The following is a 72089-nucleotide window of genomic DNA, read 5'->3' on the forward strand; positions in this document are numbered from 1 at the left end:
CAAATACTTATGATATTAATTGCATATTACTTCCTCTATTTTTTATTACTTGACCTATTGCAAATAGGCACACAGATTAAAAAATAGTAGACTAAAAAGCTAAAAGACCAAGCTACCCCTGCCCACTACCCCTATACACTAACTATTCCCCTCCACTGACTTTTCACTTTTCAATCTCACCACCACAGCCCCTTACTCCACCACCACATCCTCTCAGACCACTACCACAACCCATATGCCACAACCAAATTAAAGCACCACACGCCACCACCACAGCCACCGTACCCTCTTACTCTAGTACTTTACCACCATAGCCCCCTTACGTCACCACCATACCCACTTCAAACTTGAAAAAAAATCGCATTTACACCGTCGTACATACATTTACCTATAACTTACATATATATGCACACAAATTTAAAACTTAAAATAATGTAATAAACTATACAGTGTGGATTTAGGAAATCCATTTCTTAGTTCGACTTTTTGTCCACGATAAAAATTTTGATCACCTCATCATTCATATTTCGCTGGAACTTTTGTCCATGATAATCTTTTGATCATTATCAATATGTCGACATCAAAGTGGGCATATATTTCTGATCCCAAATTCACAAGTCCACTCCTTCTGCATATGCGTATTATTTATCGATTCCATCATATACCGGTATCATTATATTATATTCAAGATACAAATTTAATTTGCATGCTATTTTGACAATGATATTTGAATACATTTCTCATTGGTACCATCATAGGCCATCTATTGTAATACTTCAGATATACCACTTTTGGAGTATTTCATACACTATGGTATTTTTATACTATTACATTATTAAAAGTGTTAACTGCACTATTTTACCCATATATCATATCTTTATTTTGGACATATCCTTACTTTGGAACCAATCATACAACCTACACCTCAGGTGTAGTAATTCAAGTATAATTAGCAAGATTTTTTCTCAATGTATACACATAATATGACCAAAATGTATCTTCAACGCTATGTAATATGAGTCAAAACTGAATACAAATCAAATCATAAAAGTGCAACATATCTTAATTATAAATAGACAAAAGTTGGCATAAAACTTTCAAACTACCATTATAGGGATCATAAAGAAAATTTCGATTTTTTAAACTTTTGCTAATTCTTCTCCCCCTAAGTTGGTAAAATATCTCATTCATAGGAGCGTCTAATTATATACCAACTTAGTTTACAAAATTGCATTAAAATTCATTTCATTGGGAGGAGGATCACAATCAACATTTATTTCTCAAAAGATTTGTATTAAACAAGTTTTATCTCCTAGAGAACAATTTCAACGAAGAATCATTTCTTCATTAATTAACTTTACATTGCATGTGTATTAATTATTAGATTTTCCATTGTATATTCTATTCTAGAGATTCAATGTCAATGGGGAGACATGTGTTGTGCAGCTGTACGTTTTTCCTTTTTTTCCTATTTCTTATGTGCTAACATATGATAGCCCCAATCAAAAGAATCATTATACAAGCATAAATCACTTGCTCGTAATTCTAGTAGGTGGTGATCTTCTAGATCTTTAAAGACTTAAATAGTGTTTTGGTAAGCTTCTGGTCACCTAATAGTTGACAATAATATATAAGTTATTCTGGTGAACTTCTGGTCACCCATTACTCTTTTGTTAAAATATATATCAATTTTACTAAACATGATACTTCTACATGTCTAATAATGGAATTTGTCACTTCATCATATTTGTCATTGTCAATAGTTGCTCCTTTTGTTTTAGAAAAATCAATCTATAGGTACCTATTAGTCTACCGCGCTTCAGGCGTGCCCTAGGATGATAAGCAACTGATATTGTCATTTTGGGACATAAATTTTAACTGGAGCATTTACAATTGGTATGTAATCAATGACATTTATTCATATCTATCTTCAAGATGGTGTCATACTTGATATTTAATAATTATGCGGTCGCCTTTGTCAAGTAAAATATTAATACTAATGCTAATGTATGAGTCAAATTGATCATCAATGTATCTTATTATTCATGTGCAAGGATTACATAAAATAATAAAATAAATACTATCTCCCCCTAATCCTTGCATATGGGGGCTATGCAATTAATCTAACAACCTTTAAATCTCTTGCTCCTTTTAATCCATATAGTCTTTTAGCAATGCATGTATCAAGCAAAGGAAAATTATGCTTATAAAACTCTTGCTTGTAACTCTTGCCCAATTATATGACTCTCTTATAAGTATGAGCATAATAAATATATTTTTCGAGTAGTATGTGTAATAATGTTTGAAAGTCTTTGTAACTTTTCCATGAATTATCATGCAAACATATGAATCATTAATATCACCTAAATAAAGGTTGGTATCTATAATGACCACCAAATTAACTTTTCACAACTTTTGTATAATATTCTACTGACATTGTGTTTATAGAATCACATTAGTATTGTAAATGTGGTGGTTTATCTAAGCAACATACTTTATTTAAAAATTATTATCCAAGAAACATTGTCTAACTCTTCATAACTTAAGAAATTTCAGGTCCATATGTACAAAGTTCGACTCAACATTCCAATAATCTAACTTCATACTATTATAGAGTATGTATTTTTTATGAAACAATAAGTATTCACGTACTATTCATTGTCATTACATACTTTAATTTATATATCAATCAACTTCATTCACATCTAATTTAAAATAAATAAATAAAGGATTGTCCTTAGATTCATCTTCATACAAAAACTAGCATAATTTGAGGTAAATAATAAACATTTATGGTCATTAAAAATACTACATCATGCATTTATAATTAATCTCACTAATCATACAAGTAATAATATTATCAATTTATCATCATCAAAAAGATAAGATGAAACACGAGTCTCCATGACACCGTACCTAGGTCTCTGGACCAAATCGCAGCTAGAACACAAATTAATTATTAGTTACATACCATGATTAGTTCACAATATAACATCGTGTCAAAATAACATATATGATGCCATCAAAGTTAGACAACTTCTCGAATAACTCAACTTGTAACACATAGATATATCCAATGGAATAGAATACTCATACTAAGATCATATACATACCAGCTTCAAAGGATTAGGTGCAATTAATAGGGTCATTGATGATATCATGATATTTTTCAAATGAAATAGATATACTCATATACTGCAAGCACATATCTGATGATCCAATTATCAAATTCTTATATGAACCAAAGAAACAGGTGTTAGCCAACAAAACTTTAGTCTTAAATTTCAATAAACCTTTCTATAATTTCAATAAACCTTGTGGCTAGTATACTTTATCGACGAGTTATTTGGCTTACCCAACAAACTTATTGAAGTATGCAAAATCATAATTAGCAAAGTTTTGCTAAGAGATACGGAGTAATATTCAGAGTGTTATTAAAGGCAATAGCCTAGGGATTTAACGTTGAGCATGCAACTTACAGTTATTTGTTTTCATTCTCAATGAATGTCAAACCCCATCGTAAATGGTATTATTCTTATTAAAGACAAATTACATTATCATAGTCTGGCAATATGTATTACTATATAAGAAGTTATTATTGGCATAAATCTAGGAACGGTTAAAATCACAATTACAATGGCATCTTAATATATAGTAAACAATAAATAATTAAGAAACCACTGTCATTAATTTAATCAAGCAGGAAGCGAGAAGCCGACGGTCATACATATTAAACTGATAAAATACAACTACGACTCTACAAGCATATTAAGGCATTTTAGCAATCTATCTAATTTTATAAACATGTTGATAGTATAACAACAAAGTCATGTAATCCTAAACGTTTAGGGTTAAGAGAAAAACAAAATAATCATGAATAAATGAGACATAGTAGACGAAAATGGTTCAATGATGATACTGAATATGAAAGATGCCTAACTTTAGTAATATATATTATAAGCAAATCAACTTGGTACAAACTCATACCCAAGATAAATTATGGCAATACATAATAACAGTAAAAATAAACAAAGCATGATGAACAAAAGCGCAGTAGGCTCACTGTTGGAATGAAAAGCAAAACAAAAGCAAACAATCACAATATAAAAATCTTAATTTAAACTACTATATTTTATTAAGAGAATCTTCATAAGCCAACTCAAAGTTTATAGAATATTCATAAGTTTTGCCTAGAAAATTGAGAGATCTATAATTTTATGTATGCGTACCTTTCGATCTTATGAATCAATAATGTTGCGTACCTTTTGATGATTTAGATCCAAGAGCAATGGTGTTGATAACATATTAAAAAGAGAGAATATATGTGAGATTAGAAGAGAAGAGAGATGTATATCATTCCATATAATTGGTTATCTTGAAGAACAGTACGTAAAACCCTAGACCTAGAATATTCCGGAGAGTAAGGATATAATGGGAATCCACTAATATTCCATAAAAATATGGGATATATTTATTATTTATTTATTTTACTTTCAATCACTGTAGTCATTTTAACATCATTAAAACCAATTATTATACAACTTCAAGTTGAAGGGGTGATCATTTTAAAAGAAACTTTGTATCAAAACGTTAAACTAATTTAATTAGAAAGTATTGAAGTCATTAGTGGATGTGGATTAGGGGTGAGCAAACCGGGTACCCGGTCAAAATTTAAGGAACCGGATCCGGAATTGTTTGGGATCGGGTCCTAAAATTCGGAATTGGAATTGGAATTGGAACCACTTCAACCGGGTCCTAAAATTTAGGAATTGAAATTAGAACCGTCGGGTACCGATTCTGAATCCGGGTACCTACTTATGTACATAATTGTTAAAGTTAATACAAATCATGATACAAATTTTAATCCAATTTCATTATTAGTGTTTAATACTTATACTTATATATGCATGAAACTACTTTATTTATGTTAGATATTAATAATATATTTTTTTAATTTTACTAACTAGATACATTCAACATAATTTTGTTTTGTTTTTTTTTTTAATATATTTAGTTTAATATATATTAGGTAACCGGGTACCCAACCAATTTCGGGTCCAAAAAATTGAGAATTGGAATTGGAACCGATTGCAACCGGTTCCTTAATTTATTACCCGGAATTGGAACCACCGAGTCCAATTCCGATTCCAGACCCGCTGGTTCCAATTCTGGATACCCAAAATTTTTGCTCACCTCTAATGTAGATGACGTTAAGAAGTTGGATTGGTGTCAATATATTTTGGAGGCTTTATGTGATTGCTAAAGCATTCACCCTTCCTTTTTCTAATTTGAATATAGATTGTCTTAATATGTTAACAACTATTAAGTTATTATTTTGTTTTTTATCCCGACATTATTATATGAATTGAATTAGTTTTACAAGCCGTCGACTTGTAGAGTAGAAGTTTTCCCTTATTATATGTTGGATAAAGTCCAAGATTAATGAGAGGTGCGTTTTTGAAAGGCAAAAGGCGGAACACTTTAGATAGGATAAAGTTTATAAAATATATGTTAATATAATTTGTTTTTATATATTGTATAATCAAATTTGATCATCATTATTTATATATTCATGTAATTTATTAATTTTTAATAATTTTAATATAATTTGTTTTTATTGAATCTACTATTAAAAAATGCAAGATTCACCACTGTTTCACAGAAGGTAGTCTAAACATTGATTTTGGAGGTTTTTAGGAATTAAATTTAGCAATCCATACTAATTCTAAGTTGACAGAAAATTTGATTATGAATCTTGATATATATAAAAAAAAAAAAAAAAAGTTTGTTTAATGCTGATTGAAAGAAAACAAGAAATTTTATTTGATGCAAATAATGTTCATTCCCATATGGTTTGCCATTGGAAGATATTAGGATTTATCAATCAAATGATAAAGTAGGTTTGTGGCGGTCAGCGAAAAACATAGTCACATCTTATGGACATGGAGCAAAATTTGGATATTGTGGGGCATTCCATACTCATCGACGCGATGCACTTCATAGGCCCGAGTGTAGTGAAAAATATGCAAAGGTTTCTCAGTCGTCGCCCTGAAGCGACGCGCCATGACGGCATCCGGGGGTTGTGTCAAGTATGCAAGTTTCCGAATGACGGACGAATGCGAGTAAAGAAGCTAGTCTATGGAGATAGTAAGGGTAGTAGGATGCATTTTGGGACTTGGAATGTTGACACTTTAACCGGGAGGTTGGTTGAATTGGTAGAGGTTATGAAGAGGAAGGATAATTATAAGCTTTGGTACCCGGGTAAGGATAAGAGTAGGAATGGAGTAGGTATCCTTATTGATCGGAAATATGTTGATAATGTGGTTGAGGTGTCTAAAAGGAGTGATCGGGTTATAAGTGTTAAGCTTGTGATGGGTGATGAGGTCGTAACTATTATAAGTGCTTATGCACCAAAAGTATTGAAAATCTCTATTAGACAAGGATTTTAGGATGAATTCCAAGAAGTGGTGCAACGTGTTTCTGAGGGTGAGAAATTGGTCATTGGGGGCAATCTTAATGGACTTGTGGGCATTAGGAGGGATGACTTTCAAAGTATTTTCATGGAGGTTTTGGTTATGGAGATAAGAATGAAGTGGGAAATGATATTTTGGATTTTACATTGACATATGATTTGAGTATCATGAACACATGGTTTGAAAAATAGACCACTTACCTAGTGACTTATAGGAGTGGTGGCAATTCAAGTCAATTTGATTTCTTTTTGGTAAGGAATGCTTGGAGAAAGAGTTATGTTGATTTTAAGGTGATTCCTAGGGAGTACAGTAACTCAACATGCTTGATTTTCGAGTTTGTAGATATGTAAGGATGCGGAGACCACAAGTGGAGCCTAAGATCAAGTGGTGGAAACTTCAAAGGGGGAACCAACAAAAATTTGTAAGAAAGATAGATGATGTAGGAATTTGGTCTGGTACTGATTTGGATGTAGATGCAATGTGGAGTATAGCATAAAGGAAGTGGCGAAAGTTCTACAATGTGGAGTACAGCATAAAGGAAGTGGCGAAAGAAATCCTATGAGAATTCAAAGGAAGCATGCCACCGAGTAAGGACACATCTTGGTGGAATGAAGAATTGCAACAAGCGATAAAGAACAAACGAGATTGCTATATAAGATGTTAGGGAAATGTAGAAGTGACGAAATTATGAGAAGTATAAAAAAGCTAGAAAAGAAGCAAAGAAATCTGTACATGAGGCGAGAAGTTTGGAGATGTTTATGCGGAGGATACAAAAGGGAGAAGACAAAATGGCATTAAAAGAAAATGGGATTGAAGAAAGCGGTTGGTCCTGATGGCATTCCTGTTGAGGTTTGGAGATGTTTGGGAGAAAGAGGAATTGAATGGTTGACAACTTTTTTCAACAACATTTGGGGATGTAACAAGATGCCTTTTAAGTGGACAAGAAAAACTTTGATACATTTGTATAAGAACAAAGGTGGTGTCCAAGATTGTGTTAACTATTACTATCAAGGGATCAAACTAATTAGTCATACTATGAAACTTTAGGAGCGAGTGATAGAACAAAGGTTAAGGAGAAGTGTGAAGATCTCAACAAACCAATTTGGATTTATGCCTGGAAGATCGACTGTGGAGGCAATCCATCTTATGAGACAGCTAATGGAGATCGATCAGGATAAGAAGAAGGATTTATATATGGTTTTTATTGAGTTGGAGAAGGCTTATGATAGGGTACCAAGGGAGATTCTTTGGTGGGCTTTAACAAGGAAAAGGCGTTTCATGGAAATATATTGGCATCATTAAGGACGTGTAAGTGGGAGCTAGCACAAGTGTACGAGACCGTTGTTGGGAAGACTGAAAAGTTCCCAATTACAATTGGAGTTCATCAAGGTTCTGCACTTAGTCCTTTTCTTCTTGCTATAGTTATGGACGAATTGACGAGTTAAATTCAAGATGATATACCATGATGCATGATGTTAGCTGATGATATCTTGTTGATTAATGAGACGAAAGAAGGCGTGGAAAGTAAGTTGGAATTGTGGAGACGGACTTTGGAGTCCCATGTCTTGAAGGTGAGCAGAAATAAGACGGAGTATTAGGTATGTAAGTTTAGCGGTGTGGGAAAAAATGAAGCAGGGGTGACCACCTTGGATGGGAAGAATGTTCAAAGTTATGAGGTTTTTCGATATTTGGGATCTATTATTCAAAAGGATGGAGAATTAGATGGAGATGTAGCTCATAGGATCAAAGCTGGTTGGTCTAAGTGGTAGAGTGCGACGAGTTTTTTTTATGTAATCCAAGCGTACCCTTAGATTAAAGGGGAAATTCTACCGAACGATAATAAGGCCTACTTTATTATATATATGTAAAGGTGGGCACGGGCCAGGGCAGCCCGCGGGCAGCACGGCACGGCCCGACGAACGACGAGGCACGGCACGACCCGTGAGGTGGCCCGGCACGACACGGTGGTTAGCCGGCGGGCCGTGGGCCGTGCCACGGTCGGAAGTTCAGATTTTTCAGCACGGCACGGCACGAGCCCGCTCCCAAGCCCGCGTGCTAGCATTAGTTACCATTGCTCAACGTCTCAATTTGAGACCGTTGGAGCAACGACCTTCTTCTTCTTCATTCTTCTTGTGAGCAACGGTCTTCTCCCCCTAATTTCTTATAAATAGCTCCACAATTCTTCATTCCAAATCACAAATTCACAATCTCTTCTCTTAATCTCTTATATTCTCTAATAATTCTCTTAATCTCTTATATTCTCTAATAATTCTCTTAATCTCTCTAATTATTCTCTTAATATCGAAAAAAATTAAAAGTTCGTAATTGTAATTAGTGGAAAGCGTTGAAGCAAGGTTGTAAAATATAACTAATCTTTATTATTATTGTTATTATTATTGTTATTACTTATTAATTATTATTATTGTTATAATTATTGTTATTAATTATTATTATTATTGTTATCGTTATAATTGTTGTTATTAATTATTATTATTGTTATTGTTATAATTGTTGTTATAATTATTATTATTGTTATTGTTATTTTTATAATTGTTGTTATTAATTATTATTAATGTTATTGTCATTTTTATAATTGTTGTTATTAATTATTATTATTGTTATTATTAAATTTATTATTGTTAATTATGGCATCACCAAACATGAACAACCCATCATCCTCTAGGAAAGCCCGTTTTGTCTGTGGTAATAGTTCTAGGGAATCACCTAATCCAATGACCTCCCCTCACCCCCAATTTCAAGTCCGACCAATGACCCCGGTAACATCCCCCTAGGCTTTGAACAATTTAGGCACGATGGTACTTCTGGTTGTCAACCCTATAACATGAATAATATGAATATACCCAGATTTCCACAAAACCAATTTCCACCACAAAACCAATTTCCACAATTCGGTCAATTCCCACCTAATTTCTTTGACCCACAAAATTTTTATTCTAGCCAAGGTAGCCAACAAGATACCCTAAATGCCTCTGGTTCTACTACTAACCAACAAATCCCCGAATCTACAAACACCCAATTCCCAAACACACAAGAGCAATGGTTAACCAAAAGTGACATGGTAAATATTAAAAGCCGCAAACGTGATGTATGGAATTATTTTCTGCTAAATGTAGCCCAAAAAAGAGCAAAATGTAAAACATGTGGTAAAGTATACTCGGAAGAATCCAAGTCCGTGACGGGACACCTAAGTAGACACATGAGAAGTTGTGCACAACCAGCTAGTGATCCAACCCAGCCAAAAATTTCCCAATTCCATCCACATGGCTTTACCTACAACTATGAGAGGGATAGGGATGAACTAGGGAAAATGATAGTACACGCCAAACAACCTTTTCTTTTCTCCGAAAGTGACCCATTAACACTTACATTAACAAAGCATTACAACCCCAACATAAAAGAATCTCTAGGAAAACCGTTCGTTTCACCGCCATGAAAAACTTCCTAGAGTACAAAATGCGGTTACAAGACGAATTGAGTAAACTTAATTGTAGAGTGTCTTTGACTGCCGATTCTTGGGATAGTGGTTATAAATATCACTATTTATGTGTGACTTGCCATTGGGTAGATGATCAATGGTTGTTACAAAAACGAATTATCCATTTCAAAATGCTGGAATACCCCCACACCGGTATTAACATTGCTCACCATTTAATGGAAGCAATAATTGAATACAACCTTCGAGAAAAAATCATGTCTATGACATTTAACAATGCAACCTCAATGACATATACTGCTAATTATATCAAACAAAACTTGACCGATGTAATATAGATGGTGACGCACTTCATACTAGATGTGTTTGCCATGTTCTTAACTTATGTGTACAGGATGGAATTAGAGCAATTGGTCCATACTATAACAAAATTAGAGATGCTATTATGTCTATTAATAGCTCAAACATGAGAAACCAAGAGTGGAAGAGTTATCTAAAGCAACAAAAGATAAGAGCAATAAAAATCAAAACCGATTGCCCAACTAGGTGGAATTTCCACCTATGACATGTTAACCAAGGCAATTGAGTACAAGAATCCGTTGATAATTTTTTACAACGGAAATTTTCCGAACAATGCTATATATGAGGATGATTGGGATAATTGTGAAAGATATATGCAATTTTTACAGTTATTATATAACATGACGTTTTGTTTTTCTTCTGTTTATAATCCTTATGCTCAAAACTTTCTTTCAAATGCATGTTTACTCGCCCAACTTTTCGCTGATCATCACAACCAAAGTGATTATGATCAATATCTTCCAGCAATGGAAACAAAGTGGCATAAATATTATAGTGAAATTCCTTTGATTTATATTTTTGCTTCCATATTAGATCCTAGGAAAAAATATGAAAATACATTTATGTTAGTTGACATTTATTTTTAATGCATGCTTATAGATGATAATGTAGAAACCTATAAGAGTAATGTGAAAGATCAATTTCTTTGCTTTATATAGAGTTTATGAAACCAAATATGGCACCGTTCCTCGCTCATGCCCTTCCCAACCATCAAAAAACATAAGTAAAAAGGCCAAACATTTATTTTCACAAGCTTTTAACTTGATTTCAAGGTTTTTAGGTGATTCATCAATAAGGAGAACGCAAAGCGATGTCTCGAAGTTGCAAATGTACCTGAGTTACGACTTCACCAAGGGCATGGACGACGATGAGATAAACAGCCTCGACCTCCTTGCATGGTGGAAACAACAAAGCACGAAGCATCCAACTTTGGCAGCAATGTCACGAGACATTCTAGGTATCTAAGTCTCCTCCGTTGCCTCTGAACGAGCTTTCAGCGCATCCAGGAGGGTTTTAGACGATAGAAGAACAAGTCTAAAACCCGAAACACTTGAAATGTGCGTGTGTTTCAAAGATTGGTTGGATGCTGAAAATCGCTCATAAGATCGTTCTTACGACGATAACGACAACAATGAAGGAACCTCCACTTCCGACCGTTCGGGTTCGGCTAGTTCCCAATCTATGCAACTAGCCGATGACCTTGAAGAAGAAGAAGAAGAAGAAGAAGAAGAAGAAGGAGAAGAAGAAGGAGAAGGAGAAGAAGAAGGAGAAGGAGAAGGAGAAGGAGAAGGAGAAGAAGAAGGAGAAGGAGAAGGAGAAGGAGAAGGAGAAGGAGAAGGAGGAGAAGGAGAAGAAGAAGGAGGAGAAGAAGAAGGAGGAGAAGAAGGAGGAGAAGAAGGAGGAGAAGAAGAAGGAGGAGGAGGAGGAGGAGGAGGAGGAGGAGGAGGAGGAGGAGGAGGAGGAGGAGGAGGAGGAGGAGGAGGAGGAGGAGGAGAAGAAGAAGAAGAAGAAGAAGAAGAAGAAGAAGAAGAAGAAGAAGAAGAAGAAGAAGAAGAAGAAGAAGAAGAAGAAGAAGAAGAAGAAGAAGAAGAAGAAGAAGAAGAAGAAGAAGAAGAAGAAGAAGAAGAAGAAGAAGAAGAAGAAGAAGAAGAAGAAGAAGAAGAAGAAGAAGAAGAAGTCCAATTTTTGTTTAATATCCTTGTACGATTTTTATCATTATTATCATTATACAATTTTTTCAAGTAATAATAATATGAAGTATGCATTATTCACATCCAAAGCCCAATTTGCCTTTTTTTCCCGTTAAGTTATAATTTGTAAATAAATAAAATAAAAAAAATTATAATAATTAATAATACAAAAATAAATATAATAAATTATAAACATTATACTATAAAGTAATAATATAAACTAAATATAAATATAAATATTAAACTTAATTCATTGTAGAAAAATAATAGTATAAACTATAAAAGTATAAAGTATAAACATTAAAAAAAAATTAAAAAAAAAAATATTAAGCAAAGAAGGCCAGCCCGGCACAAGCCCGCTCGGCACGTGAGCCGTGCCGTGTCGTGGGCTAGCCTGCAATTTTGGGTGGCACGGCACAGCCCGGCATGCCGGAAATCGTGGCCCGCCAGGCACGGCCCTCGGCGGCCCGGCACGGCACGTTGCCCACCTTTAATTATATGGTACAGAATGTTGGGCTGTAAAGCATTGCCATGTGCGTAAGATGAATATGGCGAAGATGCGTATGTTACGATGGATGTGTATACAAGAAAGGACCGGTTAAAGAATGAGATAATAAGGGGTTACATCGATTGAGTACGTGATGAGGGAGAAACGGTTAAGATGGTTTGGCCATGTAAGAAAGAGATCAAGTGAAGCTCCAGTAAGGAGGCTTGAAGAATTACAAAGTGTTGGGATCGCAAGAGGTAGAGGAAGACCTAAGAAAAATTGAAATGAGGTGATTGAGAGTGACATAAGTGCTTTGGGGGATTAAGGACAATATGGTGTTGGATAGGGTGGTGTGGAACGAGAAAATTCACATCAACATATCCTAATTATATTTACTTTTAAATTTATTTTCGTTTTCATTATATTTTAGCCCACCTATGTTTTATGAACTTTATTGTTTTCCTTTGCTAAAGTTTTCTCAAACCTTTATATTTTCAACTTGAATATTTTAACCACTCTTTTAAAACTTACCTGAATTTTATTCTTGATTCTCTTTTAAAACTCTCTTATTTTTTCTTAAATGCTCTTTCATATACTCACTTTACTCACCCTTTTTTTCAAACTCTTTTAAATAATAGTTTTGTTATGTCCGTTTCTTTATAACATACGATTCCTTATGACATTCATGTTAGCCGACCCCAAATCATTTTGAGACTAAGGCTTTATTGTTGTTGTTGTGAAAGTAAACCCCTCATTAGAGGGAATAATTCAAATTTTTCTTTTTTTAATTCATCAGGTACTACTATTTAGTGCAATGCATCATCATGTTCACCTGCTTAGTGCAACCAGGACTTCACTTCCAAAATTATCAGAATTTTTTTAAAAAAAATTCTAAGTTTATCATTTTCACTATTTTGGGGTAGAAGGGGGAGAGGAGGATTCTGAAATTCAACTCCTAAAATCTCAACCAATTAAGGTGCCTTGCCTTGTTGGATTTGCTGAAGCAAAGCTGCAGCAAGTTGCAAAGTTGCCTGCAGCCGTTTCTGAGGATCAGCTTCACCGTCATCTTGTGCATTACCTGTGTTCACAATCTCTTGATTCCCCTGTGTTGCCACGGGACCAGCATGAGCGAATGCCCGCACGTTTTCTGCTTGCACTGGTTGCTGCTGCAGCTGACTAAACGGAGATGGTGACATGTCAGAAGACACCTGATTTGCTGTTTGTGAAGCATTATATCTTGGGGGAACTCTTGACAGACTTTCATGTTGATTCCCAATGAAGCCAGATGATCTATAAACATCAGCAGCTGGAGGAGAGCGGTTTGTAGTTTGCCTTTGTAGCTGCCCCCGCAGAGAGACATCAGCATGCTGCTCTTGTTGAAAACCACTCAGAGGCAAAGAAGGTACAGATGATGAAAATTTTTGTTCATGAAGAGACGACTTGCTACCATCAGAATATTCGGTACCAGCATCATAAATAACCCTGCTAAACTCTGTACCACCCCTACCAGAATTGGAATTATTATATCCTTCAGAAACAGGATATGCTTGCAATGTTGCATCCCGAGGGGCAGAGTAACCAGGTTGGAAATTGTGTCTGCTTTCCATGTGATAAGGGATGCTTCCGCTTCCATGATCATAAGATGGGAATGGTGATGGAGCTGAAGCTTTGCTATTTCCTTGTAATGATGCACGATCAACGTCTGAAGGTATAGGAGAGGGACCTGGAAATTGCAGTTTGCTGTATGATGTATCAGCATGTGAATAAATGACATCTCTATTTTTCATCTCATTCTCTAGAGGATGAGAAGCCAAGGTAGGACTAGATGGTTCTAAACTTAAAACGACACCAGATATACTTAGCTTCCCAGGTATTTTTAGCACGTTCTCAGAGAAATCTGAAGGGGGGACAAGAAACAAGGTGTTCCTATCATCCAACTTAGCAACTGCTGCCCGTTGCTTCTCTCCCAGATAATGCATAAATTCATTATAATATACCATATCTGCATCACTGGCAGGGACGAAAAAGACAACCCAAGAGCAGGTAGCCTGATAATAATGCTTAGAAAGCATATCAAGCCCAGTCCGTGCAGTGCAATCTAGGAACTCTGGCCTGCAAACGAAGAGTTGTCACTGAGTTACCAAGAAAGTGAAGGTGCATGGAGAGGAAATAATATGTAATGAACATAAAACATTTTCACGTTATTATTGTTATTCGTGCTGTGCTGTAATATGCATTGTGCTATTTTTGTATAATCGTACTACTAATCTAAATTGAACCAGTGAGAAGTCCCACATTTTAGTGATACTTCACCCCCTTTGGCCCCTCCCCCTCCCATCTACTTTTCTTAATATTTTTTTAAATAAAATGGAAGTGATCAAAGCACAGTACTAGCTTAAACAGGTAACTTTAGGAAGTCATGAGGAAAGGTTTGTACTAACAAGAAGAAATCCATGACTTTTCCGACTGGAAAGCAACGAGCTTGGCAGACAGGAGTTCCACCCTTTGCTATAGTACCCTCCCATTTCCATTCCTTCGTTCCTCGCTGATGCAACTCAGAGGTGGTTCTTTTCCACTCAGCTGGAATTGATGATGAATTTGGAGGAGGTGACCGGAAAGTATCATGAGATGATCCCCAATTGTCATGCCTATCCCCTAAAGATCGATTTAAGTTTGAAGGATTCTCTGGCAGTCTTCTATACGGAATAGGAGGCCCAGACTCATCTGACAAAGAAAATTCAGGAACTAATCCAGGGAAAACATGCTTATCCTGGCTTACATTATGCAAAGGATATTCAGGAAGCTCCTCACGTGGAAAGGAATCAATTTTCAATTTCTTTCCTCTGTGATAGTTGTAAGTATCCTCCGGCAAGTCCCTTCGATCTTCTGGAAATGGACTTTTTCTTCTCAGATTTCGAGGAGAAAAGTCATGATATTGAGCACTTCCATCTCTAAAAGGACTCCTACTATATTCCTGCCGCCCTTGTGAAGGACCTATATCTGGTCCAAGTTCATGAAATTTTCTGTCTTCATATGAACCACCAGTATGAGCCCATGGAGACTCTAGCCTCCTGAAGCTCCTAATTTCAGGATCTTCATATTCCATGTTTGGGTAATGGGGGACCCTAATGCTTGGATCTTCAGGTTCTCTGGCATTTCTATCAGCGCGTAAGTTATCAGAAGATCCAATCTGATTAAAGGACTTAGAATGTGAAGGAGGAGCATTAGGCCCCAGACTTTGCCTCCCACCAGCAGATGAAGCATGCTCTTTCCTAGAAAAAGATATATGCACGCGTGGATTTCCAAACAATTTTCCTTGGAGAGTTTCTTTAGCCCTGCAAGCTGATGCTAGATTCCTGAACTGGACGAATGCATATGTACGACCTGGGAATGCAGTTATCTTGTCAATATCTCCAAATGGAGAAAAAGCCTTCCTTAATATCGCTTCATCCACTTTCAAGCATGATGGAAACCCTATCCATAAAATTTCAGTTGGATGGTCTGAGCCACGTTCATTTCTCCTTGGACTATCTGGATAGTATGCATCAGGGCTAGCAGGACGCTTTCTAGATTCCCTTGGTGAGAATGCTGAACTTCTGTTTCGAGGTTGCAGCTCATCTCGATGTTGCAAGTACAACTCATCACGTGGAGGAGCAGATGACTTGTCCTGGGATTCAGAATCTGTATACTTGTATGCAAGAAAACATTACAATAAGCTGACAATTAGCAATCTGGAACAAGTTACAATAACAAGATTGCATGATCGAACACCCATAAAGGAGAATTCCAATAATTTCAACAAAATATCATCTTTAATAATATTTAGAGAAGTTAAACAGTTTGCATCTGTCTTAGACACTAACAGAGGAATTGACAAAGAATCACCCTCCCAATGTTCACTATTCATGTCTCCAAATATCCAGCCAATCATAGAATGTTCATATTCTTACTTAAAATCCCAATATATCATAGAAACAATTGCTCACTTTCTTACAAAAATATATCTAGATAGAAAATCATCTAGCACACTAAGATTGCATGCACCATGAGTTAGTTATCTTACCAGTTGCAAAGAAATCATTCTAATCACGCACCTGAGAATATCAACTAGAATACAGACCTAAATCATCCAAGACATGTAATCGTAGATGCCCATATAGGTACATACACAGACAGCACCTTCACGCAGGCACATAAAGATAAAGCCACACAACTAACACAAGTACACGTACTTATGTCCATACACAGAAAACTTCCTCAAAGTATAGCATCAAATATCCAAAATTATCGTCAGGATGTGTGTTCTCCAGACATATTATAGGTAGACAGATTTTAAGTGAATTATTACATTATTAAAAAACTAAGATACATCATTTACAAGAACCATACACTGCAAAAACATCAAGATTTTAGCAAAAGAACACAGCAATACCGAAAACCCTTCGCATCAAAAATTTGGTTTTGGATGAGATGCAAATAAAAACTAAAAGATGTATGCTTTTGTGTGGTAACAGGCCCTATTTTTTTTTCCTTTTTCTATTTTTGAAATGTTACATATTAGTAAATCAAATCAATTTCTGCCAAAGATATAATACTTAGAGGCACATTTTCAGTGAATACAATCTCAGTTCCAACATTCACACCCCTTTAAGCAACATAATGCACAACCATTATTCCCACCCCTTTTAGCATGACCAATATCTAAAGAGAATAACCAAAAACCAAGAACCAAGATGAATAACTTGACAACTATTATCCATAAGCAACAACTTACAGATAAATTATTGGCAACTTACTAAGCAGTATCCTATGCTTTTTGAGCATGGCTTCAGAAGCCAAGCTATGCAAATAGACCAGTTGAAAGCTTGATGTTTTTATTTACATTCTCAGATCAGGAAAAAATTCCATGAGTGTAAAATTAATTTGAAGCAAGAATCACCTTTATCTTTACAACTTTCACAGTGTACTTAATAACTGAATTAAGCTGATGCAGCTTCTAAACTTCCTTCACCACATCTATATTTTTTTATCAACAAACTAAATGCACATAGTGTCTCACAGTTGACGATGTATTACCCTTACTCACTACAGGCAGCAGAAGTGTAGAACCCTTGACGAAACATCCAATATTCATTGCATGCAAATTAATGACCAAGGTTGAACACACAACATTCATGACACATGAAGTCAAAGGATAAGCATGCAAAAGTGCCAAACAAACAAAGACATTCACTTTTTACCCCAGACAGATTTAATAAAAGATAATAAACTATGCCTCCACCACTACTCGTCTAACACTAATAATATATTCAGTGTGTAGTTATTACCTTGAAAAATAAATTCAGATATTTTCAGATAAATTGATTTCATATGAAAAGAGCACACCCTCAGTGAAGATCTAGACAAGAGAAATATGATGAGGATATATAAATCAATCAGGCTGGGACAGATTGATATGCAATCACGTTCTTCAGCCCTTTGCTATAGGCACCAAAATTTCTTCGTGTGCTATCTTTACATAAAGTGATTGATCAGATGATGAATTTTAATCTAATCATAAAAATTTGAGCAGCTACATATTTCCACCCAAAGAAACAAATAAACAAATCAGAATCAGGGAAGACCAGATAAAAGAGATTAAGAAAAGGGTCTTCACCTTTATAAAATGAGTATTAGGAAATCGATAATTCAAGCATTCCAAGGTATTTTCCAAAACTCATTCTAAGGTAGTCAACAATTACATATGCTACTATTTATTAATAAATGAATTTAATCCATTTATAATCTTCATATAGTGTTGCAAATTGCCTCTTTAGCCCCACTCCCACTAGCAAAATGCTCCACCCCAACCCCAACATCTAACTTCTTACCTAAATATAAAAATAAAAATTAAAAAAAAAATAAAACAGAGAAAAACAGGGGACAAAATTTATGAGTAAAAGTCTCGATACTTGTGGCAATAAAATCTTTCACTTAACTAACAGCATGCCAAATACAAAAAATTTCAACAAAATTTGTCCATTTCACATCAAAATGACCCTTATTTTTCTACTCCAATACTCCACAAGGGTATAAGAAACTATTGTAAGTAAGTTTCTACCAACGCTAGCTTCAACAATTAAATGACACAGCAACATTAGGTGGTCTAATGTTCAAACAATATAAGGTAAAAGAATAACAAGTGTCATCATCAAACTAATATGAGATATAAGAATATCAAGTATTATCAAACTCCTAATGAGCAGTGATTGTATTAAAGAAACTAGAACAAGGAATTCAGGCACTGTTTGCCAAATGATAAACTATTATGAAAGCAAAAGTTATAAATAAATAAATTTAAAAAAAAAAAAAAAAAAAAAAAAAAATGGTCTTAAAAAGTTGCAGTGTATATTAACATTACCAAACTAATTCAGATCACACAAATGCCAAATATCAGAAAATAAGAAGTCATTTAAAAACAATGACATGTTACAAGACTCTTCATTTCAAGTACCTGAACTAGCCAATTGACACTAAAAAATATGGGTATGAAATTTATATCTAGCAATTAAATTACCAGTTAGGCATGTCATCATATAAGCATAAAGTTAGAACTGTAAAGCCAAAGATAAAGAGATTAAAGCATATGCTTGTATCTAGGCTTAAGATTAAAATTATAATAATACTAAAAATACTCATCAAAAAAAAAAAAAAAAAAAAATAGTACTAAAAATAGGGAAAATTTGTCAAGACAAACCTTTCAACAATCACTTTTTGCAAAAAAACCTTTATAAAAATTTTCTGGCAAATTCTGACCTTCAAATTTTTTTTCTTTTTTTTTTTTTTTTTTTTTGCGAATACAACATTACAACCTTATCTTACTTTCCAATATAAACCAACCAATTTCAGACGTTGACCCGCACGTGCAGGTCACGTGACCTTCACAAATTTTATTTCCACACTATCTTTCTTCTATTTTCACTTCATCTTGTTCACCCATTTCTCCATTAATTGCCAATACAACAATTCTTCAACTAAAGTATGAATTCAATTCTTATTTATGATATCTCATTGTAAATTCTTCAATCGAAGTATTAGCTTTAATCTCCTCTTAGAATTATCAAAAACATCTTTGCTGCAGTCTACCCTCTTTTCGAATTCACATGATCCTCTATCAAGGCATCAATTCTCAATTGGATAATATTTTTTTATCAAAAAACATATCAAATTGCAAAACAAAATCAAAATCATAAAATACAACCAATAAATTTAAAGCAGAATTTTAAAAAAAAAAAAAAGGGGGGGGGGTGTTGGGGGTAGGTATCCCATATTGTGGGCAAAGACAAGTATGTTTCAAACAAAGACATTTGAAGATCCTGGGATTTAAGCAACTTCTCATCTACTTATTGGTTCCCCTTCTTTCCTTCATTACAAAAATTAGGGACAAGAACCCTAACTTTAACATCAATTGCAGAAATTTAGACAATTTAGAGGTGGAAACATGCATTACCTTGGACAATATGGGTTGAATTAAGATGGGCAACATTAAAATTGGACGATCAATGGAGAATTCAATTGAATTTAGATCTTCCAAGTCTCTATTGAAGATAAGAGAAATAAAATCAAGCAAAGTTGGAAGGGAAAGGAGTGTAAGTAAAAGAAATAAGGCTCATGTGAATGTCACATGCAGGTCAACACTTGAAATTCGTCAGTCAACATCAAAAAGTAAGGTAAGGTTGTAATTCCGAAAAAAGGGTTAAAGGTCTGAACTTGCCAAAAAAAAATTATAAGGTTGTTTGTCGCAAAAAGTGTTATCTAAAAGGCCTTTTTGACATATCCTCCTAATAAAAACTAAAAAAAAATAAAATTGAAGAGTGCTTCTCCGAATAAAATAATGCCGAAGTTATGTGGACATGTGTTTTAGAATATGGAACAACAAAGCCATAAATGCTTTGATCCAACACTCATCTCTAATTTCAAGACAAAATTACTTGTTTCTTCCAAAAAAGACTACCAAAAATCAAACTACAATTCAATGAAGACAAGGTAATATTCAGTCAATATATGTTAATGCCAGCAGCTTTCTTGCACAAATAACACATGCACAGTTGTGGAATAATGATAGCATATGAGTGGCTTCAAGTTCAAATGGAAGCTCATTCTTTATTTACATACACCATAATAACACACATGTTCCTTCATAACACAATGGCACAATTTCCATAAGTTGATTGAATATGTGTAGAGAATGGCAATATCACAGGTTATACAGATATAATACCTACAAGAAAGATGCTGAGTTGACAAATGTAAGAGACATTATAGTTTCAAAATGCTTTTCAAGACATCACCTGATTTAATGGTTAGATAAAAATCTCAAGTGTTTGTTTGGTTTACATAAGAAGTAGAAGTTCCCATGAAGTTTAAATTGATGGGAATTAAATTTCATAATCAATTTCATAGAAATTTTCTAAAGTAGTTTGATTAGAAAAGGGGAAAGTAACTTCCCATAGATATTTCTACTTACCTAGGGGAAGTTAGGTTAGTAAATTCCTACATTTTGTGGAAAGTGGAAATTATTAGGAAGTTCTACTCCCCATTTCACAAATTTTTTGCCAACCAAACAACTCACCTATCTTGCATTTCCTAGGATGTCCCACTTTCCATGTTTAGTTATGTCAACCAAACAATCACTTAGAATTTGTAAAATAAGTCTGCCAACGTAGTTTGTTTCTGTGACTGTATGATCTACTTTGCACCTTTATTGCCATTGGTTGGGGGTGCTACCTATGGAACTTCTCATATTAATATTCAACAAATTAGGGGCAGCCATGAATGGTTTTACACTCTAAACCTTTCTCGTATAAGGCAGATCTCTTTAATCTAAAGACAAAAAAAAATACAGAAGCTAAACTGCAACCGACTTCCCTTTATGTGAGGATGAAACAGGCAGAGTTTTCTTCCATTTGCTTTCTCAGATATTGATCTGAGAAAAGAAAAGCTGATCTGTATGCATTGACCAGTATCCTAAATATAACATCTTTAGCCCTGCTTATTTTCATTTGTGTTCCTTTGCCTATTTAGTAAGATGATAGTACGATACTATATCTCTGATAACTAACCATAACTTCCTTCTTGCAGTTTGTATTCACAAAGTGATCTAGTATACCCTTTGTGGAAACAGGCAGGAGATGCATTTACATAATTCCTCAAGCCCAAATTCAACAGAGTTGTTGACTTGGGGTAACATGTAGTGGTATTCAAGAGCTCCTTAAGAGTTCCAATTCACCAAATTCTGCTCTCTTACACTCTATATCTGTCTCTTCTAGTATAAATTCATTTTCTTCAGAAATTAAAAGTTGCACAGTAGCTATGAGGTGCACCCAGCGTCCCAGCATAAATTGGAGAAAGGATGTAAATTATTGCATTCATTTTCATCAGATTACTCAGCCATCCATCTCTTGGGTAATGTAAAATGGTACGAGCATGTTATATGGTTTTGAGAACAAAGGCAAAGCCCCTAACTATTACGTAGCACAATTTAGGCTGATATTCATTTTAAATGCACATACCAAACCCTCGAAGGCATTCCTAGATCTCCTTAATAAAAAGGCATGATACATGCTCATCAATGTGCAATCATGGGTGTATTGGGATAACACAATATATCATCAGACCTTCCCACTTTATATACTAATAAAGTTTTTTTTTCCAAGAGAGGATGAGAGATGTAAGACAGCAGCAGTTCCACCAAGTATGATTCGAGTAAGAGCTGTATCATTTGTGAACCAATAAAGCACTGTACAATCATGACACATGAAATTTGTTCCAGATAATTTCTGTTTTCACTCATGAATCCCTTCATGTTTTTTCTTTCTTACAAAGAGCTTGGGCTCATTTATAGACCTAGCTTAGATTTTCATTCCCATTGTTGCTCCTCCCTGTGAGAGGCCAATTTTCCATCAATATAATTATCCTCACCCGAACTTTCAATCAGCAATCAAAATTCTTATTGCAATGTTGTTTATAGTTATTTCTGATATGCGCCATTTTTGAATCTCGCTGGGGTTTTTCGAATCTAGTTTCTGGAATAGTTTTTACTGCTGCCTTGAGAGTTGGATTCTCAAGTGCTTCTGTGCTGTGCCGGAAATTATTATCATTTTGCTGAAATCCTCTGCAGATTTTTGTCAAGACTCTGCTACTGGTTTCTGAGTCCTGTTTGTAGTCTTCTCTATCCTATCTTTTTGTATGTACACATTCTTTTGTTGAATATATTCATAGTTTTTAAGTCATTTTTAAAATTTTAAATCCTAGTAAAGCCCTTTTCTTTTTTCCTGTTTTTGTAGTTAGTAGTTAGATTGAGGTCAAAAAGATGTCTCCTCTGTTTATGCTCATAAAATTACTTCAGATATGGAAGCTATAGCATGATTATCTGGTTCTCATAAAGGGTTATGGAAGTTCTTTTCGGCTGAAGCTGAAGATAGGTCATAGTCGACACAGTAAAATTAAAGATAGGGTTTCCGTGTGTGTTAATATCTATTTACTATCGTTGTACATCAGATATTGCCTCTGATTTAAGGATTAGTTTTCTTCCAACCGGATTGCGATATCTTTCCATATTAAAAGTAAAGCATAAAATTTTAGGCATTTATTATTTATATACGTTATCAACCCTAGGGATCTCCTAAATCTGTTATACACCCTTTAATAATCGACGGTGCATATGCCACACTTTATTCCATGTGGAAACAGATGATTTTGAAAACTGATACAACCTAGTTGTATCCATGTTTATAGCCTAGTTGTATCCATGTTTCAATGGACATTGAATTTTCCTAATATTTACGAAGGGAAGTCCCGAAAGGCAGCCACAAGCAAGCACTTTTGGCTGTACATGTAAAGAATCCTGAGATCCACTAATGATTATGACGTCACCTGATTATGTCCATCTTTTTCGTGCTAATAATCAAATATATTTCCATATTTGAGCACCAATGATAACCCTATATTTTTTATAACTTTCGCGCCTATATTTAAAGTCATTTCCATATTTGATCACCAGTGATAACCCTATGGTTTTTACAACCTGCAAATCCATCTGGCATGCCTGGTTTTTGTAATGAGCTTATGATTCTTAGTGAATACTTCATTTGCTGATCATATTCATATAAAGTATCCTATTCATTCCGGGGCAAAATAAACAAGCCACTTTCATAAGCAGCATCTCAATTGTACTAAACTTTTTCAACTTGAAAAACTCCATACGTTCAATTCCAAAATGAAGTACAAAAGCAGAATGTATGACACAAATATGTTGGCATAGAATCACCAATATTACGACGAAAACAATAAAGGGTAGACAAAAGAAGAAACTAACCGACTTGGCAAACTCAATCCTAAGAGGCATGCCTGCAAGACTAAACCCCTGAAGCGAATTCAAAGCCGCAATAGCATCATCTTCCCTCACATAATTGACAAAGGCGTAGCTCCGACCGGAATGGCACGCAATATTTTCGAGGTCTCCGAACCTAATGAAGTGATCAGCAAGAGTTGATTGACTAATGTGGTGAGACAAATTCCCAACCCATAAATGCCGGGAAGGAGGATTATTCTTGCCACGAGAAGGCTTGCTTTCGTCGAAACGAGACGAAGACGACGAATGATGATTATGGTGTCGCTGACTATGGTACTGCTGTGTATGATGATCCCTCCTTGAATGATATTCCCTTCCAACTCTCCCACTCTATAAAACAACAAGTTCACAATCAAATCAATAAATTTTGCAATCAAATCAAAAACCCCACATAATATAACCATTAAAATGGTAATCAATGAAATGGGTATGGACTGAATTGAGAAAAAGAGAGAAAATCACCATTGTTTTGCAGGAAAGATGAAGGCTTTTTCCAGAATTGCAGTGAATTAGAAGAGTTGAAGAAGACGAATTTGATTCAACTTAAAGTGTTGATTAAAATCTTCGAAGTTGAAATGAATGAATGAGAGAATTGAAATGGATGGATTGTAATGAAGATGAGATTAATCGAAGTGAAGTTTGCGGTGAAAAAGAGGGGTTTTTTTTAGGGTTTGGCTACCAAGGAAAAATGAATGATATTTCTTCCCTGTTAAATATGGAAGAGAAGTATATAGAGATATGATGGAAATTTTGTTACATTTTGTATATTATTATTATTCCATCTAGTACGGGAATATATATACATGTTATTATCTAAGGTTCCATCATCGGATAAGATTAAATACCCAAATTTAGAATATTCTAAATAATACATGGGATAATAGTCATCTACTTGTTATTTTATAACACTCCGCCTTTGATGACTATTAAATAAAACAATAACTAAAATTTACTAGAAATCCTGTACAAAAAGAATATATTATAATGCGCATAAGATGTTATCTCGTTAAAAACCTTACTAAGAAAACCCAGTGGGAAAAACCATGGTTAAGGAAAAAAAAGTGTTCCATGCATTAACTCCCCCTCATGTAGGATTGGCAATCCCTGACCCGACCTGATAACACGATCCGAACCCGACCCGAAGTTACTGAGAGAAACCCAAACCCGACCCGAGCCGAACCCGAACAACCCGAATATTAATTTGACCCGATTTCACCTAAATTTCATATTTCATAATAATATTAAATTACACTATTTTTGACCCTCTTAAATAAAAATTAAACATGGAGAGTAGCCGACTGTTTTTCAGTAGGCATGCCCCTCTTAGTACAAAATTGAATAGTAAGTATGCAAACTTTCATTAAGTAGCTCTTGACTATTTACATCATTCAAAAGAAATATTTCTTAAGATTATCTACATTCCAAGTTCGAGGCAACGGTTGTCCGTCTGGTGTTTCCAGACGGTAGGTACCATCCCTGACTTCTTCACAGATTCGGTAGGGTCCTTCCCAGTTGGGAGTTAGTTTGCCAGACTCATTAGCCCTACCAACTGCTTCCATTTTTCTAAGTACAAAGTCCCCTACTTTGAGAGGACGCCTGTGTACTTTTTTGTTGTATGATCTAGTCATTCTCAAGCGGTAGATTTCATGGCGCAAGACAGCATTGCCTCTCCTTTCAGGAAGTGAGTCTAATGCCAGGCGCATGGCTTCCCAGTTTGCCTCTTCGTCATATAGCATTACTCGAAGAGTCGGCTCGTAGTGTTCTATTGGAAGAACAGCTTCCGCACCATAAGTTAGGAGGAATGGAGTTTCTCCAGTCGCCCCTTTTTCAGTCGTCCTAATGGCCCAGAGAACATGTGGTAATTCATCCGCCCATAGGCCGCCTGCTCGTTCAATCTTTTTCTTGAGACCGTCTGAGATGATTTTATTAAAGGCTTCTACCTGGCCGTTTGCTTGTGGACGGCCGACAGATGCAAAGTAGTGTGCAATTCCTTGGTCACCCAACCAGCTTTTGAGAACAGGCGTCTCAAATTGGGGACCATTATCAAAAACCATAGACATGGGAACCCCGAACCGAGTGATGACATTTTTCCAAATGAATGAAATTACATCCTTCGTCTTGATTCCCTTTACAGCCTCCGCCTCTACCCATTTAGTGAAGTAGTCGACGGCAACAAGTATGTACCTCCTTCCGCCTGTAGCAGGCGTATATGGACCCAGAATGTCCATGCTCCACTTAGCAAACGGTAGTGGGCTATGAATGGTAGTGAGGTCAGTAGCCGGACGGTGAATTAGCTTGCCAAACCTTTGGCACTTGTCACATTTTTTCACCATTTCCATTGCATCTGCTTCCAAAGTAGGCCAAAAGTAGCCCTGCCGCCTTGCCCTTTGAGGAAGCGTCCTACCGCCTATATGAGAAGCACAGTAACCAGAGTGAAGATCGTCTAGTATCTCTCGTCCCTTTTCTAGAGTAACACACTTTAAGAAAGGTTGAAGGTACCCCCTTTTGTGAAGTTCTCCCTTTATTATTTCAAAACAGGTCGCTCATTTTTTCAGTGCTGCCGCCTGTTGATGATCATCCGGCAGGGTATCGTTTGTCAGATATGCCCTGATTGGATCCATCCAGGTTGAGCTTCTGTCTAGGATTCCAATAGGGTCTTCCTCGATGCTTCTCTTCTCCATTACATCCCAAAAAACAGTTCGAGGAGTATCAGAGGAGGCGGATGATGCTAATTTTGACAGTGCATCCGCCTGGTTGTTTTCTGATCTCGGCACTTGGATCAGATGGAAATCCTCAAGGGAGCCGACTGCTTGTCGGACCGCCTGTAAATACTTGATCATGGCCGGATGGGTTGCTTCGTATTCGCCATTGTACTGACTCACTATCAATTGTGAATCGGAACAGGCGTCTATTTTTCTTGCCCCTGCCGCCTTGCACATGCGGATTCCGGCTAGTAAAGCTTCATATTCTGCCTCATTGTTTGAGGCCTGAAAACTGAAGCGTAAAGCATACTCGTACCTGTCGCCCTCTGGCGACTGACATATGACGCCTGCTCCACAACCATTTGAAGTAGAGCTTCCGTCCACATATACCTTCCAGACTTGGTCTGGAACTTGAGAGTCAGGAGGACGAGTCATCTCAACAATAAAGTCAGCAAAGGCTTGCCTCTTCACTTCTTTTCTAGGCTCGAAAGTAACTTCGAGGCTCTGTATTTCTATGGCCCATTTGATCATTCGGCCTGACGACTCCATGATGGTCAGTGGCCGCTTGATAGGTTGGTCTGTATACACGACGACTGCATGTGCCAAAAAGTAGGGCTTCAATTTTTTAACAGCCATGAAGAGTGCAAGACCAAATTTCTCCACTAGGGGATACCTCAACTCAGCATTTTTCAGTACATGACTGACAAAGTAGACCGGGAGCTGACAGCCGTCTCTTTCAGCAAGGAGAACAGCGCTTAACGCATGATCAGAGACGGCCAGGTACATGTAAAGTACTTCTTTGGGCAAAGGGCTGACCAGCCTCGGCAAGGAATGCAAGTGAACTTTCAATTTCTGGAAGGCGGCCTCAGCATCCGGCCCCCATTCAAACCTTGCCTTTTTCTTAATTGCCTGGAAAAAGTATAGGCATTTGTCGCCTGATCGGCTTAGAAATCTTCCCAAGGCCGCTAGACAACCTGTTAACTTCTGAACCTCTCGGATGGTACGAGGCGACTGCATGTCAATGACCGCCTGCACCTTCTCAGGGTTCGCCTCTATTCCTCTCTGATTGATAAGGAATCCGAGAAATTTCCCAGACTCAACTCCAAAGACACATTTCTTGGGATTGAGCATGACATGGTGCCGCCTGAGTGTGGCGAAAGTTTCTCGGAGGTCCGACAGATGATCTTTCTGAAGTTTAGTTTTGACAATCATATCATCAATGTATGCCTCGACGTTTCTCCCAATCTGATCAAAGAACACAGTGTTTATCATTCGCTGGAAGGTAGCCGGGGCATTCTTAAGACCAAACGGCATGACCGTGTAACAGTATAACCCCTGATCAGTGACGAAGGCCGTCTTCTCCTGATCTTTCTTCCACAAAGGAATTTGATGGAAACCAGAGTAGGCGTCCATAAAGCTCATCAAAGCATGGCCGGCTGTTGAGTCGACCAAATTATCAATTTTAGGCAGAGGGTAACTGTCTTTGGGGCACGCCTTGTTTAAGTCTGTGTAGTCTACGCACATTTGCCAGGTGCCATTCGGCTTTTTAACAAGCATCACATTTGCAACCCAGTCTGGGAAGTAACATTGCCGAATGAACCCTGCATCAAGTAATTTTTTAACTTCGGCGGCTGCCGCCTGACTTCTTTCTTCGCCATGGTTCCGTTTCTTCTGCCGTACCGGCTTCTTTTTTGGATCCACGGCCAGTTTATGTACCGCCAGATCAGGACTAATGCCTGGCATTTCATGGACTTCGAATGCAAAGATGTCCTTGTATTCTTTCAATAGTGTGTGAAAGTCGTCACCAAGGTCTCTCAGAGCAGTCGTCCCAACTTTGACTGTTCGATCAGGACGTGAGTCGTCTAAGATCAGGTCCGTATGCTCACCAGCCGGCTGAGGGCGAAACTCATCCGACCGCTCCTCTGCCAATGATTGCTATTTTCTTTCTTTTCTTGCGGCCCCTGTCTGGGATGCCTTTCTCTTCTTGCCGCCTGCTTCTTGAACAGGCGTACTCTTCTTGACATTGTCAAGGTCTGTTTTTTCACCACTTGACCCAGTGGCCATAACAGTGGGCTTGACATCCGAGAGATAGCACTCTCGGGCCATCCTCTGATCTCCCCTTAGGGAGCCGACTGTTCCATTATCCCTCTCAAACTTGAGCAACATAAGAGATGGGATTATAATAGCCTTGGAATTATTCAGGGTTGGTCGTCCCAGAATCATGTTGTAGGCCGAGAGTTCCTCTACTACCAGGAAACGGACTACCATGTGTCGTCCTTCCCCTTTTTCGCCCAGACGGATGGGTAAATCCACTCGTCCCACTGGGTGGACTCCTCCTCCTCCAAACCCTACTAAAGGGTGGGAGGCCGGATGTATGCAATCAGTCTGATATTTTAGTTTCGACAGACATTTGCTACTGATGAGATCTGAGGAGCTTCCGGTATCTATGAGGATTCAGCCAACTCTCTGGTTGGCCACTTTACATTCAATAACGATAGGGTCGTCATGCGGCCCTCTTACCCCTCCTAGATCTTCTTCAGTGATGACAATCTCAGGAAATGAATATTTGGACGGCCGTTCTTGGTGAACGGAATTTACATCTAACCGCCTGATATTGTCTTTGTTGCCCCTAATAGTGGGGCCGCCTCCTGAGAAGCCGCCTGCAATGGTGTAGACGACTGCATCATCTGTATCGGAGCTGTCGGTCTGTTGATTCTTTTTGGCCGACTGCTTTTTTGAGGAAGTGTTCCCCGCGGATTTCTTGACATAAGTGTCAAGATCACCTTGCTCAGCCAGGCGGTCCAGATACCGCATGAGACTGATGCAGTCATTGGTGTGATGACCAACATCATCATGATAAGCACAGAATTTATCTGGATTCCGGGTGTTTGCAGAACCCTTCATGGGGACCGGCTTCTCAATTGAGATCTGTCCCTTGATTTCTTTTAGGATAAACTGGTTATCTTTGTTAAACGCATACTTTGGGGAGTATGGTTTGAATTCTTTTTTCTTTTTCTCGGCCGGCTGTTTAGAGGAATCAGCCGCCCAGACCTCTTTCCTTTTCTCGTCTTTGTTGGACGACTGCTTCTGTCGTCCTTCTTTTTTGTCGGACCTTTTACCGTCCGACTGTCTTCCCGTACTACAAAGATCAGTCGCCTGTATATAGGCTTCCGCTTCAATCAAGGCCTCTTGAAGAGTCGCCACCCTCTTTCGGACCAAGTCAAATTTGAAGGTCGACCCGTCCTTGAGACCTCTGAAAAAGTCAGTATAGGCTACCTCATCCGGTAACCCTTGAATCTGTATTCTCATCAGGTTAAAACGCCTGATGTAAGAACGAAGACCCTCCTTCTCGCCCTGCTGAATTGTTCCTAAATCAAGGGTCGTTTTCTTCGCAGGGATGTTCATGGCGAAGTTGGAGGTGAATAAGTAAGCAAGCGTCCTGAAGCTATTTACACAACCAGTCTGCAGGTTGCCGAACCATTGTTGTGCGATTCCTTTGAGAGTCGCTGGGAAACACTTGCACCAGGTGGGATCATCCAACCCTTGAAGGTACATCAGGTTGGTGAAGGCCATAAGATGGTCTTCTGGGTTAGTAGTGCCGTCATAGGCGCCTACTAATACATTTTTTACTTTGGCCGGCTGAGCGGCTTCAGTAATTTCCTTGGAGAAGGTCGACGGCTGTTCACCAAGTCTAAGAAACCGTAGCTGCCAGTCCATAGGTTGGACGTTTTTTGCTGCAGGTCCACCAAACGGAGGTGGCTGCAAAAAATACTGTTGTTGCGGCACAAATGGTAAGTTTGGTACCGCCTGGTCGCTATGAAAGCCGGACTGACGGGAGGTGCCGCCTGACTGACTCTCATGATACGACTGAGTATGCCTCATCGAGGCATTTCGCAGACTGTCTTGAAAGTTTGAAGTAGAGGCCGACTCTGAAAATCGGTCACTCTTCTTCTGCTCTAGCAGTAGCCGAGCGTCTGTGAATGTTTGCTTCGACCCGTCCGCCTGAATATGACGAACAGGTTTCCTATTTCCTATAGGAAAACGGAATTTTGTGAAATCAAGGGCAGGTGGCTCCCGCTTCCTGGATTTAGGATGAGGAGTCGCCTCTCGCCCTTGAACTGGCTTCCTCTTCAGTGAAGTGGAGGGCTTCTTAGCCGACTGCTCCTTGACCAGAGCAGGCGACTTCTTGTTGATCAACTCTTGAATCTCTCCCTTGAAGTCCCTCATGAAGGTCATGAGTTCGTTCCTTGTGATGGGAGCAGACCCATCAGTCGGCGTTTGCCGAACAGGCAGTGCGCCTGCTGGCTCGCTTCCTGTATGAAGATGTTCCCGTTCTCTCCTTTCGGTATGACGGGTACGTCGGGCCCTTAGGGTCCCGTCTGAAGCTGTGTGAGCTTCAACTTCAAATTCACTCTTAGTATCGTGGTCCGACTGAACTTGAGGGTCGTCTAGGGGACGCCTCTCTTCAGGAGTCGGTACAGACTTGGATGCCATCTCAGAAGTACTCTCCCCACAGACGGCGCCAAATGTTTCGGGGTTTTCTGATGTCCTGCGGGAGAGTTACAATTCCGAGACTGGAACCGGACGCCTGTACCTGCAAAACAACGGAGACTCCTGGTGGTGGGAGCTCCGCCTCCAACGGTCAAGTTAGTACTTGATTAAGGAGTAATTAATGCGGAAATTAGAGTGAGTGGGTCTCTCTAGGTGAGAGTGTTTAATGTGAGTTTTTAGCGTAATCAGCCTGCAACTCTGGGTGTAATCAATGTGTTTTTTCCGTAATCCCCCTTAATGAGGATTAAGGGAGGTATTTATAACCTTGGGAAACGTGCCAATCCTAGGTTTAGGTTAACCTAGGGCCGATTGGGCTTCCCTCGGAAGTTGGGCCTGGGTGGCCGGTTTCTCCATTAGGCATGGAGTATGCCACATGTCATGACATAACAGGTCCAAGGTGGACGAATAAGCGTGTGCCACGTGGCAAGCCCTGACAGTTCCAACTGGGGGACACTTGGCAGGACCTGATTGGCCCACGTGGCGCATTCCGATTGGTGGGAGCAAAATCCCCTAATCACATAGGATAATAGTCATCCACTTATTATTTCATAACATTCCCCAATTTCTTTGTAACGCATTCAAGTCTCTCTCTTTATTCAACAACATAAATACAGTCATCAAATTTGAATTTTATTTATTTATTTTTTTTTTTTTGATAGAACATCAAATTTGAAATTTGGCAATGTAGTTTGAAGTTTGAGCAAATACAAAATTACAATTTTTTTTTATAAATTATGGATTTTTAATTACTCGTAACTTATTGTATAATGGTTTAAAGTTAAAGTTAAAAGTACCTATACTAGCGTCAAAAAATAAAATATTTAAAGTTATTTTTATCCTTACCTTTTTAAAAATATGGGTAAACTCTTATGAATAGTTTCGAGACGATTATACCCCTAAAAATGTTTATTTACGTATTTAATTCTTTTTGAAAAGTATGACCATATAGTTTTATAAATAGTGTTGAGACGATTATGTCCCTAAAATATTAATGTTTACTTACGCTTTTTTATATTTGCCCTTATTAATGTTAATTGTTACGGAATATTTTTAACTTATAAGAATGTGTGTGGACATTTTATACCCCTAGATATATTTGTTTATATATTTTCCCTCATCAATGCTATTAACAACTAAAATTATATTGTCAAAAAAAAAACAACTAAAAATATAATATAATGCACATTCGAAAGGACTAGACATGGCTAGCTATGACGTGCGCATCGCGCACGTTAGCTACCCTTGTATACTACAAAAGTTACAATTTTTCAATAAATTTTTACTCTTAAAAACACTTATAATGTATTAGATTAATTATATTAGACTTCGTAGTATGTATTTATTAGAAACTAAAAATACAATTAAATTCATTACAAATTAAAAATAACCCTTAAAGGGATTAAAATTACCATAAAAATTGTTAAATTGATCGTCTTACAATATAAATTAACGTTAGACCGCCTTATACAAGACTTATTGGGTTGAACAAATATTTTGTTGCATGTACGAATTTGGAAATGAATATCTATAATAGTTTAAGTGGTTAAAAGTCCCCTCTAGTTTCAAGTGATCGTAAGATCAGTGTAGCGATGTCCACACATATAATACCTAAAATGTCCTTAATTTACTTGCTATCATAGAATGATTTGTATAGATTAATTTAGAAATCTATTACACATATCACGTGCATATAGATCTAGCTTCTATTCAAATATACTTAGACCCTCAACATTATTTAGTAGCAGCATTTATATAAAAATAAAATAAAAAATAAAGGTAATATAAATCTAAATGTACCCAATACTTGCTTCTAATTTCATAAAAGATGAAATTTAGTCACCATAATGTTTATATGTAATAGAAGACGAATTTATACATAAGAGAATTATATTATAAATTGATACATAACCTAAAATTTCATCGATTTGATTGGTTATAATATTTTTTTTGTTAATGCGAGTATGTAAATTGCATAATGAAAGATGAAGTTAGTACTATGTCACGTGCTGACTTAAACTAGTTCACTACAATGAGAGAGTAATGAATGCTTATGCAAGAGAGTTTACCTTGAAGCAATTAATGTGAATACCTTGATAGTGGTGGAAATGGGGTATTTAAATTATACCCTTTGAGGAATAAATGAAGTGGAACCTGGGTGACAGATGACACTCTTTCAGCTCTTGGTACTAACTTGATTGGCATTTTAGGAGCCTTTTAGGCTATTGGGCCAAACATGTGTTAATTACCATTTCATCATTAAATCCAATTTAATAGTATGGGTAACAAAAAACTCTACAAAACTAGTTAGAGAATCGTCTCATGATATTCATTCATAGCAATACTCATTTTGCTCTAAATTCAAATAATTACACAGATCAACAACTCAACTTTGAAATTCAACTATAGCTATGTTTTGATGAACGATGATGAGTGGTTGGCGTTATTTACTTCTCTTTCTCCCCCCTCTCATTGCTAAGCATATCATAGCTCTAATCTTCCAAATTACCTTTGTTAGTACAAAATGTCAAAACACAATGACTAAACTTGTTATTTAAACCACAAATTATCAGTCATTGACTATATAAATCAGTATTGAACACAAATTAAAAGCACTAATAGATCACTTGGTACATAACCCACTGAGAACAATGCTAAAATGATTATTGAAATGACTATGGATTGCACAAATTATCAGTCACTCTATATAACTTATGACTAAGAGTGCCAATTATCAGCCCCGAAGTTTCACAATATGGACTCTCATTGAACAAGTCTTTAAGGCTCTTGGTAGCTTCTGTAACAACCTGTCTTCAGCGATCCATACTCTCTCTAGCACTACAGAATTAATATAGATGTCCAATTCCTCCAAAACTAATGAGCTTCTAAGAAAATATTTAAATATTTCCCGTTCCCAATTCGTACGCTAGTACCACACTACTGTGATTTTTTGAGATGACTCACTAAACAAGATGGCACTATTTGAGTACAACTCCTAGAATTACACTCCTGCTTAGACACCTCCACATAAATATTATCATACCAAGAATCACTAAATGTACTTCCCTGAAATCCGGGTTGGCACCTACTAACCCTAGATCTAAGATAAAAGTTTAAATCCACCAAAATAAGAGTCAAGACATTGGGGATTTTGAGCGGAAGAGAGAGACGAGCAGACCGAACTCACTTTTTTGCCAGTATTATTCTTCTCCGGCGGGGGAAAGATGGTCGGTGTCTTTGCTTATGTCTGTTGAGATTAGAGGTGTCAGCTCGGATGTTCGGATTGGGTCTGATGAAGTCGGGTCGAGTTGGGTCGGTTATTAAAATTGAGTCATACTCCCTCTATTTTTAAATACTTGCTCTATTTCTCCAATCACGGAGTTTTAGGAGAAATTGGAGAAAATAAAAAGATATGGAGGTAGTGGGATAGGTGGAAGAATTAAAAATTATAAAACGTAAAAGCAGTTGAGAGAATTGGAGGAGAGAAAATATGAAAATTAATAAAATATTGTTGGGTTTTGCGATGTCAACAAAACCCGATAACCGGATCGCATGCATAATAATTACAACATAACCCGATAACCGGATCGCATGCATAATAATTACAACATAACCCGATAACTGGATCGCATGCATAATAATTACAACATAAATAAAAGCATGCAAATAAACATAAACATAAGAGAAGAGAGAGAAAGAATGCTCATCCTAGTATCGTGCTTCGCTCAACCGTTGAGCTCGGACTTGAAAGCTTCAAGTTCCGCAAGTGCGAGAATCTCGAACGACTCACACCTTCGCTAGCGAACCATAAACGGTCCCTACCCCGAAGCTTAGTCGGGGCTAGACCAAAAATAATTTAGAGTTTACGAACAAAGGTTTTCTCGCTTTTGGAGATCCCTTATACCAACTCAAGTGAAATTCCCAATACCCAACGATGGGTATTTATAGGGATGTCTCCCCAAGAATATCCATCATCTTTCAATGTGGGATAGTTGGTAAAAAGAAAAAAGAAGATTTAATTTAATTCCAAATTAAATTAAAATGCCAAAACAATCACCAAACGACAAGTTACGCAAGGAGAGCAAGGGGTTAGGTGACGACCACCTTCCCCTTGCTCCCCAAGCAACCTCAAAGAACCGGCCTCCACACACTCGGCCTATCGCAGCGCACCAACTGGCGTGGCCTACCTTGGGTGCCAAGACTGCCTCGCTGGCAGCCTAGCCCCCTGGCTAGGCCTGCCAGCTGGTCGCTCGCACCCTCGGCCCAGCAATCCACGCGCGCTTGCGGGCTGTTGGGCGTATGCTGCTAGCAGTAGCTAGCAAGGCCAAGCGAGCTTGCTAGCTACTGGCCTTGCTAGCGCTGCTAGCACGCTTTGCACGCCAGCGATGCTGGCCTGTTGCGCCAGCGCTGCTAGTTAGCTCGGTATGCCGTAACTCCCTAAGCTAGCATGTGCATGTTGCGGCTGGGCTTGCTCCAATGCCTCACATGCAGACGGCCTTTGCTAACCATATTGCCCTAGCCCTCGGATGGCTCGTCCATTCCGAGGCTAGGGCTATACGTTGTGACTTGGTGTTTGGTTGAATTTTCTGTCTCGTCGATCCTAAATTCGACTCGACTTACGATGCTCGGTTCCGACGCTCTAAGCTCGTAGTATGACATCTTTGTTTGTAAAAACTCTATTGACTCATTTAATCTTTTGGATTAATTTGTCGCTTCAGTTCGGTTACACGATTGGGTGTGACCCAAAGGGCCCAGTCAAGAATAAGCTGTAATATTAATTATTCATTAATATTACTGATCGGAAGCGGCCTCCAACTAGGCATTCCGATCACTTGACCTCACTGAATAATTAACTTTCTAATTAATTTTGATCCCTCTATCGGAATAATACACTTGTTCGAAAGACACCATTCCTTTCAAATATGATTTATGTTGGGTCCACTAGTTGAGAGAAATGAATTAAATATTGTAAAAGGTTTTCAAATAAAGAAATGGAGCAAATATTTAAAAACGGTCGGAAATGAAAAGTGGAGCAAGTATTTAGAAACAGAGGGATTGGAGTACTAGATTATTATGTCAATGCAAGGTTTTTCAATAAAAGTGTTTCATATGCCGGAAATAGTCAAATTTCTTCAGAAAAATTTGGCTATTTTCGACCTTTTTCCTTAAGTTTCTTAATGTTTTTGTTATTGAATTCAATAATTTTACACTCTTTGAAGGTCGTAAGTACCCCTATAGTGGGTTTGAGTGTCGTAAGTGACCCTATAGTGGGCTTTGTTCTAGTTTTGTTTTTGTTTTTTTTTTTTTTGTTTTTTGAGTTTAGTATGGTACAAGTTGTTTTATGGTAATAATTTGTGCGGGATTAAGAACGAGGTTAATCCTTCGATTACAATAAGATGAATCAGACGAAAATTTTCTTAATGACTATAACAAATTGATAGACCCCCTCGTTAAAGAAGGCTGTAAATCACAGCGATATGAAAGAGGGTATAAAGAATGTACGATTTGCGACAACGATCGTAGCTGTGCTGAAAGGATGTTTTTAATTATTTGATTCAATTGTCATGTATTTATCATATTTAAATCTCTTTGTAGGTGTCGTATGAATTTTTATTTATGAATCAATTTTTATTCAAAAAAAAAATTTTATTTTCTCCACGCGAGTCGAAGTCTTAATCGGATCGGGTCGGGTCGAGTGTGTTTTGACACATGTAGTTGATATTTGTTATGATTTTCATAAAATCTGATCTGAATTTTTATTATCTAGCCTGGTCTGATCTGATTTAATAATTTGATTAAATTTTGACCGAATTTTATTACTAATCTATAAACAAAAACATCATCAAAATGGATCTTGTTAGATTTATCTCATTATGAATTATTCAAATATGTAATTTTCATAATTTTTTTTAATTTGAATTAACAATATTTAGCAATAAGTAAATGACAATTAAAATTTTGATCTGATCTGAATGTTTCTGATCTGGTCTGATCTGATATGAAATTATTGAAAAATAAGTAAAAAGTATCTTGAACAACTCCTTTGAACATGTTCTCTTCACCTGAAAATAAGGTAATATAGTCTGATCTTATTAAGATCAGATCTAGTCTGATCTGAATATTTATAACTTGGTATGATTTGATCTGTTTTAATAATTTGACTAAACTTTGAATGCATATTAATATTCATCTATAAAAAGAAAAACATTATGAAAATGGATCTTGTTAAATTCATCTCCTTATGAACTTTTCAAATATTTTATTTTCATTTTTTAATACGCAATTAACAATATTTAGCAATAAGTAAATGATAATTAAAATTTCTAATCTGATATGAATGTTTCTGATCCAGTCTGATCTGAATTTATTAAGGAATGAGTGATACATAACTGAAACAAGTTCAAGAGAACAAGTCCTAAATTAGAGTTTTTTTAGGGAATTTTCCCTACTAATTTTTTTTTAATCGGTAGAAGTGTTAGTTGCCAATTGAAAAAGTTAAGAGGACCTGGGTAGTGGTGGCTCCTGATTTGGCTAAGCAAGGCCACGTCCGTCAGTTGCTTCGTTTTCAGTTTTGATCGTTGTTTGTTTGTATTATGTTTGTTTGTTGTTTCTTTTTTCTTTTTTCTGGTTGTTTGTATTATGTTTGTTTGTTTGTTTGTTTGTCTGTTTGTTTATTTCTTCCTTTTAGTAAAACCGGTGCAATACTTTTGACGATAGAATATGAACATAATATTGTTCTTTGGTGGCTTCTTTTGTGCCAATAATAAATTGTAATGCTAATAGAGTTCACTAGATGGGTGAGCGCGTGACTAGAATTAATGTTATATACCTGGGTGTATCGTACACCCAGGGTTATTAATATCATTTTATTTCTAATTTTGCTTGCGTGCTTGACATTTCAAGCCTCTGTTATGTACAACCGGGTGTACCTACCTCTAAATACACCCAGGGGCATTTTTGTAAATTCAGACATTATAATTGCATGTGCCTGACGCATGATAACATATTTGATCTCTTTCTTCTTCCTTTATGCAATAATCAAATTTTCTTTCAAAAAAAAAAAAATCAAATTCATAACTCTATTCTTCATAATTTCAAGAACTTATTTGAAAATAATGAGCAAACTAATCAAATGAGCAAACCTGATAAATACAGAAAACAACAAATAAACACATAAAAATGCTTAAATAAAAATCAAAAGAGCAAAAAAAAATATAAAGGAGCAAACAAATATAAAATGAACAAACAAGCATAGAATGAGAAAAAAAAAACATAAAATGAACAAACATATAAAACCTAGATTTCAACAAAAGTGTAGTACAATTCAGAATTATGCAGCCAAAAATACAAACAAAAATCGAAAAAAAAGAGAGAGAAAATATACTTAGATTTCACCATTGTTGCAACTAAGAAGAAAAAATTAAAAAATGTAGATGACGAACACGAAGAATTTTGCAAATTAAAGAGAGGGAAAAGAGAACGAAAGAGAGAAAAAGAAGAATGGAATAATTATGTAGAAATAAAACCTTGAAGAAAGAAAAGTAGAAGAAAATTCACGTGCAGGTGAAATCCAGATGTAAAGCTTACATTAGCTGTAAAATGTAATCAAACTTTTCTTATTAATTAAAATTGTTCCATAAAAAATGTAAATGAAAAAAAAAAATTACATAAACTTGTTTTATTCAAAATCATGCCTTCTTAGCTCAAAACCTGGTTGCTTGCAATTTATTTTCAAGGGATTGAATTATCACATTCAAATCTAGATCACGCATTGCCAAATTGCTTATTCAAACCCACTACAGACTACAGAGTGCCATATAATCAGTCTTTAGCGATCCATTTCTCTCTGGCACTACAAAATTAATAAATATGTATTCATGGTAGATTACATACAACTTTCTATTAATGATAAGGGCCCTAAAATTAATCTCTAATAGCAAACAATCACATAGATGTCTCAATTTCCTTGGAGATTAGAGAGCAAGAAAAGTGGTACACTGCAATATGCAAATAATTACAAAAAAAGTCTTTCGTACAAATTTTGGGGATGTTCAAGGTGATTTCCAACAGTGTATAGTATCAACAAAATACTTCTTTCAACTGCTAAAAGTGTACAAAAAAAAAAAACAATGATCAAAGTAACTCCCACTTTCTCATAGAAACAAACAGTTAGAGGAAATCATTGAAAGTATCACAGAAGATAAAACGTGACTATAACAAGTGAGACATGTTCTCTGTAATTGTTATCTCATCCTCATTCCAAGTCAATGTATACATGATGATCCAAGTTTTCTTTCACACCCCACAATTATACACCTGATAAATCATAAAAACTATTTCAGGTAACATATATGATATTGTTTCCCATAAAACGTGATATAATAAGAAATGCATGGAAAGGAAAGCCCGGAAGAATATGGAGGGTGAAATAAACTGAACAGATTAGTTATTCAACTTATTTCTAGGAATTAGCTTTTCTGCTTTCTAAAAAGAACATATAAGATAGTGCAGGAAACATCGAATTCAAAACAAACATGTACAAATTAGTTATCAACATGTACATATAAGACAATGTAGGAAGCAGGTTTTCCTTTCCTTTCCCTTTTACTTCTCCTAGGTTTAGATGATGATGTTGATGCCTCCTCTAAAAGAGTTTGGTCATCTATCTCTTGATCAAATTCAATTTGGTCAAAACTTTGAGCATTGGTATTTGGAGTTATATCCTTTGGTCAAGGAATTGATGAATATCTATTTTCATCAAACAATGTATCACTAGACTCAATGGTGGTATAAATCGACCAATAGTCATTTTGTTCAATCACATAAAACCTATAGAATTTGCTATGTTCCTTATATCCTCTAAAAAATGCATTCCACTCCTCTTTCACCTTTAAGTTTAGATTTTGGCACTTTTACAATTGTCCTACAGCCCCAAACTTTAAGATGACTCAAGTTTGGTTTCCTTTATACCATAGCTCGTATATATGGGTTTACTTCATTCTTTTTCATTGGAACTCAGTTCAAAATGTAACAACGGTTAATACCGCTTCCCACCAAAATCCATCACTCAAACCCGAATTGGATAACATGGAATTAATCATTTCTTCTAAAGTCCTATTCTTCCTTTCCGCTACACCATTTTTTTGTGGTGAATATGCCGCGGTGTAGGCGTCGATCGAAGCGCGCCTACGTAAGCATGTTGTGAATATGCTTGGCACTCATAGGAAGTGCGAATTGACATACGATTGACACGATTAGGGACAAAGCAAAGTAGGGAGCCGCCAACAAGTTTTTAAGGGACTTGTAAATTGTTCACGGATCATTATAAGGCAACCACGATAAGGAACAACGAAAGGCAACAACGATTGACCCGTGAAGGTTACACCCCATTCATAATCCATGAGATTACTAACTCCATATGGTTCGGAACCATGAAAGGAGGATCGGGGATGATGGTACGAAGTGAGTCATGGAGTCACATTCGCCCGTATTGGCCTCTACTCGATTCTTATAATGAAAAGTATTCTTGCGATCTCAAAGGCACACATAAATAGATTCAATTTGCTCCATACTAAATTAGGCTAAATTGGTTGAATATTAATGCAACACATAATTCTAATTATTAGTGATCACTTGATTAAACAACAAGACTAAAAAGGAACTTAAACCGGTCGTCTAAATTATCTTATTAGTCATGATATGCAATTACATATTCCCTTTAAATATGCAATGTGGTGATCAATAAAATCATAGAATAAACATTTACATTAGAAGCAACCATAATAACAACTATTAATACATGACAAACATAATAAAAATCGTTAGAAATATAATAGGAACAAAAGGAACATGATTCCTTACTTTGATTGTGTTTACTTGTAACTATAAAACAATAAACACAATAGTAACTTCAAGGAACATCAATAATAAAATGGAAATCAAATTAAATGAAAGTAAAGTTGATTGGGGGTCAAACCCTCAAACAGTTCTACCTTTCACGCCTTGGTTTAAGTATAGAACTTTGGGTAAAGTACGGACTCTGGGGAGTGCTTAAGGGATGAATTGTGAGAATTAGGAGACAAGTGTTTAGGCTAAAGCATAAGAGAGAAAGAGAGAATGATTCGGTGCCTCGAGACTGTGAAATCAGCCTCGTATTTATAGAAGAAATGAGAGGGGTGAGGTCCGAAACCCTAAAAATGAGGCGTCGTAGAAGAATAAATTGTCGCGCCAAGGCATTTTTGCCGTGGTAGGGTATATCTTTCGTGGCACGACAATTTCTTCTATCATTTGTGAAGGTCAAAGCACGTGAAAAGATAAAACCAGGTCAAACAAATAGCCGTGGCACGGCATGGTTTGCCTGAAAGGAATGGTGTCCTTCCAACAAGTGTATTATTCCGATAGAGGGTTCAGAATTATTACAGAGCTAATTCTTCAGTAAGGTCAAGTGATCGAAATGCCTAGGTGGAGGCTGCTTCCAATCAGTAATATCAAGGTACAATTGATATTAGAGCTTAATCTTAACTGAACCCTTCGGGTCGAACCCAATCGAATCTTCGATCCGAGACGTCGAATTAATCCGAAAGGATTTAATAAGTCGACAGAGTTTTACGAATACAGACGTCGGAAATCGAGCCTAGGGCGTCGATACCGAGCTCGCAAAATCACAAGCAACAAGTATGAGCGTAGCTGTAGCTAGGCTAGGCTAGCTCATAGCATGCCTAGGCGCACCATGTGTGTGATAGGCGCACCATGGTGTGCTAGGCACCATCGCAGCCTAGGCGCACCCTGGCAGCCCATCGCAAGCTAGCAGCATGCTAGCATGGGTGCTTAGGTGCGCATGGCAGCCATCGCAGGCCACACAGGCACCAGGCAGCCCATAGCAGCTAGCAGCATGCTAGCGTGGTGCCTGGGTGCATAGGGTGCCCTATCGCAGCGCACAGGCCTTGCTAGGCACCATCGCAAGGCCTGGCACCACGCACAAGCACCATCGCAATGCCAGGGGCATGCGTGTGTGTGCGTGTGTGCCTCGCAACCTCGCACACTAGCCTCGCACAGCAGCCGCGCTAATGCGTGTGGGCTGGTGCGTGTGCGTGCAATGGCTGGCTAGGTGCTAGGCAGCAGCACCACGCATGCATGTGTGTGTGTGTGTGCGCTTGCCTCGCACCAAGCACAAGCAGTGCTAGGCACTGGCTAGTGCGAGTGTGTGCATCTGCGTGTGGGCTAGCAATGTGTGGGCTGGCAATGCGTGAGGTGCAGCGATGGACGTGAGCATGTGCGTGGTGCGTGGCGTATGGCTGGTGCGTGATGCATGTGCGACCAGCCAGTGCGTAGCATGCGAGGCCAGTGCCTGCGATGCCCAGCTAGCACTGGCTGTGCTAGCGATACGATGCGAGAGAGAATGCTAGGCAGCAGCAGCGCTAGGCTAGCAGCATCAGCGCCCAGCAGCTCGCAGCGTGCTAGGGCTGATGCGTGCTAGGCGAGTGCATGCTAGCACTGCCTGCTAGCATACCAAGCTGGCTGGCTGCCCAGCCTTGGTGCAAGGCGCCAGCTGGCAGCCTTGGCAGCCAAGGCAGGCTGCCAGCCCAACTGCCCATGTAGTGGCGGATTAGGTGAAGGGGTGGGGACCAATCTTGGGCAAGGCCTTGAGGAGCAAGGCAATGGTCCCCCCACCCATTCATGGTCCTCACCTAACCTTCTCTCTCTATTTGACACTTGTTGCATTGTGATTAGTTTTGTTTAATAATTTATTTTAGAAATAAATTAATTAGCAAAAATGCATTCTCCCACATTGGTGGAGGATGAAAAATCAAGGGATCATTTCCCTATAAATACCAAGCTTGGTATTGGGATTTGAGAAAACCTTGAGTGGAATTAAAAAGGCAACTCTAAGAAAAGAGTAAACCTTTGATTCGTAAAACTCATAGTTATTTTGTCCGGGTCTTGACTAACCTTCAAGACTTAGGACGCTCGGGTCGGGTCGAGGGTACGATCCGTCGGAGATCTCGTCTTTTCGGGATTTTGAAGTAAGAGCTCTTTGGGAGCGAAGCACGCGTCAAAGGTATAATTCTTGTCCTTAATCTTGTTTTATTAAGTTTATTATGCTTGTTTAATTGCTTTAATTAAGGGTCGGGTCTTGGTGGGTTTCCTTCCGCGTAGTGTCGGGTCACTACGAAACCCTACATTGCCGGCGCACGGCAATGTCTGCCGTGTCATGGTATTTTTACCATGGAGTGGTAATTTCTAGTTTTTACGCGTTTTTAAAAGTTCGATAACTTTTTATATGTAACTCGGAATAAGGCATATAATATATCGTTGGAAAGATCTTCAAGTCTACTTTCAAACCCAAATAGAATCAGGTCAAAATCTTTTAGGGGCTGTTTGGTTGAACTTCCTGGAATGGATTGGAATGGATTTAGAATCCATTCCATGATTTTATTTATTTGGTTGGGCTATTTAAGTATGGAATCTCATACCTGGGGGATTCTAACTCCACCCCATTCCATCGGAATCTCATACCCACCTCCCCCCTAAGGATTCATAATCCATACTATTATTCAAGTATGAGAATCCATTCCATGATTAAACCAAACAACTTTAGATTGATATGGGATATAGAATCCATACCACCCAAGTATGAGAATCCATACCAATCCATTCCTGCTTAGTGAACCAAATGACCCCTTAAAGATTTTAAGATATGGCCGTTTTAGTGCAAGGGTGTCGGTTTTGGGCTGGGTTTTAGTGTTTTGGTCATATCTTCTTCGTTTTAAATCTGAATTGAGTTTATGATATACCGTTGGAAAGCTTATTTCAAGGCCTATACAACCAAATAATATTTGGATCAAAATTACAAGGCCAAAAAATCAGTTTAGCTCGGTTTTATGACGTGGACACGAAAAGAGGAAAATAAGTTATGGTTTGGGGAAATGGGCTAAGAATTGGATTGGTTTATGAAATGTGTTGGATTGAATATTTATTTAAGCACTCCAAAGATTAAGTACTCAACCCGACCAATAATGGCAGTGAAAGGTTGTTCATCATCAGGTTTGGTTTTGGGGAAACATTTTCTACAAAAGCTCCCACTTTAACTAAATTTGTAGAAACATAAGTTTCGAAAACGATAGTCAAAGTAGTCGATAGGGACAGAGAATGATTTAAGAAATTCTGCGATCCTAAATCACTCTATATAAGCCGATCCCCTTAGAAAAGTGTTAGTTCCATAAATAAAAGAGTAAGGGATAGAATGTGTATCTTACACCACTACATCGGCAACAAATACGTTTGGTAACTTCGAGAAATTTACTGAATGATAGTCTTCTGCGCCTCAGGAATTCTATCGTGAACCACTGCGCCTCGAGCGATCCACTAGATGAAAGGTGACAAGTTTTCGTGCCTTGGGAAACATGTTATAGATTCCTATGCCTCGAGCAATCTACTAAATGATGATCTTCCGCGCCTCGTGAAGATTGATGAATGATAGTCTTCCGCGCCTCTGGAATCTATGTGAATCACTGCGCCTCGAGCAATCCACTAGATGAAAGGTGACAATTTTCAGCGCCTCGGAAAACATGTCGTAGACTCCTACGAATCGAGCAGCCTACTAAATGATGACTTCCGCACCCTGGGGAAACTGATATGGGATAGTACCGCGCCTCGGGAATCCTATTGTGATCTCCTATGCCTCGAGTAACTCACAAGTGAAATTCCATACTCTAGGAATAACACTAAGCGTCCGCGCCTTGGGACACAATTGCAGACCTCTACACCTCAAGAAATATGCAACAACTGACCATTTTTCGCGCCTCTAGAAAACATGTCTGATGTTAAAAAAAATTACATGTCTCCGCGCCTTCAGAAACTTGTGAGGTGAATCGTCCGCGCCTCGGGATGACCATTGAGTGTTCGTATAGTAAATGTCCGACTGTCCTCGAATAGAGGTTGTAAATGATGATTTGTTCGATTATCCCGAGCAGAGGTTGTACCTGAGACCTGCAAAATAAAATTTACCAAAGGACTCGTATAGACAGTGATTGACTCAAGACTGAACTAATTGACTCGACCAAGCTTGACTTGACACGACATGACATGTGTATGACTTGTGATTGTGTGTGTATATGTATAGTTTGAGTGTGTGCGTAGACACAAGAAACTGAAAATGAAAAAAAAAAATCCTTCATTTAATGTCATGAGTGGAGGGTATCGACTTTCTCCCGAAAAAGAAAGACGTGAAAAATGAAGTAAAAAGTTTTCGAACTTCCCTCGATAAAAAATTTTGAAAAAGTTTTTGACCTACCCCAAAAGAAAAATATTAGAAAAGTGTTTGAACTTCCCCAAAAGAAAAAAGATAAAAAATGCGAAGAAGTTTTGAACTTCCTCATTGAGCAAAGCGAGGTGAATCGCATGGATTTTCTTCTTGTCAAATTGACTCGCTTGTTTGGAAAATAATGTATGCATGATGAATGGTCTTAGGCTAGGAGGCTAAGGACAATTACATCATGTGACATGATCAATGAATGCACTTAGGTCAGGAAGCTAAGCACAATATGTAATGTATGAATGTTGCTTAGGAAACTAAGCAAGTATATATTCATTGATACTTTTGAACGATGATGACGTTTCCTGAATGTTATCGTGAAACATGTATGGTATGGGAACAAACTTTCATGATAAAGGGTTTCTAAGGGGGAGAATGGCAATGTATATGTGAATGAAGTGTGTGAATGTGATACTAAGGTGAGGCTACAAAGGCTATGGCGATGGAAAGAGATGCGGGAAGAGTAAAAGATAGTGACCCTTTAGGCTAGGTAGGCTAAGTGATGTGGGTTCAAGCCTTGAAGTCTAGCTTTAGACGGATAGGGATGAGCACTGTATATCCTTAAACGCGATCATGTATAGCACCTCGTTGTGAAGTTGCCTACGCATCCGTTAGGAATCAGGCCGAACGTAGCTCTAGCAGAACTTTACACAAGTGTTTGTATAGCTCAAAGAGGTCTTTCAAGGGTGGTAACGTGGTTGAGCCGAGGATTGAAGGAGAAAAGGGTAAAAGGCTCAAGACCTGAGATAAGCCCCCTAAGATGTGTAATTGTGTATTTGAAAATTGAATTTTGCAAGTTTTATTTTTTCATTTTTCACACTTTAGGCTTTGTATTTGCTTTTGCATAATTCTTTTTAATCAATGTGGGAAATCCCGGATCATGCGGTCCATCACTCACTTAGCATTCATGTTTCTCAGGCACGATACCAAGCACTCGATGAGAGACGCAATTCGAGACGTGTTCATATCAAAGACATTGGAACACTTGCCCTTAAACATTTTTTACTTGTTTTGGTTTTTCTTTTCTTTTGAACGTGCTTTTGAAAATTACACGAATTACACATCTCCCTATCCCAAAGTTTGGTGAATGTGGGTTGAGAAAATGAAGGCTAAAGGTTAGACGAGACTCAAGGTGGTTAGTGAAGAAGTGGATAAGTGATTGAAATGTTGACGGGAATAATGGATTGCAAAGGTGCCTCAAATCATTGGTGTACTGTAACACCCCTAAATCTCCCTCTACGAATATACCATAGAGATAGACTTAGGCGTATTACCGCCGCTGATTACGCAAGGCTACTCAAAACTACTAACCAAAACCAAAACTTTGCAGCGGGAATTCAAACTCTTCCTTTATTAATACTTAACAATATAGTAAGCATTGTTATGAGTACTCAAAATAGAAACAAAGACCAACATTACTAGACTAGGCGAAGCATATCCCGGGACTCCCAAATGCTAATTTATTGACTTCACCTGAAAATAGTCAATACTGGTTACCATTAAGGTAAACAAGGCGAACCAAAACAAATAGGAAATACTGATTAGAAAAATATACTAAGTACGATAAGTGCAAGATAAGTAAACTCAATTTATTAGCAAACATGCTTTTTAAAACCAATCATGAAATTCCAATATTTATTTCAATAACTCAAACCTCATAATTCAAAACCAATTCTCAAGATTCTCAAAATAATTCCAATATCTCAATAATTCAACAATAGTACTTATTAAAATCAATTCCTTTTAAAAACCCAATTCCTCTCCTAAGTGTGCACACCCCCCAAGTTAGTATCTTTATATTGAAAGGCTATTCTTGAGGAAAGACTAGGTCATACAAAGTCCATAGTCTTAAATGAATCCGCATAGTGGAATTTAATATAATAATCATGCTTTTAAAGCTTTAATAAATAATTCAATAATTTTATCAATAATTCCTCTTTAATCAATAATTCAATCCTTATAATAAATCAACTCAAAACTCCCTTTTTATTAAATTCAACATGCTTTCAAAAATCAAACCCTTTAAACATAATAAATAATTCCATTACTCAAAACATGATATTAAAATCAATCCTTCCATTTATTTATTAAAACCAATTGCTTTAAACATACTTTATTTCATAAATCATAATTCAAATCAATTTAATTCAATCATCATAGAAATGATACAAAACATGCTTATTCAATCCAACCAATTTCAAAGGTATCTAGCCACATAAACGAACCTTGATCCTTGCTTAGCAAACACAAAAAAAGGAACCTCAAGAACCCTTGTCAAAAACACCGTACAATTAAATATAACCTTAATCAATATAAGGTCATCAAATAATCACAACAATTAAAATAAAACCCCCAATTATATGTACATGAACCTTATAAAATTCTTTTTCATAAACTTGAATAATAAACTGATTTTATTTAATTAATAACACTCATAATAATTTTTTATAAAACCTCCATAATAATAATAATAGAATTAACTAGGAGAAGAGAAGAAGAAATAGAAAACCAAAGAAGAGGAGGAAGGAGAGGCTCGGCAAGGGGCAGCAACACGCCGGCAAGTGGCTGCTGCTGGTGATTGGCATCGGGGCTGGTTGGAGAAGGTGGTAGCCGGCGGTGGAAGGTGGTATGAGGTGGTGGTTGGCGCAAGAAAGTAAGTGAAAGAGAGGAGAGAATTAGGGAGAAATTAGAGAGAAGAAGAGAGCTTTTGGTGTGAGTTTTTAGCTATGATTAATGGATATTTATGGGCTAGTTCATGCAAGAATTAAAATAAGAAAATGTAGGAAGAATTATGGCAATTTTGGTTTAAGGAATTACTTGAAAAACAGAGCTAAAGAATTAAGGAAAGTTTAGTTTTATGGTGATTAAGTAATTAAGAAATATGGTAAGTATGTTGTCATGAAAAATAATATGGTAAATGGATTTTCTTAGGGAATAATCAATAATAGTTTAAGGTAAATAAATAAGATGATCAAATCTTTATGAGATGGAAAATAAGAATTACGGAAAATAATAAGAATTAAGAAAGATAATTAAAATACAAAAGCTACCAAAATAAATTGCTCAAAATCACCCAAGATGGCCGAAATTTTTGAGATTTCCTAAGCTCTAATTTTAACCCTCTTGATTATATTTTAGGAATTATTTTGTTAGATTTTAAGGATTAAAAATGATTGTGTAAATAATATATTTTGTATAAAATAATTAATTAGAAAAATACCAATTATTCACTAAATAATTTAACTAAAAATATCAGATTTTATTCACTAAGAAAATCTGAAAATCCTATCCTAATTAATTAGGAAAATTAATTAAAATATCCAAAATAATCCGGTTTTTAAAATAAATAATAAATCTTATCCAAAATTCAAAAATAATAATTAAGTTTTTAAATGCTTTTGGGGCCAAAATTCAAATATCATTTTGGCTCCAAAATTCAAATTGTAAAATAAATTACTAAAATACCTTTATAGAAAATACTAATTAATTAGAATATACGTCTCAAAAATACGGGGTATTACATGTACCTTGTGTTTGGTTCGGCCATTTACCTTTTTTTTAATGCGAAAATGACATGATCGAGATGTAAAGGAAATATACTCATTTTATTAATGGAAAAGGTGAATAAACATATAGAAACACATAGAAATTCAGAATGGGAAACCTACGCTAGATAAAATGGGGAAAATGGAAATGAATAAAAAAGAAAGAAATTGTGAAATCTTGCACGAAGGACTTGCCGTGCGCCTAAAGGGACATAAAGTTTGTTGGCATAAACTAGATCATGGATGGAATATTTTAAGTTCCAACACCGCTCAGTGGTGTGACCTCTTCCTTAATGAAACTTGCAGTGGGAATTAGGATTCCACTTGGCCCTCCTTTCTTCAAGTTTTGGCTCTAGGAATGGTCCAATAGGTGTAATCAAGGCTTGACCATAAAGGCGATCAAAGGCAACATCATAAGTCATTCCCAAAGGAGTGTAAGTTCTCCTTTTCTCGGGCAATGGAGCATCAAGAGCTAAAACTTCATTGAGATCGTACTGGCTTACATTGTTGGTAGTATTTTCGGGCTTAGAAGACGAAGAAGAAGGAAGGTCATTCTTATTATTTTTCCAAGTGTTATTATTGTTATTACTAATAGTTGTCTTTATTAGCTCGTCCTCAATATTGATGCCAATATCGTATACAGCTTCAAAAGTGTTCAATGGCAGGAATTTGAAATGTTGCATGTACTTGTGGGTTAGATTTTGAATAAAGAGACAAACCATTTCCTTCTCCTTTTGTGGCTTGACTATTTGCGCAGCTGTTTCTCTCCACCTAACTGGACTAAACCTGATTACCGCGGACACGACAAATTGTATTGTGGTGCGGTACAAGTTGTCGTGACACGACAGTGATTGCCGTGGCACGACATTTCTGCCGTGGCATGGTGATCAATTCCAGGTTTGTTTGTGCATTTTTTTTTTCCAGTTTTTGTCAATTTTATAGTTTGCGCTAATTACTAAGTGAGTACGGTCCGTTGCCATTTGTTAGTTGTAAATCAAACAAGTAAACCAACATCATAGACAAAGAACGATTGTTAAGGTTAGGATTAAAACAATCAAATATGCACACATGATGCAATGAAGTTCGCAACCTAAGGTCAAGTTCTATGTTCCACTATGGTCAAGTTTACTTAGGTGTCAAAAGGGTACCATGGCTAAGAGTTTGGACGCGTTAGCAAGGTAGCCTCCCTTGCGGGTGTATGCCAACGGGCGGCTCCGCAAGTTCGTGAAGAAATCGAACTCGACTTCATGGTTTGGATAGATTTAATAACTCGGATGAACCCTTATTGTCATGAACATTTTCGGCTTGATAGAGCTTAATTCCCCCTGAGCTAAAACGTATGTAGAACACATACGGTTTTCAGAAAAAACTAAGGAAGCTAATACCACTGTTAAATTTTTAGAATTACCGTGCCACGGTACAGATTACTATGTCACGGTAATCTGTACCGTGTCACGACAAACTTGTTGTTGCGCGGTACTGGTAAAAATTAAAAAGTGCCTGTGTTTTCGACTGCAATCAGGTTATTCAATTTTTCCTACGGGGCGAAGCTAAATACGACGTTAAAACGTCAATGCATATGCAACAATGCCAGATTAATCACAGGAATACGATTCAAGAATTTTCAAGTCTCATCCACTACTCATCTCAATTAAATACCGATCACTCAAATCGATAAATATCCAAGAATCCTTCCCAGTGGAGTCGCCAAATTATAGGCGTCATTTAAAGTGCGCCTACCTAAGCATGGGTGAATATGCTTGGCACTCATAGGAAGTGGGAATTGACATACGATTAGGGACAAAGCAAAGTAGGGAGCCGACAACAAATTTTTAAGGAACTTGTAAACCATTCACGGATAATTATAAGGCAACCACGATAAGGGACAACGAAAGGCAACAACGATTGACCCGTGAAGGTTATTACATCCCATTCATAATCCATGAGATTACTAACTCCATATGGTTCAGAACCACGAAAGGAGGATCGGGGATGATTGTACAAAGTGAGTAACTTCAAGGGAAATCAATAATAAAATGGAAATCAAATCAAATTAAAGTAAAGTTGATTTGGGGAAAAACCCTCAAATAGTTCTACCTTTCACGCCTTGGTTTAAGTATAGAATTTCGGAAGAAGTACGAACTCCAGGGAGTGCTTAAGGGATGAATTGTGAGAATTAAGAAGGCAAGTGTTTAGGCTAAAGCATAAAAGAGAAAGAGAGAATGATTCAGAACTCCGAGACTGTGAAATCAGCCTCGTATTTATAGAAGAAATGAGAGGGGTGAGATCCAGAACCCTAAAAATGAGGCGCCGCAGAAGAATAAATTGCCGCGCCATGGCATTTTTGCCGTGGTATGTTATATTTGTCGTGGCACAGCAATTAATTCTATCATTTGTGAAGGTCAAAGCGCGTGAAAAGATAAAACCAGGTTAAACAAATTGTGGTGACACGACATGGTTTGCGGTAGCACGACAATGTCTATCGTGTCACTGTATTTTTACCGCGACGCAATAATTTTCAGTTTTTTTGCGTTTTTAAAGCTTCGATAACTTTTGATCCGTAACTTGGAATAAGTCATATAATATATCTTTGGAAATATATTCAAGATTAATTTCCATCCCAATTGGAATCAGGTCAAAATCTTTTGTAGATTTTATAATATGGCCATTTTAGTGCAAGGGTGTTGATTTTGCGTTGAGTTTTAGTGTTTTGCTTATATCTTTTTCGTTTTAAATCAAAATTGGGCTTATGATATACCTTTGGAAAGATTTTTTCAAGGCCTGTACAAATAAATAATATTTGGATCAAAATTATAGGGCCACAATATTAGTTTAGCTTAGTTTTGTGATGTGGACACGTAAAGAGGAAAATAAGTCATGGTTGCGAAAATGGACTAAGAATTGGGTTGGTTTATGAAATGTATTGGATTGAATATGGATTTAAGCACTCTAAAGATTAAATACTCAACCCGACGAATAATGACGGTGAAAGGTTATTCATCATCGGGTTTGGTTTTGGGGAGACATTTTTAGATGTCTACACGCGGTAGTTTCATTAACTATTCCTATTGATTGGAAATAACTTGGATTATAATATTCACCACCTTTATCGGTTCTTAATCTTTTGATTTTACCATTTGTTTGAAATTCTACTTCATTCTTGTAGATTTTTAATCTGTCAAGGGGTTCATCCTTAGAATGCAATAAATAAATATAGCAAAATCTTGAAAATCATCAATGAAAGTTGCTAAATACTTTTTGTTTCCTAAGGAAGGTGTGCTATGAAAATCACATAGATCACTATGCACTAAATCAAGCAATGCATTATTATTTTCTACAACATTAGGAAATGGTTTCCTTGTGATTTTTGTTAACATGCATGTCCTACACCTTTCTATTCTTGGATCAAATGACAGAATTAAATCATTCTTTGACATAAAAATATATCTTTTATAATTAACATGTCTAAGTCTTACATGCCATAGAGAAGAGCAATAATTAACAACATACAAATTGTCTTTCAAAGTATTAGAAATACTAAGCTTAAACAATCCATCACATAAGTAACCATGTCCTACAAATAAACCACCTTAAGAAAATATAAATTTATTTGACTCAAACACCATTTTAAATCCTAAACGATTCAAGTTAGCACCGGACACTAGATTTTTCCTAAGCTCGGGAGCATACAACACATCCCTTAAAATTAGAGATTTACCTGAGCTAAACATTAACTCTACTTGTCCCTTGCCTAGTACTTTTGCGGTGAAATCATTCCTCATGTAGAGAATCTCTCCATTAGTCACCTCAACAAAGGATTAAACAACGAACGATCCTTACAAACATGCCTCAATGCTCCTGAATCGATGTATCAAGAAGTATCACCCTGTACACATAGGATTTCAGAAATCGCAGACAAATAACTCATTAAAGAATTAAATGAAATTTGTGCACAAGTATTACCTTGCTTGTCTTGGGATTGGCTTGACCCGCATTTCCAACCTTGAGCTTTCTTGTTGCTCATCTTTTTCTTCCAAATGGTACAATCCTTTTTAAAATGACCGGGTTTTCCACAAACCTAACAAGCTAGTGATTTTTGACCATCACTTCCCACTTTAGGCTTTTTGCCTTTGTTTTTGTTTGAATCATTTCGTTTCTTTTCTCATAAGACTTAGCATCCTCCACCACATTAACCGTGGTAGAACTAGGATTTACATCTGTCCCTCTTGCAATCGGATTTCCTCCTCAATCCGAATATGAGAAGCCAAGCCCTCAAGATTAATATCATCTTTCTTATGCTTTAATGCATTTCTAAAATCTTTCCAAGATGATGGTAGTTTATTAAAGAAGAAATAATAAAGGTCTCATCAAGATTGATATTGTGTTGCCTAAAATTCCCTAAAATTCTTTGGATTTCATGAAATTGTTCCATAATCGGCCTACTATCAATCATCTTAAAATATTGAAATTACTAACAAGAAATTTCTTGCTAGCTAGATGCATCTTCGGCCATATACTTAGACTCTAATTCATCCCAAAGCAATTTAGCGGACTCATGAAATTGATAAACATCAAACAATTCATTAGACATACCTCTAAGGATGTGACCACGGCATATGTAGTCATCATTATCCCACTTGTTCCTCTTTTTAGTGGCATCCAACGGCTCGTCGTCCTCCTCCAAAGGCTTCGGGGATGTGAGAACATAAGCCACCTTTGAAAATTGTCTAATTTCTAGAAATTAGTCATCATTTCCTTCACATTTGCCATCTCTGTAGTAGATTATACTTTTGGACTATTGGGGATTTACTAGTAAACAAGGGTCACAAAGAAAAATGGAAATGAAATTAACGAAATACTTTAAGGCGTGAACGGGATCACTTTCCCAAAAGTATAATTTCGACCCTATACTATAACCGGGTATCACAGAAATTACTTAGGAGATACAACAAAGAACAATTACTATCACATGTAGGATGATAGCAATTCAATGTATTAAAGTGATTTATATTTTGTGATAATGAACAATTGATTATAACTTCCTATGCCAAAGTGATAAGATAGAAAAGGTATTTAGTCTTTGTACATTCATCATATAAAGAGTCTCATATATATAAGATAGTAGTATGTAAAACAATGCATTAAGTATTGAAACCTAAACAATGCATTCACTAAATAATGCATTAAGTAATAATGCATTAACGACCAAACTTTATCAAAAGATATGAAACCGAAACAATGCATTAAGACATGCATTAAACAATGTATTAAGACATGCATTAAACAATGCATTCAGACTTCAATTAATACGTTTAGTTATACCACATTAAGTAACTGCCATACTAAAACAAGAGATATTGAAATTGAAATCTTATGTAGCGGTTGCAACATAATTAGTGACGAATCAATCACTTTCTTAAAAGGAATGGTGTCCTTCGAACAAGTGTATTATTCTGATAGAGGGTTAAGAATCAATTATGGTGTTAATTATTCAGTGAAGTCAAGTGATCCGAAAGTCGGGCTAGAGGCCATCTCAGATCAGTGAGATTAATTATATTAATCTCACAGCTTTCCTTTGACTGAACCCAACGGGTCACACCCAAGTGTACAACCAAACTAAGGCGACTAATTAAGACGTGTCTGAATACGTCAAACAAGAGGAAACGTACTCCGACGTCAAATTCCGAGGTTAGAGCGTCAGAGCCGAACGTCGAACGTCGAGTTAAATTCTAGGAATTAACGAGACGTGAAAATAAGTCAAACAACAATAATAAAGTCAAAGTGCATAGCCCTAGCCTATCAATGGCCTAGCCATGCGAGAGCTAGACTAGCACATGCTGCCACAAAGCTGGCCACAAGCCTAGCTTAGTGCACGCACGCACCAGCTAGGCCTGCTAGTCGAGTGCGTGCTGTTAGTCAGCACTTGCCGCAAGCCCAACAAGCCACGCGTATGGGTGTGCTGGGCGTGCTTGCCGAGTGCGGGCTGCACCAGCACAGGCTAGCAAGGCCACCAGCTACATGTGTAGCGTGTTGGGCCTCGCTAGCACATGCTGCTGCTAGCAAGCACCAGTAGCCCGTAAGGGCGTGCGGGCTTGCGATAACAGCAGCAGTGCCCAGCAGCGTAGCAGCCCGCATGCTTGCTAGGCTTGCTACGATGGGCCTAGTATGGCAGGCCCAGTCAAGAGCACAAGGATACCAACATGGGCAGGCCTTGCTGCTCAAAGTAGCCACCAGTTGGTGCCATCTCATAGCGTCCGGTTTTGCTTGGGGAGCAAGGAGGGCCTTGTGGTCCTCCCTTGTGGTTCTCACAAAACCCTCCAATGTGAGTGCCACTTATTGTTTGATTATTTGTTATTTTCTTTCAATTTAATTTAGAATTAAATTAAATGCATTTATTTCTCTCAACTTTGCAAAAGTTCCACATTGATGGAATATCAAGGTTGTGGAGATGCTTCTCCTATAAATACCCAAGGCTTACCGTGGGAAATGAAATTAAGAGTTGAACCATATAAAAGGAATCTTTATTTAGAAAACCTTAAAGTGATCCTCTTATTTGTGTAGACACCTACTTTTGGCCTCCTATCCCGACGAGAAGTGCGATGATGTTACAAAAACTCGTTCTTCATGCTAAATCAAAGTTAAAGTGTTTATGGACTCTGAAATGCATTATGAAGTAAGTTAGAACCTGTATTTGAGACCAAATTATATTAGAGCCTAGTCTGATTACTAATTAGGCCTAAAACGTGTTCATACATGTTTAATCATGATTTATAACGGACCTAAATGCGTCAAATGCATTGATAGAATCAAATGAATCTTACATTGTTGAAAACCGAGCCAATATTAACAATTAACCACCTTATATCCGTTCATGTCTTGTAAATTTGGATAGCCCTTTCAAAGAGCTTTCCAACGGTATATTATATGCCTAATTTCGAGTTAAAATAAAGAAGTTATCATCAAAATACTAAATCAGACCTTAAACCGACACCCTTGCACTCAAACGGCCATATCTTTTGATCCATAACAGAATTTAACCTAATTCTAATGGCATTGGAAATTAGACATTCAGAGATTTCCAATGATATCTTATTTGCCTTAATCCGACTTTGCAATAAAAAGTTATGGAAATTTTAAAAACGCGTTTTCGTATAAGGTAAACCGCACTATGCGCAACTCTAGCACGCCTGCCGCGCGCAAGTCTTAGAGTTGCGCTCGGCACTCTAGCGTGACTCTGTGAGTTGCGTCCGCTACCTGACGCCGCGCCTATTAAATCCTAAACTTAGATTCCTACGCCTATTAATAGGGGTTTTTGTTTAGCCCTAAAGACAACAGAAAATTCAGAATTTAAAACTCTAAACTCTAAAATCCCTAATCTTTCATACTCTGTTGCTATCATACTGCTTTTCCCCTATCTTCCAAAATACTCTCCAACCCTAATTTATTCCAATGAATCCTTGGAGGTAAGAAGAAGAAGGAAGGTCCATAAACATCTAAAACAAGATCTAGCAAACAAAGGAGAATAGTTAGTTTCCTGAGCACTTAGTTAAATCACTTTTCCTTTTTCTTCTTGTTTTAAATAACTTTAATCAATTAACTAGTGTTGTTTGATCACGTTAAATAAAATCTATTTAATTTATTCACGTAGTATTCTTTCGTTAATTAAAGATTTGAAATTGAATAATTAAATTGTTGTTTTATCACCTAAGTCAAGGCGAATATTGTTTTTTGTTCTTTTAACGAATTTGAATTAAAAAAGAATAACAACAATGTGTTGCAATGTAGACTTTTTGTGATTAATGTTTGTAAATAAAATCAACTAATTTAGTATTTAGGAATCGTGTTGCGGCATATATTATTTGGTAATGAAATTGTGAAAAAGGAAGAGCTAGTAGAGGCCACACTAGGGCTAGGATGACGATTCCCCTAAAAAAGGAACTTCATCTTAGTACCCTCATTCCCGAACTCATTTCTGGTTTAGTAGACCAATTCGGGCATGGGTGAACTTATGAATTATGCTAATTATCCCTTGAACACTACTTGAGAGAAATGTATGAACGAGGTTTATGAGTTTTCCTTAAACTCATTGGCGACTCCCTATTAGTTTCTTACAAAAAAGCGTAATGATAGAATCAATTCTAATTCAAGGTCCCCCAAACAGTTAGGAATTCAAATCCTAACACACCTTCTAAAGTGTAAAGTCCTAGGCTTTTGAAGGGCCATGGGAATAGAGGAAGTGGGATCCCCAACGATGGGCTACCCTCCTCATAGTGGCAACTCCACTGGGGACTTAGAGGTTACAAGATTAACTTTTGGTTATGGTTCAAGGTTTCCAACTTAGGTTACCTACGAGATGTAACGAAAGCTAACTTGGATAATCTCTAGTTAAAGAGCGAGACTTGAACACATAATATCTTCCTTTTTCATAAGAGTAAAAGCCAAATAAGCAATATTACATCATGCATAATCATAGCACACTTTAACCATTAGGGATTGACTCATTGACTAGGGGTCGCCAACACTAGGCTTCTATTCCAAAATCAATAACAATCATCCCACCCATATCGCCAACAAAATGTTGGGAGAACCATGCCATGGGTCAACAGGTTGAGTGATTGATTCATACATCGTTCTTAAGATATGGTACCTTTGGACACCCAAGCCTTGACCATAGAACGACATTATATGCTTTGATGGTTCCTTTTATGAGCATATGTGACTACATGACTATGTGCTTATATGCCTCGTCTCTAGTTTTATAAAATTCCAACTAGTTATTTAGAGATATTAAAAAATTTTTGCAAAAAAAATAGGTGTTCGAAAAATATATAGAAAAAAAATAAAATCTACATTTCGATTTACCAAAAAAAAAAAAGTCGAACTTCCCAGGTGGTGCGCGCAACTCTGAGTCTTGCGCGCGCCCACTGTTCAACGTTAACTTTGACTCGTTACGAGCAATGTTATACGAGGAAAACGATATTACCGCTTCAAGGTTAATCGTTAAGTAGGTGCTAATAATATCTCTTTGGCTAACAACGTTGTCTAACTTAGTTGCTTTTACTTTGTTCGTCTTTTTTTTTTATTAAAAAAATATTCCAAATAAACATGAATTTTAATCGTTCTTTTTTTTTTAAAAATTTTTTTTTCCCAAAAACATGTCTTCTGTCTTTCTCTTATTTTCAAAATTCAAAAAAATCTCGCAAAATCCTTAATTTTTGCCAAAAAAAAGTGCGTTATCTTTTGTTTTCGCAAACGGAAAAAAAAGCATGTGGCAGGCGCTACTCTCAAAGTTGCACTCTCCACCTTAGCGCAAGACGAAAAATTGCGCACGACACTGTTTTCGATCATGATGATTCGTTTACGTACATTTTAATCGAACTAATGACATTACCTCTTATGCAGTTCGTCATTAGAAGTTCGCATCCCCTAATAGGACGTCATCAATATTCCCACTCCTAAATGTGCCTATTTTTCATGGTCATCATCTTTTAGTTGTAATTAATTAACCATGATTAAGGGTATAATTTGTTTAACAATTCTATGGTTTAAAAAGAAAATCCCGAGAACCTTGCTTGGGTTAATTGCCTCACAAAAAAAAAAAAGATCGAGAAACCCTTCTACAAAAAAAGAGTATGATACAAAAAGAAAAAAACTCAAAAATTAAGAGGGAATAATAAATAATAAATCCGAGAAAATGATTTAATTATTTCTTGGATTTTACGTTCGGAGGCAACCTTCTATTTAAACCAATAATAATATCCTTTAGAGATGAGAAATATGAGAATCTTAAAAAAAATAAAAAATAAAATAAAGATCTCTATTGAAATCTAAATGATCAACAAATACCACATTCTAGTATATTGATCATTTTAAGGAGTTTATTCGGGTTAATTAATATTTCTAAAAAGTTGATGAGCATTTTTTTAATCCAACTCCCCTTTTCATTCTCTTCTACCTTTTTTGAAAACAGTTCACCTAAAGTGAAATCTTTAGATGATTACGTTGTTGAAGTCAACACAAATCATGACATTCCACTGATGATTGTTCATGAATTTTTTGACGTTCTTCATCAATAAACTGGCTTAAAGCGAATTTCGTATTGCAAGGATTTTAAAAAAAAAACAATCGTTTGACTTTGGTTCATTGTTTGAATGCTTGGCAGAAAAGGTTTTAAGTGAACACGCTCAATTTCTCGTGATACACATTAGTAGATCATATTCCACATTCGCATCCTAGTCCAATCATGGGTGAAAAAGTAGCATTTGAGAAACTTAGAGAGGAACTCCAAAACCTAAAGGCCATATGAGAAGAAGAAGCCCAAATGAAGGCTCATAGAAAAGCAGAAAAGGCTAAAATAAAAGCAGAGAAAGAAAATGAAAAAATCCTGTAAGAAAAAGCAAGAGCCGAAAGACTAGAGGCCTTGGAGAAACTTGTCCTTCGAGCTAGCTTAGGGACTAAGTTCTTTAATTATGAGCTTGCACCACAACCTAGTGACAAGACTCTCCCTGAAAAGTTCTTGACTACGAATTTACCAACCTTAAAGGTTACGGACAATCCTATGACTCACTTAATGAGCTTTCTTAGAATGATGGCATTGAAAGGGGTCGAGCATAGCTTATATGAATGTACTTTCCCTCTTTCATTGAACCCAACTGCTAGATCATGGTGTAACACCCCCAAATCTCTCTCTACGTAAATTGTAGAAAAATACGTATAAATTCCGTAGAGATAGGCTTGAGCGTATTACCGCCGCGTATAACGCAAGGCTCATACAAAAAAAAATACTTTTGCAGCGGAAAACTTTATTCTTTATTAAATAACCATAATAAAAATTCGTTCATAATTCAAGACACAAAAACGACTCGAACTTTTCCTAGCTAGGTGAAATTCCCGTGGACTCCCGTATGCATCAATCAATTTCCACCTGAAAAATTCACCTGTTTACCATAAATGATAAACAGGGCAGCCAAAACAAAAGCACGTATTAGCAAGTATGCTAAGTAAGTCATGTGTAAGATAAGTAAAACGTAATTTAAATCATTTACGTTTAATTAATAAAAGAAATACCAATGTCGTATTCAAATAGAACTTTTTCAATCCAATTCTTTTAATTCAAGTAAAACTCAATCGATTCATACCAAACCAACTCCTCACTAAGTGTGCACACCCCCCAAGTGGTTTACTTTATAATCAAAGGCCAAACTTGAGGAAAGACTAGGTCATGCAAAGTCCATAGTCTTCTCTAAACCATTCCCTAAGTGGGATTCAACATATCGATTGATTTATTTAAAAACTCGTCTTTAAAAATTCATCACACTTACATAACAACAACCTTGCAAATCATTTCCAATAATTTCCAATCACAATTTAAGGCCCTTTTGATTTAAAACCAAATCATTTAATTTAATCCGACATAATTTTATAATTTAATACGGAACATAATTTCATAAATTCATAAAACATGATTTCATACGGAATGTAATAAAATATGATTTGATACGGAACATAATAATTTATAGTTTCATAATAAATCATAGTTTCATACGGAACATAATTTATAGTTTCACAAATATAATTTCATACGGAATAGATTATAATTTCATACGATCATAAAATGTAGTTTCATAATCAACTTTCGAAGGTATCTAACCACATAACGTACCTTGATCAATCACGAGCGATTTCACAACTACTTCTCTAAATCACGAACACCCTACACATAATTATAACCTTAATTAGTATAAGGCTATCAAATAAACGCAACAACTTAATTAAACTACCCTATATGTGTATGAATTAATTATCATTAGATAAAATAAATTTTATGTTTATAATGTAAAGAATTTTCTGTTTTTATAAAATTAATTTGTGTAAGAAATAATATTTAGGAAAATGATTAGTAATATAAATAAGATTAAGAGGAAGGAAGGATTAAAGGATGGTGGAGGAACCAATGCAAGGGAGGAGCAAGGGTGGCTGTGGCCGGCTGGAGTGGCGGCTGGTGGCTGCTGGCGGCAGCAGGTGGTCGCCGGTGGCCGGAAAAATGGAAGGAGGGAGAGGAGGAAAACCGTGAGAAAGAGGGGGAAAGAAGAAGAGAATTCTTGAGGTTTTTGGTGTGATTTTTGGGGTGTATGAAGGGGGTATTTATAGGTGTTTAGGGGATGGGTTTATGGCATCTTAGGGTTTATAAATTTATGAAAGTTTTTTATCATGAAATTCCATTGGTAATTTTTAAGCTTGGAGTGCAAGGATAAAATATTCTTAGGTTTAAGAATGGAGTAAAAGAATTTAAGAGATTTTATTTTTAATAACATAAATTAAAATCTTTGTAGAAAAACCATGATTGGCCGAAAATATTGATCAAAATATCACTCAATATTTTCGGACCTATCATGTTAGTTTAAGGGTTTTATAAATAATTTATTTGTCAAAAATTAATAAGTTTATAGGTATTTGAAAGAATAAAATCAATTTTTCTTGCTAGATTATTAGGGTGGCCGAATTTGGACTATATTAAGGTATAAAAATCAGATTTTTATTATATAAAGTTTAAAATATTATTTGATAAATTTTGGAAATCATTTTATTTCATAAAAATAATTAATTTAGCAAATAATTAATAAAAATCAGATTTTTAATGTATAAAAATCCGAAAATATGCTTCCTTAGTTTAGGAATTAATTTTGTTTTATGAAAATACTTTTACTTAGTGTAAAATCAGATTTTTAATTGTAAAAATCCGAAAATGATATTTATTTAGTTTTAGGAAATTAATTTCATTTCATGAAAGTAATTAGTTTAGCAAGATATTAAGTAGAATTGGATTTTATTGGGAAAATCCGAAAATATATTTACAAAAATCAGATTTTTAAATTCGAAAATGCCTCTAATTTTATTAATTAAAATACTATTTATAAAATTTTTAGTTTATCCATTTAATTAAAATAAATGATTTAGGCGCCAAAATTCAAATATCATTTTGGCTCCAAAACTGAAATACTCTTAAGTTAGAAAATACGTCGAAAATACGAGACTAAATACTCTTTAATTTAGAAAATGCCTTTAAAAAATACGGGGTATTACACATGGTTTTATAACCTCGATGCAAAACAAACTTCCACTTGGGAGGACGTTGTAAAACCGTTTTTAGCCCAATATGGAGATAACATCGAGCTCACAACTACCTTGCGCGATCTTGAATTACTCAAGCAAGGGGAAGAAGAAGGCTTCATTGACTTCTTTTCCGGGTGGCGATCAAAGGTTGCTCTTCTTTTACAAAGACCTCCGGATTATGAACTTCTCCCAAAGTTCATAAACAACATGCTCCACCATACAAGTGCCATTTACAATACCTTGGTTACTGTGGGAACATTAATTGAAAGGGACTGGATAAATGAAACCATGAATCATATAGATGGACTAGATTTTAAGAGAGGATCTCACCTACGTTGGAAACAGACAAAGCTCGAAGACGCAATCTCAAGAAGTTGTCAACAATTTAAGATTTAGCACCCTAGGTCTTGTTTTGTTTCTTTCCTTTTTGTTTTCTCTATGATAGACTAAGAGATTCATGCTGTTGAATATATTTATTATGTACTCTCATTAATTAATAAATAAAAATTATATTTTCAAGAACGTCTATCTATTTCTCTTTTCAATCTTTTTGTTGTTATTAGCTCAAATTTAATGAAATATACATACAAATAGGCAATATCACAAAAGGCATACATATTTAACACTTTAAGAATCTTGAAGAGTTTTTCCTTACGAGATTTATTGAATGAAAAGAGGCCCATCTTTTGGCCCACTAAGAAGGGATATGATGAATACGCCAGCACAGGAGGCAACTTGAAACTCCACGAATATGATTCCATGTTTTTAACCTTAGAACAAATCCATCTTTTTGGCAGCCCTTTTGAGCATCGTCAATTGAGCCTTACTTGTTCAACCTACATTATTCTAAACCTAGGGATGGGAATGGTGGAAAGAGATACAAATGAAAAATTGGGGAACAAAACATAAGAGTGGGACACAAAATTGGTCTAAACCCAAAAAGGAAAGATCCAATGCAAAAGCAAAAGAATCGTTCTAAACCCAAAACCAAACTTGTCAAAAAAAAAAGATGAAAAACAAGAGTGGATAAGGAAAAAGGTACCTAATGTAGGAGTTGTTGTACAAAATAGGAAGGTTTAATCTGAGAAGCGCCAAAAGTAAGGGATTAAGGGAGTACACTTGATCCTGTTCATTCTTCATAACCCCAAGCCTAGCCACGTTACAACCTTGGGAATGCCCTCCTTAAGGTAGACCATAACCATGTACTACAAAAGTCATCATTCTACAGAAATATGGCCCACCTTAGGCCTTTGCACATATGGACCTACTATTGAGTAGTTATGCCCATACGTAAAGTGCATGAAATGTTGAGCAATGATTACTAAATAAAAAAATAAAAAAAGAGTTTGATGATTTGATAGCCATTGGCTTAATTACATCATTTCAGTAAAGCAATCGAATCAAATTAAATTCGATGTTTTACATATCTTTTGCCAAGAAAAATAAGGTGACTATCATTTTCAAAAACACTCATCTTATTTTCTTTTAATAATAGGGCTATGTATTACCAAGGTGATTTAAGTTCTATATACGTTGCCTAGGAAGAAAATGAGTGAATACAATAAATTGATTTGATATATCGACAACCTTGGCGTCAACTTTAGATGTCTTTTACAACTCTTGAGCATTAGCCATCTCTCATCATGAGCAATTAATATGTTCGCCTGTGTTGGATATCTTCCCCTCTCTAAGTGTGGAACATTGATTGAACATGATCGCTACATGAAAAAATAATCGTTATCGCTATTATATGTATACCTCACTGCCAGGTCATCACAATAATTCAACTATTAAGGCAACAATCCTTGCTTTTGAACATGTCTAATTCTCTTTCTTTATTCTTCTATGGGAATTCCTTTTTTTTTTTATTTTTTTGTAAGAAAATCCGTCTTTTTTGTTCATTTCTTTTTTAGGTGGTAAGTCAGGATGATCCATCCCATTTGGCAACTAAAAAATGGTATAATTTTTCGCACTTTGCCTCAAACTAGGGGCTGAAAAAGCCAGGACATCACCACTTCCCTCTATTTACAAATTTGAACACGCTAATTATGTTACAAAATCAATGTTATTCAAGCTTATCACGAACCCTCTTAATATAACTTTAAATGAAAAAGGGAAGAACATTACTTCCTACTTGATTAAACAATTTATGATAAACATATGCAAAATCCCACAAATTGGAAATACAAATCCTGGGGCTTCGAACATGAGAAACATCCCCTAACATATGCATACATGAATTCTCAAAATCCACCCAAGTGTACACTTAGGGGCTACAAAGATATAAGTCTATTCAAACTTTTGTTTTGTATTAAGACCATATTTTGGAAAGTGATTCGAATGATTTTATAAATTATTCTCACACTCCATCAAACCTAAGTTTGATAAATATTCATTTTCAAAGCATGGTGTCTGTTTAATTGGAAGAAATTCACTTTAAATTAACAAAATATGACAATGATGACAAACAATAAAAAAAGGAGAGATAACAAAATATACAAGAGTTTGCTCACATTTTCATATCTTTTTTGAAACAAGTTGCAAATTAGTACTTCCCTTCATCAAATTTGGAAAAAAAAGTCACACTCAATTACGAGCTAGGCTTTTCTTTTCATTTTGGGTCTAGTTTCGAAATTAACATGTTTATATATTTTGCGTACTAGAAATAGTAGCTTCACCTTATTTTCAAAATAAACTTTCATTAAATTTATTGGACCCTCTCCAAATTTTGAATTTTAGTTTGAAATAACGTGTTTCCTACTCTCTCAAAAAATAATTTTCAAAATTCCCTTTCTGAATTTTGTTTCATTTTCTCAAAATAAATAAAATTTCAGATTTTCATAACCTTTTAGACAATACATGTATATACATAAATATTTCCAAAAGGAATAAACTAAGATTCGACTTCTTCTTGACTCGAACTAGTTCTTGCCTAGTCATCGTGCGAATATTGGCTTAGAGATGGTTAACGAACCACCTACAAGATCAAAATTAAAGATCGATGAGAACAAAGAAAATACATATTTGAGACATTGTTTTAAGTCAACTCTGAGAATAATCTTACCTCAATGGTCTCTACAACGTTTGGACATTAGGTAAAGTTTACTAAACCTTAACAACAATTGTTTTTGGTTTATAAACAAGCAAAAACTAACTTGCTTTCTTAAACAGGACTTTAGCTAAAAATGCGTAAGTCATGTTACAATCCTAAATGTTCCCAAGACACAAAACATGGGATACATAGGCCTATTATTTCAATATTGTGATTATATATATAGCCTAAACAATAGCAAGTATTTGGAATTACCCTAATTTCAGGGCTCCAACACTTGAGAAATAGCAAAAATGCGCATAACCCAACACATGGGGGCTCCAATATCCATAATAAACAAAATGAGATATTCAAGCCATTCGAGCTACTTTCAAGAATCGCCTAAACTATAAATAGTTTACGTAGTTCTCGAGCCTTACAATTTTCAAATGCGTCACAATGATTCAATAATCATTATGTTCATTTAAAAATCGAGTTTGCAACTGAACTTGGCCATAGAACAAACTACAAACATATCACATATTTGAGCCATTTTCAAGTTCAACTTCAATAACTAATCTTAGTGCATAATTGTTGTTTCAATATTTCAATTTACTCTAAAGATTAAAGAGTATGACTAGTATAGAGCAAAAGAAACAAAACCATGAGTATCAAAATAGAATTCAAACGCATACAACATGCTTGCTCATACGAAAGTTTAATACTCAATCATTCCTCATGACAATTGTATAAAGACACTTTATTAACATAAGACAAACAATTTCATGAGTTAAAACGTAAATAAAAAAACTCCTAAGTTCAAAATTAAGGGGTTTTCATTTTAAATTTTCTATTTGCATGAATGAAAAAATTGAAAACATTGGAATTTCACAAAGAGTATAATATTTACTTTCTCGAGCTTCAATCAGTAACAAAATTTGAGCTCAAAGGAAAGAATACGAAAGTAGCAAGAATAGAGGAAAAAGTTGAATAAAATTTTATTTTCTCTCTTACTTGTTCTAACGAACGACCAATATTCCTAGACTAAGAAAATTTCCTTTGTTAAAACTATGAATGGTTGAAAACGATTTAAACACACTCGTTTTTTTTAATCGTTTACAAGATCCTAGTTGTAATCATAATGAGACGTAACACGGGATTTCTAGACCCATTTCGAGCAACATGAAAGGGTCTAATTCTTAATAACAAACAAGTCATCGAAGCCACCCAATATTGGGGGCTACGACACTCGAAAATATAAAATGGGGGCTCATAAGCCCGAAATATAACCAAATTACACCAATTCGATGATGTCTTCAAGAATTTCCTAAACTAACTAGTTTTGTGAAAATCTTGAAATCGTAGTTTTATAAGTGAATAATAATAACTATCGATTATTGTTATCATTAATAAAACCAAATTTGCGACTTACGCATGGCAAAAATAAACATGAGCCGCAAGAACAATTTCATGCAATTATCAAAGTTCAAAATTTCGATCCCAATTTTAGTGCATAACTGTTGTTCTAACACTTCTATTTACATTAAAATTGACAAGTATAGTCCATGTGAGCAAAGAAAAAAAAAGAAAAAAGTTCAAGCACAAATTCGGAAATCAAATGAAGAAAAAAATATATGCTTGTGTATGCTCATACATGACTCAATACTTGACCACTTTACATGAAATTTGTTGCAATATATTCCTTAAACATGTCACAACAACATAGAACAAACAAATTCATGGAAACAAGTCAAATCAAATGCCCTCAATTTCAAAAATTAGGGTTCTTCTTTCGATTTTCCCCATTTTGTTGACCAAATTCAAAGTTAAGTACAAGAAACAAGAACCAAGATTTACTTTCCTTAGCTTCAAACGACAGCAAAAATGGAGCTCGAGAGAAAGAGATCGGAAATGGAGAATGGCGAAGAAGAGCATGAGTCGCGGATCATGTTTCTTCCAGAATTGTTTGTTGTTTAAGTTCTGCGCGCAACTCACAAAGTTGCGCGAGACAACTGCGCGCAACTTCTAATATTGTCGCGACACCCCAGCGCAATCCTCAAAGTTGCGCGCTGATACCGGTAAGTCAAAATGACCATTTTCCCGGTTTTTCTTTTGTCTTCCAAACCAAGCGTTGTAGCTCGTTGAATTCGTGCCTCGACAGGCTTTCTCGCGAAGTTTTTAAAACTTTCAAAAACCCTTTTATTGCTTTGCATTTTGTAGTTTATTTTCTTCTTTGATAGTTTTTTGCATCATCCTGCATGCGCACCGTGCTTTGTGCCTGCCCCAAGCATATGTTTTGGATGTTTTTTAGAAAAGCGTCTACAAAATATCCCGTAGTGGTGCTTTACGTAAAAGCTCCCATAGGCAGTTTGGCATTTTCCTGTACTGCCCTTAAAGAAATGTCACGTTTTTTGTATTTTTGGCGTTGCTTAATAAAAATACCACGTACGTGCACCGTAAAATAGTACAGCGTATGTGTTGCGTAAAATTATACTAGCAACGTGATTTGCCTCCCGTCGAAAATGGTAGAACCCTGTTTCTGTTAAAGGCGTCAGCTTAACGAGTCGACAGGCGCGCCAAACCATCAGGGCCAGACGACCCCCGTTGGAAGCTAATACGGTTAGCTTGAAAGTTGTCATGCTTTACCGGACAGTTAGGGTATCCGTCCAATCGCTGTATAACGAGTAGCCCCAACTGCAGCTGCACCTATTTATACAAGTGCCCCCAGTCCTAAGACGCGTGTTTTCATCTTGTGGACAAAACTGCTGAGAGAGTTGCTGATTTCTTCTCTCTCACTGGATTTGGATATGTGCCTCAAGTCCTAAGACATGTATTTCCATCTTATGGACATCAAGTATCAAGTATTTGTTTTGGCAGCGTATGTCAATCTTTTATTCAAGTGTTAGGCTACGAATGCCGAAACACCCCCTCTATTTATCATCTTTTCCTTTGTAAAAATCATGGATTAAAGTTTCAATGACAGATCGAGGGGCTTTAGACCGCCGATGAAATATTGAGAGGGTATCGTCCTCTTTTAATCTTTTTAAACTCGGTACCTCCTCATAACATGACATAACCCAGGACATCCTTTACTTGTAAAAGCGTTCTATACTTGAAAAGGGTCAATCTAGATTCTTTTGCACACTAAGTTCAGAAAATACCTTTTCTGGTCTTAGTATCTACTTGTCTTGAACATTTAGCGAACCAAGAATAGTATCGACATTCTCAACACTACTGAAAGATTATCTATCTTAAAAGAACTTTGCAGAATGAGTCTCGGATTTACTTCCTTGACTATTTTGATCTTCGTATATTCTAGACTCGATCAAAGTGAGGGCTAACTGTAGACATCTACTTTTGGCCTCTTGTCCCGACGGGAAGTGCGATGATGTTACAAAAACTCGTTCTTCATGCTAGATCAAAGTTGAAGTGTTTATGGACTCTAAAATGCATTATGAAGTAATTTAGAACTTGTATTTGAGACCAAATCATCTTATAGCCTAGTCCTATTACTAATTAGGCCTAAAACATGTTCATACATGTTTTAATCTTGATTAATAACGGACCTAAATGGGTCAAATGCAATGATTGAATCAAATTGATCTTACAATGTTGAAAACCGAGCCAATAAGAACAATTAACCACATAATATCCATTCATCGCCTATGCAATTGGATATCCCTTTCAAAGAGCTTTCCAACGGTATATTATAAGCCCAATTCAAGTTAAAATGAAGAAATAATCATCAAAATACTAAACTAGGCCTTAAAACTGACACCCTTGCACTCAAACGGCCATATCATTTGATCCATAACATATTTTAACCTAATTCTAACGGCATTGGAAATTAGATATTCAGAGCTTTCCAATGATATCTTATTTGCCTTAATCCGATTGCGCAATCAAAAGTTATAGAAATTTTAAAAACGCGTTTTCATATAAGGCAAACCGCACCGCGTGCAACTCTCAAAGTTGTGTGCGCCTGCCGCGCATAAGTCTTAGAGTTGCGCTCGGCAATCTAGCGCGACTCTGAGAGTTGCGTGCGCCACTTGACGTCGTGGCTCTAAAACCCTAAACCTAGATTCCTACGCCTATAAATAGGGGTCTTTGTTTTAGCTCTAAAGACAACAGAAAATTCAGTATGAAAACCCCTAAACTCAGAAATCCCTTATCTCTCATACTCTCTTGCTATAATACTACCTTCCCCTATCTTCCAAAATACTCTTCAACCCTAATTTATTCCATGGAAGCCTTGGAGGTACGAAGAAGAAGGAAGGTCCATAAACATCCAAAACAAGATCTAGCAAACAAAGAAGAATAGTTAGTTTCCTGAGCACTTAGTTAAATCACAGTATTACATTTTTGACCAAATGCAACAAATGAATTTTGGCTAATGCAACGGTATTTTATTTGCCATTGCAATAGAATAGGCTAATACAACGCATCCTACTTCAATGTATAAGAGGTAGATCTAATGCAACGGATATTGAAAGCCGTTGCATTAGCCTACCAATATTGACAACTTGGGAAGCTAATGCAACGGCATATGTAATTCCTCCAAAAAAATTTCATATGGTGCGTAAAATTTCATTATTTCCCTTTACATTTTCCCCAAAATCTTTTAAACAATTACACGTGTTTGCAATTTAAGACAAAAAAAAAAAATCGAAAAAAGGAAAAGAACTAGAAGGTTGGGTGTTCCTTTTCTATCCTCATTTCCCTAGCTAACATTGTCAGAAATTTCACAAAAAATAACACAAAAATTCTACCGTTGTAGACGAAGGTACGCACTGGTTGTTTAAGGGGCTGAGACGAAAGCGAAGTAGCGGTGTTCGTCAGTGGTTGAATACCATATTTTGAGGGTTTCGAAGGTTATCCCATTTTCATCTTGCATGCTCCGAGTTCCGATGCTGTTGCTAATTCCTCAAAGGTGCGTTTAAGGTACATTGTGTAGTTTCGATTTTCAAATTTCTTACTTAATTGAAAAAATTTTGGTTGCATTTTGTGCTAATTAAATTTGAAGTTTCTTTGTTTGTGTGTTGCAAATTTTGTATTTGAGGTCATAATTTACAGTAATAGGAAGATGGATTACTTAGTTTTGTTTTTTGTTCAGATCTAGTATAAATGGATTATAAGTGTGGGATGAGGAGATAGGCCATAAATAACGGTAATAGGAAGAAATTTCAAGGGTTTAGAAGGTTTTGAATAAATCTGTTTTGAGGAAATATCTCTCTTTTGGGTGGGTTATAAATTTTAAGGTTAATACTTTAAGTAGTATAGCTAGATTAATATAGCATTTGAGTTTAATTTAAGTTGTTGGCTTGCTGCAATTAGCTTAAGTCACTTGAACAATTGTTAGCCAATTTGTCTTATATTTACGCATTAGGAGATGTATTTTCATTTATGGTCAAACATCTGTTTAATAATAGTAATGGTGGGTGATATTTTAAGACCATCTTGTTTAGTAAAAAAAGATTTTGGTTCTTTGATTTAGCTGACAAAGACACTTCAAGCTTTTGTTAGCCTATTTATTACTTCTCAGCTACTTATTTCTTCTAGAATGATATGGACATATGATTAAGTTTAACTATACTCTTACTATTGTCTAGCTTGTAAGTTTTTCTTTGTCTCTCTTTGGGTTCTGTATTTAGTTAGGTAAATCTAGTATTCAAGGAGTCAATATGAATGCTTTTATCTTATAGGTTTGCCTCTCTTGTTGAGTTTTCGATCCATACTCTCCCATTAACATGTGTAGGTGATACATAGGAGCATTTCTTATTGACATACACTCGTGAGCAGAGTTAACATAAAATTTTACTTGGTTTTGTTACTTTTGCACTATGTTAATAACTTGACAAAATTGTTAAAGAACAAAGGGCCTTAATATTTTAAGAGTTTGAAGTTGTATTGGGATGATGTGATGGATAATTTGTGTTAATATTTTTTTTAATGAATTTTTCAAATTAGTTTTGCATGCCTTAACAGCTTAACTAAATTAGTATTACATAGTATCTTGTCTATTAAGGAGAGATAGGTGTGTGCTTAAGCTATTTATGCTATAAAAGAAATTAAACCATTTTTCTAGCGACCAATTGAAATTTATCTTTTGGTACTAATGTGCTACAAAAGGATAATTGTTTCTTGATGGAAGTGAAATCAAGTTATATAGAAGCTATATAACATAGTTCACGTAGCTATGCTTCTTGAAATAATCCTTCCACTTCTATTTAAACATCTTCCTAGCTTAACTGCTCTTTTGTTTTCGGATTTACTATTAAGTTATTTTAGATTATGATATATTATCTAAGTATACTGAGTTGACTTTTTATTTTATTTTATTTTTTGTTAATGAGAGAGTTGACTTGTTAATTGACTATGTTATAACAATTGGAGGCATATGGTTTATCTCATGACTCCTTGGTTACATTGATGTGTATTTTAGCTTAAGATTGCTCAATGATTTCATATCATTAAAGTTTTAATGATGTTGTAATTTTGTGGTATGGTATCATGTCAATAATCTTGCAATTTGATTGTATGTTCCCTTATAATATGTTTGTCATTCTTTTTATTTAATTTTTATTATTCAGTTAAGTTCTTGTGAATTAGTAAATAAATAAATTTTATTTTTAGTAACAATTTAAATAAATAACTCTCTTAATTCTTAATGAGTGGTGGATGTTTTCCAAATGGAGTGATGAATATGAACAAGGAGTAGATGAATATGTCAAAAAGGCTTTTGCTTCTAAGTCTCAAGGAAATAAAATTTGTTGTCCTTGTGAAAGTTGTCATTATCGTTTTTGGCGTCATGAGGGTTTTGTGAGAGACCACCTTATTTGTAATGGTTTCATTCCAAGAACGGATAAGTTGTCAAAGTTAGGGATCGGTATCGAAAGAGAACGAACTATTTTGGATAATGATGAAGGGTCAAACCCAAATGATTGTAATGATGACATAGTAGGGTTGTTGCATGATGCAC

At 36.2% G+C, this 72089-nt stretch overlaps 2 protein-coding genes across 3 annotated transcripts in view; one reads left to right on the plus strand and one right to left on the minus strand.

Annotated features, from left to right (window-relative positions):
* Positions 1-13287: 13287 nt before the first annotated feature.
* Positions 13288-24611, minus strand: LOC110712115 (flowering time control protein FPA-like). 2 transcript variants are annotated; one of them, XM_021890535.1, is made up of 4 exons: positions 24320-24611; positions 23822-24187; positions 14907-16132; positions 13288-14577 (listed from the first exon to the last, which is right to left on the minus strand). In XM_021890535.1, the coding sequence occupies exons 1-4, from the start codon at positions 24320-24322 to the stop codon at positions 13437-13439; spliced, it is 2736 nt and encodes a 911-aa protein (XP_021746227.1). In that variant the 5' UTR covers positions 24323-24611; the 3' UTR covers positions 13288-13436. The 2 variants fall into 2 exon arrangements, with proteins under 2 accessions (XP_021746227.1, XP_021746226.1); XM_021890534.1 differs by having other exon boundaries at positions 14907-16153.
* Positions 24612-71788: 47177 nt separating this feature from the next.
* Positions 71789-72089, plus strand: part of LOC110712077 — a 1280-nt gene continuing 979 nt past the window's right edge. Inside the window, exon 1 of the mRNA XM_021890498.1 lies at positions 71789-72089. This exon is cut by the window's right edge and continues 32 nt beyond it. Coding sequence (XP_021746190.1) covers positions 71789-72089 — 301 coding nt within the window.

The sequence above is a fragment of the Chenopodium quinoa genome, unplaced genomic scaffold, assembly GCF_001683475.1.
Source record: "Chenopodium quinoa cultivar QQ74 unplaced genomic scaffold, ASM168347v1, whole genome shotgun sequence".
Classification (NCBI taxonomy): domain Eukaryota; kingdom Viridiplantae; phylum Streptophyta; class Magnoliopsida; order Caryophyllales; family Amaranthaceae; genus Chenopodium; species Chenopodium quinoa.

Bases quoted from the DNA above. Each gene is read 5' to 3' on its own strand.
- LOC110712115 (XM_021890534.1), bottom strand. The intron at 16,154-23,821 runs GTTAGTTTCTTC...CTTGCATACAAG, and splicing joins GGATTGAGTTTGCCAAGTCG to TATACAGATTCTGAATCCCA. The intron at 14,578-14,906 runs GTTAGTACAAAC...CTTCGTTTGCAG, and splicing joins AAAGTCATGGATTTCTTCTT to GCCAGAGTTCCTAGATTGCA.